Raw genomic sequence first — 72,089 nt, 5'->3', positions numbered from 1 at the left:
ATCATTGGTCATTATTTTTTTAGGGCTATGACACTTACCTTGTAATTTGAATGGTGAGAACTATAAACATCTTTTACAAAATGAGTTTTTTGATTTGCTGAATGAATTGCTATTAAACTTAAGACAAAATATGTGGTTTATATAAGATGGTGCACTATCACATTATACGAGGGCGGTGAGGACATACTTGAATACCAACTTTCCTGAAAGTTGGATTGGTCGGAGTAGTCATTTTCCTTGGCAACCACGTAGCCCAGAATTTAGTCCGCTCGATTTTGTAAACAACTTGTCAACAAGAATTTCATAAACACTCGCAACCAACTTTGGGGAAGAAATAAATACTATAGCAGTTTCTTTGGAACCAATGATGCTATTTAATATGAGACGATCTTTTATGAAATGTATTGAAAAATGTATTGAACAAAATGGTGGACATATCGAACACTTACTTTGGCAAAAGTTTAATGTTATTTAGTTTAACTATTTCTTAATTTGGTTTGTAAATAAAATGTTTTAAATAAGACCTCAATTTAATATAAAACGTAAAATTTTTGATGTCAGATCCTATCATCCTATTATTTTGTCAAATCCTATTATTAATTATCCTACTCATATATTTATTTTCTTTAATATTTCGGAAATGATTAACCCTAGTTAAAGCTATTTTATACCATAATTCAGAAGTATTGATGTTATTGTCAAGTTTTCATTCGTTGACTGAAGTAATTGCGTTTAATTAGAATTATGCAGCTGATTTGTAAAATGCGATTATCTCGAAAACTACTAAGTTTTAAAGTCAATAATAAGCTTATCTTTTTTTGTTAAAGTAATATCTTAAATAGTTTTTGACACAAATAACGGTAACTTGAAGAGCAAGAAGAAAGTTAAGCGCAAATGTATGCCACATAATGTAGAATATGTGGCGCCCTCTATTAGCTACAATAAAGTATGCATCAAATTATAATTTCTCATACTTAAGAAAACTTATTTGTAAATTTTCATACATAAATGTTATAGCGAAAAATAGAATTTTAAATTTTCTCTTTAAAGCCCTTCTATTTTGCTTAAAATCAATATTTTATTAAAGCAAGTTCACTTAGATCTTAATATTTTAAAGTATAGAATCTACTGTTTCTTTTTGTACAATTACTTAAGGACCACCCTCTATAGTAATAAAATTCATTACTGCCTTACTCTCAATAAGCTCATGCTGCAATAAAATATTCTTTTCTCAGCACCTGAGTTTTTAGCACCAAGTAGATCATCGCCTGGGATTTTTCCTCTTGAACTCAATTGGACTTTGTTTTCTGTATGAGTTTCTTGTATTGTGATAAGGTTGGTATCGTTTTTTTTTTTTAAATCTGTGCAGAATTTGGCATTTTGCTCTACTTATGACTCCTATATTAAGTTAACAAACTCGTACACTGGGTGCGAGTTGTCAATTGGTCTTTAGAAGGTCTATTTGTTGGCAGGGTCATCTTTAATAACTTTAAAAACTGTGATTTCTTTTCGCCAGAAGATCTTCTGAAAGATTGTCTGGTGCCTCTTGTGCTAGTTCATTTACATTACCCAGGGTGCACGTGCAGTATTTTACTGCGGACGGGAACTATCTTTACACTCTCTTTATATCCGCATTGATATTGACACTCGCTACATTCTGAGTATTAAATAAATTTGTTGATAATGATGGCTTCGGGGTGTTGCCGGCCTATGTCAGTTTACCTTGATTTATCGGACCATTGGTAAAGGTGTTAATTAATTTATTGGTGCAACTGAGCAAAAACCAATAAATCCAGTTTTAGACATTTTTTAAGTAAATACTATAAAGTACTTGGTTTAGTTCAATCTACATTGGGAACTATTCATTTCAGGCAATGTGCTGTAAATCCAATATACATTGTTATATAAATAATTCAAAACCAAACAAAAACGCATTAAATCCCATTTTAAGACCAAACAAACTGACATAAATCCATCATATTTAACCAAACTGTAATAAATGCTTGAAAAAATATTTCTGTGAAAGTTTTTTCAGTTTGCACAAATTACCAAAAGACGGCAATCGCAGTTTTGTTCATTTTGTTATGCATAAGAATGTATTTTGCTTACTTAGGTACTTTAGAGGGAGTAGTTTGTAGTGCTAGTATTGTGTAAAAGATAGTAAAAGTACTTAGGTACTTTAGAGGGAGTAATTTGTAGTGCTAGTATTGTGTAAAAGATAGTAACAAGGGAAGTCGAAAGATAATGACTAAAGCGTCTAAAAGATCGGTTAAAAAAGTAGAAGGTAAAAACATATTTATTATTTGTAGCGGTTTTAAATGGTGATTTAAATTATTTGTAGATATGAAGATCCGTTACTACAGAGGTTTCAGAGGCCATGTAATCATTTAGGTAAGAGCTTTAAATGCACTAATATTAAATTATCTAATATAAGACGATTAAGGCAATATTTTCACGCTACGACTGATAAATCAGAGCAAGATACAAAACTATCTTATATGATTACTGTTGGTCACGTAGAAACAAAACGAGGTATCAAGCCAAACCCCCTTCCTCCCTCATTTAATACTCTTATCATGTAACAACTATAAAGGGTATTAGACGAAAAAGAGTTTGTCTAAAATTTTTATCAACAGCTTTAGGAATAAGTGAACAAAGAGTAAATACAGTTTGTAAAAAGAAACACAATACTGTTGCACTAAAAAAACGAAGAGGGGGAGATAAAGTTTCTCATCAAACAGTAAAGATAAAGAAAAATATTATTGAATTTATTGGAAACGTTAAAGGCTGCAAAATCACTATCACTATCAACTATAATATATCAGAATTACATAAACTATATAAAACACAATGTACAGATAATAAACATTTCTCCAGTTTGACGATGTTTGTCAATATGTTTAAAACAAAATTCAATATCGTTTTTCCCCTGCATCTGATTCCTGTTTCCTGTGCACTCGATTAAATCACAAAATTAAAATAGCAAAGGATGACAAGGAAAAAAGCGACTTAATGTTACAGTACAGAATTTATAATAAAAAAAGCAAGGCTTTTATGAGTTAGTTGCTTTGATATGCAAGTGCAGCTGGTTCCACAAACACCTACTAATGATGCTTTTTATGCTCAACAAGTAATATTTTACGTTTTATGCTGTGTCGACATGCACGCTAGAAGTCCTGTATTCTACACATGGACAGAAGATATGGCTAGTCGAGGATCGATGAAAGTATCATCTGCTTTACTTTGTTATCTGGATTCATTAAATCTTGAAAATAAACGAAAAGTTCGTTTATTTTGTGACGGATGTGGAGGGCAAAATAAAAACGCCCATTTTATCCATGCCCTCTACTATTGGCTGAAGAAAAAATCTCCGGAAAACTTAACTAAAATTCATCTTACATTCCCTGTTGGAGGTCATAGCTTCTTACCAGCTGACAGAGTATTTGAGCGCGTTGAAAAAGCCTTAAGAACATGTGCTTTTTTAAGGACAAAACAATAATATGAAGAAATTTACCACTCTTTTGGAGCTGTAAAAAGCCTTTCATCTCATTGGATTCTGTATAAAGTTAAACAATTGCAATCATATTTTAAAAAAATTGATGGAATATCAGATGTTAAAAGAATTATATTAAAGAAAAATCATCCTTCACCAATAACCATTACTTTCTTTAAACACTTCAGGTTTGAAGGTAACTCTGAAGTTACTTTCGAAAGTAACCTAAAATATTAGTTAATAAAAGCAAAAAAGACTCACAGTTGACACTAGAAACCGCGAGATTAGGAAAACCAGTAAAAGAAAAGAAAAAATATCGCTAAAACATTTACTGATACAAAAATTTGGAAATGTGTGGGAAGAAGAAAAAGAGCTTACATGCTATAAAGACATTCTAGAAAACCGAGAAGATGACACCGCTAATGAAAGTGATTAAATGGTAAAGGAATGAGATTATCTAAAATCTAAAATATAAAGTCTAAAAATTATAGAAGATGAACATATTTCAGAAACTTTGTTTTATAAATAAATAATAGTATTTTCGTATACTGGTGTTTTGTTTTCTACATTTAAGTATTTACTTATTTAGCAAAATGACATAAATCCAACCAGTGGTTAAGCAAAACGAAATAAATCCATTCATATCAAGCAAATTGCTATAAATTTACACAATGTTTAAGCAAACTGAGAAAAATCCAACAAAATGAAAGCTTTAAAAATTGGAAACTCTGAAATTGAACACAAAACTTCAACTTTCTGCCAAAAATAATGTTATTAATAAAGTTCTATTATCAATAAAATCTTTACTTTTCACTAGGTTTAATTCAATTAGTTTTTTGTCGATGACTCAAAATTATATATTTTGGATTTAATACGTTTTGCTCAGTTGATCCTCAATTATTCTTCTTAAACTTTAGACTCCATGTGCTCTATTTATCTTTTTTCGAATATTTTTGTACTCGTTTATTATATTTTGTAACGGACTTTTGAAAGGCATTTTGCTCCTAAGTTTTCACACTTTCTTTTTTTTTATTTCTTAATATACCGGTCTTTTTCTAATCTTCTGCTATACGATGTTCCTTCTGTACTTCCGTTGCTTCCGTTGCTTTCTCACTTTGTTGTTCTTGTCTTTCAAGAACCTTATTCCTTTTTACTCTGTTTACTTGCTCCTATTTTTTTCGATATTTTTAAAATTTGACTGTATTATGTTTAAATTCTTTTATTTGTATGTTCTAATAACCTTTTTCACATTTTTTATATTTTTATTTATACTGCTTCTTTCACTATATTCTTCTTCATGATATAATTCTTTTTAGGCGTTTATGCATAGTGTGGTTATTTATTTTGTACAAACTTTCTTCTTTTTCTTTAATTTTTTTGTAATACTGGTATTCCACTATTCTTTTCTTTATATGATTATTGAATTTATTTGTTTCACATAGATGTACTGTTTTTTTTTAGTAACAATTTTTAAAAGCCGCCCATTTCTTTTTGGCATTCGATATCCGCTTTTTCTTTTTTATTCTTTGAAATTCTCAGTCTATGATATTTTAGTACTTTTCTTCCCTTTTTTGTTATGTAATTTATACATTTTTGTGCCAAAAATGGCGTTGACTAAATAAACACACATTAGAAGTTTATAAAATATTTTGTACACACAAAATTTGTTAAAATCAGAATGGCAGTTTTTTTATTGCTTTTAAAAACATAATTACATAGCAAGAATAGTACAATATAACAGCAAATGTATAAGTAACGTAAATAAAAAAAAATAAAGAACAGAACTATACAATAACAAGATTTACAATACAGAATAAAGTATCTATTTCATTCATTGATTTTAAATGTCCTGGGTTAAGCACACTCGAGATAAAATTAAAAATTGCTTTAGCGGAATCAGGTGTTGGATTGTCAAGAGAGAGAATAAAATTATTTAAAGCGGATAGACAGTTCTCACTTTCAGGTTACATTCATGCATAAATTGGACAACTAAATAACAGATTGTCTTAAATTTTTTATTATTACAAATAGTGCAAATTTCATTTGGACTGATACTGTGAGTAGCTCCACTAAGTAAGTTTCAATTTGTGGTTATTGCAAAATTGAACTATTATTCGGGTTATATGGATTGGCAAATTTAACAAAAGATGGGTTTTAAGTTGATTAAGTTTTAAGTAAAAAGTTAAAAAAGAAGGATTTATGCATTAAAGTACAATCGACTTTTTTTTACTGGGAGTGACACTTTTGTTTTATTTAGAGAAGAATGGCTTAGTGTATCCCTGGTTTCTTCAGCATTGATTAACCCTTGATTAGTCCCAGAGGTACTTAGAAGTACCAGTAACCGGAATCATCTTTATATCCCAGATATTAATAGCATAGAGATAATACTTTAATAATAAATAGAAGATCCTAGAAACATTCTTTAATAAATTCTAAAGAATTTAATTTTTATAATTATGTTGTGTTGTTACTAAACCAATATGGTACTGAAAAGTACCGCTGGGATAAATTCAGAGTGGAAACAAATATTAAGGCAGATCATAGTAACTATATATTTCAATGATTTATCTCATGATATTCTACGAAATAGCTTTTATTTTGATTAATACATAGAAAAACTTTACATAAAGAGCAAATTGACATCGATTTAGATTGTATTTTGTTCATACTACAAGATTTACATCTTCCCCTTCGATCAACAAATTTTGGCCAGTGATTTCCTCTATTGGACAATATTATTTTCCAAAAAACGCTAAAATTATGAAAATCTAACAAATTTTTTGGAGGTGGCTCTAATACTTTTTAGCTATAACGAAACTATTTACAAAGTTGATGTCACCATTTATTAGATCTTCTGCCCAAACCGTAACATTGCCCTAGTTGGTCGTGATGGTCTACACCGCCTATATATTCGTTATAATTTTTTATTATTTGGGATGCTGAGATGTTGATATTTTTGTCATCACGTTGTTTTCGTTTCAACGTGGTTGATTCACATCCGTGCAAGTTGGACAGTGGTGATTATGCGGTTATCCTTCCACTTAAAAAAGGATCTATTATACCCTGGCCGCTGAAAACATGGAATCCAAGGTCGCATGATCACTTAATGCAGGCATCGACAGGCGCTCGAAACTAGACCTTATGGGAAACTGTTTACACCGTCATTATTTGTGTTATGATACTATAACTTAAATGTTTTATGTATCATGATTTGTGTTTCAGTTTCGCCGGCTGGTGAATTTTGTGAAAATTTTTAAAATTAATGTACATCAATAACCTCTAAAAAACGGTATGAATATATTATAGCAACATTGTTAGTTCGTTTTTGTTGAGCGGTGTAAACGTGGGAAAAGTGATAACATAGGAAGAGGAATATTTAAGAGTGCGTGCCATTCACATGATCATTCCATCTTTTCAGCGGCTCAACTATAGAATCACTCTATTATTCTCCGTTCATAAATTGTTGAGAGCACGAAATGTGCCTCAAACTCATAAAACGGTCGTAAACCATAGGCGTTCCTGAGGTGTTGATTTATTAAATAATAATATAATATTTTTTAATACTGTTATATATATAATATTAATAATATTTTAACACTAATATATTTAGCAAAAAAACAATTAAAACTTTCACGGCTAATGTAATTATATTATATTAATAACAATAAGAATTTAACCATTAACAATTTTGTAATTAAGAATACCTTACCTCTTTGGATATTTCAATACTAATCTTCGCGTTTAATCACTTTACTAGAAAACCTGGAATTCATATCCGAAGGTACTATTCGTTGCAAGATAATTAGGATGGAATTCCCTAGATTTTTAATAATATAATGGGTATGCTTTGACCACGTGCCTCGTTTGTTCAGTTTATATTCGAAACTTAACTTAAAAGGGTGAAGTTATTACGAACGAAAACAATTTTTTTGTTTAGTACGTTTTTGATCGCATGTAATTTACGGCTCGTCGGTGTGTCCGCGTCTACGGCAGTAATTAGCGTCTCGAATATTTCTTTTCCGAATTATATGCAGTGCGTGAGTGATTTTTTATTCCATATACCTACGAACATATACGTACCTTTCGCTCGTGCTCGTTTTGTTGGATTGTTTGTGATGGCTTCATCATCAACATCATCAAGTTTTACACCGATACTGTTGCGTACAGTCAGTAAGTCTCTCTATTCACCAAGAGAGAAGACTATTGTCCTGAATGTTCACGATGCTCTGGTTTCTTAGAATCCCACAAACTCTGTTCGCAACATAGTCGAAAGTTGTGCCAACATGACTGGCGTAGGAGAGTCAACTATATATAGGTTCCTATCAGAAAGAAAAAAACACGGTATAGCTAACCCAAACACAAACGAACACTTAAAGAGAGGGACAAAGCCTATTGAAATTGATGAATTTGCCAAAAATGGTATTCGAAGGAAAATTCATGGATTTTTTTTCAAAAAAGAAATACAAAACCTAAACAAAATTTTACAAGAAGTTAGAGACGACCCGGATTTGCCTCATATCGGACGAACTAAATTGTGGCAAGTTTTAAAAGAATTAAATTTCCGGTGGGAGAAATCAGACCGAAAATCACTTTTGATTGACCGGGAGGAGAAAATATGTTGGAGAAGAAATTATCTAAGATCCATACGAAAATTCCGGGCTGAAGAAAGGCCCATCTTCTACCAGGATGAAACGTGGGTAAACTCAGGTCATACTCTAAAAAAATTTGGTCAGATAAAAATGTATTAAGCTCCAGGCAAGCCTTTATGGAAGGTTGGTCTACTGGTATCTCCCCACCTTCTGGTAAAGGCAGTAGATTATTATTTCTCATATTGGCAATGAAAAAGGATTTGTTAAGCATGGTTTGTTGGAATTTCAGTCCAAAAGCACAAAAGACTATCACGAGTAGATGACAGCTGATGTTTTCGAAGAGTATTTTGAGCAGATGATTGAACACATACCACCAAATTCAATTATAGTATTAGATAATGCACCTTATCATTCACGACTAGTAGAAAGACTTCCAACGACTGCTCGGAAGAATCAGGATATTCTTGACTGGCTGCGGAATAAGTATCTGCCTTACGAAGATGGAATGGTAAAAGCAGAACTTCTAAAAATTGCCCGGCAACACAAATCTAAGTTCAAGGAATATGTAGTTGACAAAATGGCGGAAAGGCGAAACATTACAGTCCTTAGACTTTCACCCTACCACTGCGAAATAAATCCAATTGAACTCATTTGGGCACAAATGAAAAGTTATGTGGCTAGAAAAAATACGTTATATAAAATACAAGCTGTACGTAAATTGTTATACGAGTCTTTACAACATATTACAGAACAAAACTGGAAAGATGCAGTAAGGCATGTAATAGAAGAAGAACAAAAAATGTGGGATCTTGATAACATAATTGATGCGATCGTAGAGACACAACCGCTAATTATTAACCCTCAAGATGACTCGGATTCCGAAGTTGATCCTATTTATTTTGAATTTGAATAGTTTTCTAATCGTAATTATATAAGGTAAGTAATAATAGTTGTACTCGTAAGGTATTAAAGGGGAAATGCGCAAAATGTCGCCTGTCAAAATGTGTTTTAAATGTATCCATTTTTTTTTAAATCCTGAGAAAACTAGACAGCATTTTTGAAAAATTTAAAGGCAGAATGAAATATTTTTTAGAATAAATAAAAAGTTTTTTTTGCATACAATATTTTCAATTAAAAATTATACTATATTTTCTGTTTTATTTTCACCCCTGTTACATAACATATTAAAATAAACATTGTAGAAGTTTTCAGGGACTTTCTGCCCTGAGTAATAATGTAATCTTTCATTCTGCGTTTAAATTTTTCAAAAATATTTATTAGTTTTCTCCGGATTCGAAAATAATGGATACATTTAAAACACATTGGAAATTTTGCCAGGCAACATTTGGCGCCTTTTTCCTTAATTAAATAAAGGTATCTTTTACAAATGGTTAGAAACTTTTTATTTTTGAATAAAATAAATAAGTTTTATTAAAAAATACAATTTACATAAGTACAATTTAAAAAATATATTTATTTAGTTAAAATAAATGTTTCAATCATATACTATACGACACTGGTCGTTCATCTCTAACCATTCAAAATACCCCCGTAATAGGATTATAAGGTATTATATTCCTTCAGATATAAGGTGGGTTAGTCGAAAACGTCTTAAACCGTCAGTTTTAGGTTGGTTTTTACTATTATATCGTATTACCTATCCTCTCTGTATTTCAGTTTTCTAATTAGGGTTAAACTTGTAGTGAGCTATCAACAAATTGTGAACCGACTGTAGAAATACTGAAGTCAAAGTCACCTCTAGGAAGTTTTCTTTATCTTCTAACAGGTTTTTAGGACGATCCTTTCTATTAGTTCGGATCGTACCACAGGCTAAAGTAGTTTCAGCTTTCAGTTTCTCCAGTAGTTTTATAGTAGTGTAAAAGTTATCAAAAAAAAAAAAATTTTATTTTTCTCCAGTCTGCTTCTGTCAAAGATAAAACAACTCGTTCACCTAAATTATATTTGGAGTATTTCTCTTGAATTTTTTTCTTTTTTGCCTTGATATACTTGAATTTTTTTTACAAAGCTGTTTACGTCAGAGTAGCACCAGAGCTTATACCCTCTTTTTATCGAATTCATCGGATTATATTGTTTAATAGATGATCGGCCTTTAAATTTTACAATTGACTCGTCGACACACATTTTCTGTCCACCACAATAATTACCAAATTGAGAATTTAGACAATCCAGCAAAGGGTTATATAACCAATCAGTATTATTTTTTCTCTGAAACCTATTCCTTGGCATAGTTTCTACAAAAAATGAAACAGCTAGATCTTCTTGACTTGATCAATAATTTCGGACTCCAGGAACTATATGGCAGCCCATTAAAAATTTTATCCCCATAAATGCTAAGGGTTCTTTTTTGAATATATTCAGTTGTTTTCGATTTTGTGTGGTATAAAGGTTACTCTGTTAAGTTATAGTATCTACTATGCTTTTATCTAAAAGCTTAACAAAAACACCTAAAGTGGTCTTACAGTCTCTAAAATAAACTTCTTCCTAAATACAGGCAGCTTCTGTATATTGAGGAACTTTTGTGTTTTTTTTTTTAATTTACCCCATTTTCTTTCTGAACATTCAGGTTCCATGTAGTTATCAGGCTCTTTATCTTGATGTACATTACTTTTCTGAATTTGTCGTTCGTTAGATTGGGAATCAGGAACTAATTTAGGGTCTTCATTATTGGCCTCTTCTTCTCGATTTATTTGTAACTCTATTCCAGCATTAGAAATATCTAGCTCATCATCGACATCTGATTCAACATCAGTATCTGCTGCATTATCTAATGGAGGCAAAAAATCATCAAAATCATCATTTTCTATAAGTTCTAACAATTCGACATCAGTCAAACCCTTTTTTTCCGCCACTGTGGACATTGTCTGAAATTAAAAAATATATTACAATTATGTCCAACGGTACTCTCAAGTACCAATGAAACAAATGTCATTTTTAGTGACTAAACATTCAAAACCATTTAAAAACATTAATTAGTTAAACAAAAAACTTACCTACCCTGCCATTTTTTATATTCGCTCCGTGCGTGACTGACGCGACACCTACCGCCTTCATCTGACAGTTTTGGACCTATCAATTTTCAGGTTAAACATATGACATATGTTTGACTTTGTTAAATATATGCGAAATTGACAATTATTAATAATTAACTTTTTATTTATATTTTTTCAGTTTATGTACAAAATAAATGTAGTATTAAAAACTGGGTTTCTTAAAATTCATCATAATATATCTTTTCAACCACAAACGGAAAAGAAAGGAAAAATCTAGTACTGGCAAATCAAGTTTTTCACGTGAAAGAGCATATATTTAAAAAACAGTAATAGTAAAAGTTATGATATAAAAGCTAAAGTCATCAGGCACTCTGCAGTTAACTTAAAGCCTAAGGTAAATTATTTAAATTTTTCCTAGTTCAATTGCATAAAAATAAAGTTATGTGATATTTACTTTTTCATATTTATAGAACGGATCCATCTTTTTCTTTTCTCTAATTTATATGTAATCTTTGGGAACCTATAAAAACTACACTTACTATTTTTGCTATTATTAGCACAATTAAATACGCAATATGTATTTGCACACATTTTTGATAAAATTTATGCGTAAAAAGGTAGGTCCAATTTTGTCATATTTCGCCGCTACGCACGCTGGCATCGTTTCAAAGTACCCCTACCATGGTCACGCACGGAGCGAATACAAAACACTGTAGACATTATTTCAACAATAAAAAATACACTTTAAAGGAAGCGCTTATATACAGCTCTGACTAGCATAACAATAATATAAACAAATGAAAAATTCGCACTTCACATCGTATGACAATGACAGTAACTACAACCAATGAAATCGCGTTGTAAGGATAGACTTAGATGTACCGCTGGAAAATAATCGCTTAAAGCTAGCCATCCCAGACAAATTATAATTTCGTCTGGGATTGAAAGGGTTAAGCAAATAAGTTTTTAATTGGTAGAGCCAAACTTTATTTTTCTGGGAGGTTAGTAAGCGCACTTTGACGTACAATGCAAATCTTAGGAAGTCGATTAATATTCATTTTTAGAATTTTCAGTAACCACTTCAAACACCATTTAAATACATTGTATAAAATATTAACACGGCCAGTTCCTAATCTAACAAAGTAGTCTGGTGTGTTCAAACGTAAAAGTATTATCCAGTTTTAAAAAACTGGATTTTGATTTTCTCCACAATGTCATAATATCGGAGTCCCCAAACTCGTATACAATTAGCAACAACACTTAAAACTAGGGATTCAAAAAGATGAACTATGGAGGGATTTTACCTCTTATAAGAATGGGTTTGACAGAAGCGATGGCAAGTATTACGTTTGACGTTATTGAGACTGTCATTTCCCGAAATACACTAAAAGAGGTAAAAGTAAGGTAAAATTTATTAGTGACATTGATAATATGATGTTTATACAAAAATTCTTAATCTACGTACTTGTGTCTCTGCTTGGAAAAACGCATAATTTTAGTTTTCTGTGTGTTTACTTTTAGTTAGCATAACAATGCAAAATATCGAGTTTACTTTTGACCTCTATTTCTAAGCGAGGATTACAATGTCATCTGCATAACACTTCTTCATGGAAAACTCCTGGTTCGACGAAAAATGGCAATGTGTCATTCTACTCTAAACCAACAACACGTGCACTGCCTCCACAGCTATACAATTTATGCCAGAGTAAAGAGTGGTGAACTCTATCAAATGCTCTTTTAAGGTCAACGAATATGGCAAAAATATTACGTTTTTGAAGCCGGAGCTGTATTTGTATAACGGAGGAGACTGTGTATACATTGATAGTGCAACCTCTATTCATCTGAGATCCTGACTGACATTCTGGAAAGTAAAGAAAATTTCTCTCACTATGACATGAGACGGTTATATAAAACGAACTGCCTCAGTAATTATAAAGGCCTTCCTTTGGTCCTTTTTGTGTAAAATTGTTCTGATCCCAGGATGAAGGAACTTGCTTTTCTCTAAGTATTTTATTGAAAAGTGAAGATAGGTTAGGTTAGGTATAAATGTAACTCTAAGGAAATTCAGCATTTGTAATTTATAAGACATATATTGTTCCTCCGAAAGTTTTAAAACGTATGATTTACTGGTACTATTATGATTTAAAGCAGGAACCTTACTATAATAATATTTGAGCTTGTAGGTTACTAGAAAGTGATCAGAAGAAGAAGGGTTGTGTGAACCTGCAAATCGTCTACGACATTCAAGCCAAGACTGTTTATTCAAATCAAATCAATTACACATTTCCCTAGAGAACTAGTAAAAGTGAACTGAGCGGGAGAGTCTGAAATAGCTCTTCCATTTATTACACAAAAATCGTTTATATATACATAACGTCAGAAAGAGTTCTCTTGCATTTAACCCTAAAATGCACAACTTTTTATTATTAAGAAAAAAAATTATAGAAGGATACATTAACTGATTATAAGTAAGGAAAAAATAGTAACAAAAATCAACCGCCAAAATTTTGTTTATAATTTGATATTTAATTAGCTATACATATATATATATATATATATATATATATATATATATATATATATATATATATATATATATATATATATGCATTCTTGCGCACAAATGAGCTCAGCATAAAATAGTAAGGCGAAAGTATATAAGTAAGATTTGTGAAAGGTTTTGAAACAGTTGTTGTTTTTGTTTAAGCACAAAGCTGTATTACACTTTTCACACACTACAAAAATTTAATTCCCACACACAGGATTCTTGAAGCGTAGCCGTGTATTGTTCCAAATGAGAAAATGATTTTGGTTGTCCAATCTTACATCCTGAGGTGCCAATGAAGCACCAGTAGCTTTTTTTCTTTTGCGATCGATATGTTGTTGTAAGTTAGATGGTCGTCCTCTTTTCGTCGCATTTTGTGAGACAATAGTAAAGAGTGTACATGCTAATTCAACTCCAAATTGAGCAAGTTTTAAAAGATTTGGCTTGCTTTCATTAAATCGTCGATAGAGAAGCCAAGTGTTTATTACAGTTATGTCAATAACGTAAATAAATAACCTCATGTACTATTTTCTTGACCTCATCTTTACTTTGTATCTACCAATGATGCTCAAGCAAATTAACTCCATCCATACGACGGTTATATTGCTTTACAATGGAAGGGCATGGCAACTGGATCTTTTTTTTCTGTTTTTTGTCGTACTTCTCTACCATTTGAATAGAATCAATACCAACGAGTGAAGACAATAATGTAACTGTTTTGTTATCTCTCCAGAAAATATTAGTTATATATATATATATATATATATATATATATATATATATACCTTCATAATCTGCTACAAATTCTTTAGAAGTTCCTTTGGGTAATTTATTAAATATTGCTTCAGTTGGAATTTTACAGCATGGAATTCGATTTCTGAGTACTGTCCCAAGACTATAAATACCTTGTTTCGCCAAAAACCTAATTACAGGTACGGGTGTGTAGTAATTATCTATAAAAATACAACTTGTGATAACAATTTATGGGAATCTCACGCGCCAATCTCACGACGATATTAAAACTTGCATTTAAGTCAGGTTCATTTTGTTGTGGTTTTTTTTGATCATTTTCCGTGACAGTGTGTATTTCAAATTTATAACAAAAACTTTCAAATTTATAACAAAAACTTACTTTTGGGTATGGAATCATACATACCCATTAACTCGGCTCACGGAGCACAGAGTCATCTTCTCTGTCGCTCACGTGGGTAACTACAACCTGGCGCGTCCAAGCCGCGGGGGTGGACATCTATCACTTCAGTAGGCCGGAGTGAATAGATGACTAAGTTCAGGTTGGGACCCAGTTCTGTGGGGTATAACACGGACCCCTGCCTAGGGATACAGGTGAAGACCACAACGGTAGGCACGGCGGAGAAGAAGATCTTCGGTATGGCGTGGATGGCGGAAGTGGCATCTCTGGATTTTAGGGATTGTATAAAATCAATAGTAGCGGCTGATCCAGAGTGGACGGCTACGAACAGCGTCTGACCCAGAGTGGGCGGCTGAATACTAGGTCCTCCAAAAGGGGGTTTTGGCGTCAGGCGTTAGCAACCTGGCACATAGAAAAAACCTCAAGGGCTGAAAAACAATGGGCAAAATGAAAAAAACAAAGATTAATCCCCGGGTGGTAACCCACACGTCTGAAGGAGGGAGCCCCATCGGATACGGGGGGCAGTTTTGCTTTAAGTGAAAGAAGCCCAGCTTCAAAACTCAACCAAACAACAACAACAAAAAGAAAGAAAAGCCAGAGAAAACTCGCACTCGGCACATGGAACGTACAAGGATGGCAAACAAAAGACAAAGAGGTAATAGCGGAATTCGAAAGAATGAAACTAGATATAATGATAATGACTGAGACGAAAAAGAAAGGAAACGGTACCGAAAAAATGGGAGAAGTCATTTACTGTTGGAGCGGAATAGATAAGAAAGAAAGGGCAAAAGCAGGAATTGCAATTATACTGAAAAAGAAATGGGAACACGCAATCGAAAACTGGGAACCAATAAACGAAAGAATTGCCAAGCTTAACTTAAAAGTATACGGAAGACAAATTATCTTACTAGCAGTATACGGTCCAACAGAAGACAGCTCAATTGCAGAAAAAGAACAATTCATAGAACAACTGCAAGAAGAAATCGAAAAGAGAAAGAAGAACCAAGAAATAATTATCGCCGGTGACCTAAATGGAAGAACAGGAAGAAAAGAAAACGACAGAACAGTTGGTAGATTTGGAGAAGATATAATGAACGATAACGGGGAGAGATTGATTGAGCTATGCGAAATAAACAACTTAAAGATCACAAACGGCTTCTACAAATATAAAGACATACACAAATACACTTGGACAAAAGAAACAAGAAAATTGAGGTCTATTATTGATTATGTTATAGTAAACCACGAAAGCTCGATAAAAATAAAAGACGTGAGAGTAAAGCGAGGCGCAGAATGCGGCACAGATCACAAACTAGTAATCGCTTGGATGGAATTCCCCTTCATATGGACCCAACAGAAACCGACCCAGGGAGAGTCTGACCAAGTTACGGCTCCGGCTACACCTGTCAATACGTGTTCAACACAAGAAAAGAAATTCAAAATCAATTTATTAGAAGAAGACTTAATAAAAGACCTATATAAGCGAAGATTGGACCAAAAGCTAGAAGAGTTTCGGTATGAATCATTAGAACAAACATACGAACACATAAAAACCTGCATGAAGACAGCAGCCCTAGAAGCTCTTGGAGAAGCGGACCAAAAATACACCCACCAAACTACGAAATTAACCGAAGACACACTAACATGCATAAAAGAGAAAAAATAACTTCATATAAAATACCTGAACACAAAAAACTATGAGGACTTGGAACTATACAGAAAAAAAAATAAAGAAGTGAAAAGAAAAGTAGCAAATGAAAAAAAATGAAAGATGGGAAAAACATGCACAGAGATAGAACAGCACATAGGAGGAACGAGAAATTCAGAGTCATGGCGCATCTTAAAGTCGCTCCAAAGAAATAAGACAGAGAAAATCAAGATCGGTCAAATCAAAGAAAACGAATGGCAAGAATACTATAAAAAATTGCTAACCGAAGACCGCCCCGAATTCAAACAATCAGAAATAGATGGAATAGAAATCTACACACATGACGAAATCGAATTAAGCCTAGCTGAGGTAAAAAGAACGATCAAAACTCTAAAGAACAAAAAAGCAGAAGGTCCCGGCGGAATACCAAATGAATTGATAAAAAACGGATCGGAAAAGTTATTCCGTATGATACATAAAATGTTTGAGAGAGCACTGAATGGAGAAGACTTATCGGCAGAATGGACCCAAGCATATATGACATCAATATACAAGAAAGGAAATAGAAAAAACTGCGAAAACTATCGGGGAATCAGCATTATATCGTCTATAGGCAGACTGTATGGAAAGACCATAAAGGAAAAATTAGAAATATATGTACAAGATAAAATCGGAAAGGACCAGGCAGGTTTCACAGCGGGGAAAGCATGCTTAGATCACATTTACACGGTCGAACAACTAATAGAAAAAAGAATGGCCAAAAATAGATCCGTCCATCTGGCTTTTGTTGATCTTAAGAAGGCATATGACTCAATACCTAGAACCAAGCTATGGGAAGCAATGGAAAACATCGAAGTTCCACGAAGATTAATAAACGAGGTAAAAGCACTCTACAAGAATAACGAAGTAGCTATCAAAACGGGCAATAGAATATGCAGTCCATTTAAGACGACAAAGGGACCACTACAGGGTTGCTCCACATCCCCCACCCTGTTCAAAATATTCCTGGAAAAAACCCTGAAACCATGGAAAAGAAAGTGCGAAGGAATGGGTATACCAGTAAGGAACGAATATCTATATACGCTAAGTTTTGCCGACGACCAAATAGTGATCGCACAAGACGAGGATGACCTCAGTTTTATGATGAGAAAACTGGAGCAGGAATATACAAAGAATGGGATGGAAATAAACCTAAAGAAAACTGAATACCTAACAACGGAGAATACAGAAATAAAACAGCTGGAAATAGACGAAGGTAAACAAATCAAAGGAACAGACAAGTATAAGTATTTAGGTTTCATAATATCAAACAAAGAAACAACGGAGGAAGATATAAAAAATAGACTAGGACAAACAAGAGACTGCATACGAAAATTGAACCCGGTACTATGGGATAAGAACATCAGCATGAAAACAAAGAAAGAAATATATAATACCATGACAAGAAGTATCCTCACTTATGGGTGTGAAAATTGGACAATAAATAAGAAAACTAAAAACAAAATAAAAGCAACAGAGGTGGAATTTCTAAGGAGAAGCTGCAGAGTAACAAGAAGAGATAAAATAAATAACATGGAGATTAAGAGGAGAATGGGCATGAACTCCGACATAATAGACTACATCGAACAGAAGAGCTTAACCTGGTACGGACATGTCAGAAGAGCAGACCAAAATCGGTGGATAAATAGAATAACAGAGTGGAGCCCGATAGGAAGAAGAAAGAGAGGCAGACCCCAAAGATCTTTCAGAGATGAGGTGGACGAAGCAATGAGTAGAAGAAACCTACAGGAAGGGGACTGGCTAAACAGGAAAAATTGGAGAAAACGGTTGAGTGAAGGAATACAGTGAAAACTGTGGAAATCCTTATATATATATATATATATATATATATATATATATATATATATATATATATATATATATATATATATATAACAAAAACTTGAAACTCCAGAAAGCACAAAAAGCTTATATCCCCATTTGTGTGGTTTGAGCGGCAAGTATTGCTTCATATAGTGGCAAGCTTTTGTTGTACATATTTGCTAATCTATAGACAGCATTTCTTCCATATTGTTAAAAATTTTGGTGATGGGAATCTATAACAGGTCGTAATCCGTCTAATTTGTCACCGGCTGCATCAATCTTATTGTTATTAAAATGTAAATTAGAGCGAATTTTTTCAAATGACTTTTGACTCATAGCATGTTGGACCATTGCTAATCCAATAGAGTCATTCTAATACATTCTTATATTAGGTATTGAAACTACAGAAGTAATTATACAAATGCCTAAATATTTGTTCAAGTCATTCTTAATAATTAGTAAAGGTTTAGCTGGATTTTTCTGAACGCTGTATCTACTACTCTCTTTAACTATATTTTCTATGAGATCGTCATCGAAGAAATATTTAAAAAATTGGTATGGTATCTGTAAATATAAAACTACATCTGGCAGAGTCGTATTCCCTGTAAATGTTGATGGTATCTGACCTATCTTTTTCCTTCTCCATAGCAACTCCTTACATTTTACTACTTCATATATAGAAACACCATTGGTAGAAGTCTTTTTGGATTTAGTAGCAACTTTTTCCACTTCATTTCCACTGTCATCTGAGTTATCCATGTTACAGTATTCACTTTGTAGTGAATATAGGTATATTTGTATACTCTCCAGTTTCATCCTCGTCGTCACTAAAGTCGTCTTATTTTCATTTTCACTGCCACTGCGTATGTTTACAAATAAATCAAGTAAACCATCGATCGTTGTCTAATTCATCCAACCGAATTGTTTTATGTCCATCTTTATATAAAAGAGACATCTGCAACAAAAAATGATAATATTAATGAAATTATCATTTTTGCTAACGTATCATATAATGTTCCAACTCTTATTTTTTATGTGCAATTATGTATTCGAAAGCGCAGTAAATCAAATTTGAATCGATTGTTATTTTTCTAATTACAAAAAAGTAAATATGTTCTTCAATGATTATATCAACTAACACTATTTTATTAAAGTTGCAAATAGCTCAATAATTTTGTGTACTCACCCTGGTAAGAATTACCAAGTTATTAGCAAAATAAACCACCACAAAAGCACAAATAGTGTAACCACGTGAACTAATCCCCTTACACTAAATAACACACATAAGATTAGTGTGCATTATATGATATTCTAGGTACTGTTTTTCAGATGGACGGATAGTACATAATTGAATGCAGTCGTCTTCTAAGCTTAAAATTTATTACACGGTACCGTGGAAGCGATAATACAGGGTGATGCAAATACTAATGCTACATCGCTGTGCATTGTAGGGTTAAAACCTTGTTACGGCTGGATCTTATATCAACAAATTGGTATTTTCAAGTAGTTTGCTAGGCAAAGAATCGAGATCTGAAATATGTGAGTTACAATCGCCACCAATGATTGTAGGTATAATTATAGGTATTATATTTTTTCGTACCATCAGTTAAAGCTAATTGATATATCTCAAGAGTAGTACTAAAATCTAAACTAGGTTTAAATATATGCATTGCAGGTGATAAATTTGTGTGTTAAAAGACTAACAAGACATACAATCAACCATGGAGACGTTTCAATTAAATATGAGCTAAATTTGTTATTAATAAGTATCATAAATCCACCACTTGCTCTTCCAGTTTATTACTCTTTAGTAGCCTCCATTTGAATTATATGATGAGCTAAATGATAATCCAAGGTAATTTCCAGAGGATGACTGAAGCAAGTTTCTGTAGTACATAAAATACTAAGATCCCCAATTTCATTACAAATTTCATGCATACAATTTGTTAAAACCCTGACAGTTCCAGAATGTGATATTAATTGTGTTGTGGAAATGTTTTAATAATTTTGATGCCAGATTAATTTACTGGAGAATATTTTCGTCTTCGCGTGACCGTTTATTTTGAGCAATCGGAATAATACGAGGTATGTCTCTAATATACTTTATTGGGACTTGTTCTCCAGTGTTCTTCCTACTTTCCAGCTCCTGATCGAGATCACTTAAATGTTGCCTTTAAATGGGAGTCGGGTTATCTAATGGATACATTTGGATAGGATGAGCATGATAATTATCTACTTTTCTTTAATAAGTTAGGCAACTTCAGTTGAAGAAAGGGAAATTTTAAATGGCCGAGGCTTGCCGTTGATTTTATCTAAATAAGTGCCAGTGCTAATGAATTTACTTATTTTAGAGTCCAAGGGCGCTAAAACATTAGTTGCACGAGTTGTATTAGCAGAAGCGTCTCGTTCAGCAACATTTTGTAACCTAAGAAACCTTTTTTGTATGGTGCTAGGAAGGTCACCAATGGAGACACTGCGGACGACAGCCAGATGGTTGGTGGAGAGCGAGTCGTGGATTCGAAACTAGCTTTTGGAACCGGGAATGGGTCCAACGGACGAAATAAGTAAAGGTAGGACAGGATAAAATAGAAAAGATACAGAAATAAACAAAAAGATAGATGGGTAAAATTACCAAAGATAAGATAACATAGAAAAAGGGCGCCACTTAAATTTTTGGAGTTCAAGGGGAAATTTAAGAAACCTTAGAAATGAAAAGAGATAATGAAAGATATTTAGGTTCTGAGACCAAATACAAGGAAAGCTATCAACAGTTAATTATTAAATAAATTTTGTCAACACACTACATAAACAAATAATAAATATCTCGAGAGTACTTACCTACAAAACTTAATCAGCCTGATCTTTCTCCTGAAAACAAACAAAACAATATATTCAACAACACAATTAAATATTCGGCTGAATGTATACACAAGTAAAAACCAATGCACCATCAATTAATAAATGGTTGTATACATATGGAAATAAACAGTATTATGATCAAGAAATACCTTTACAGATACAATATAATAAAATCATGCACAAATTAAATTATCAGCGAAGAGAGCCTGGTAGTATTTAAAAAAAAATCAACTAAAGCTGATTAAAGAAATCTCTCTTAACTGTTTATGGGCTTATCTCGAGATAACGGGTACAGTAAATGCAAAAATGGATAGCAGTAATAGCAAATAAAACAAAATTAATCAAATTTAAGTTCAAAAGTATACAAAAAGATTACAAGAATTCTTTATTATAAAAATAAAACCAACTTGCACTTGTTTGTAAGTTAACTGTCTGTCTCGCACTGTTTTTAGTTTAATTAATAACTGTTCTTACTGAATATTGATTGTTCGTAATTATTATTTGTGAGTTAGTCAGTGTTCTTAACTGATTGAAAGTTTGTATGAAAATATTAAATGTTCTAATTGAATTGTTAAATCGATAGTTAACCTTAACTACAGGTGAAGAAATGGTTGTCGCAGATTTGTCCAGGATTGGGTAATATTATTACAATAATATTCACCCAGATAATTGAAGGTAATCTAATCTATACGATAACTTACAATAAATCTCGATGACTGCTGCACTGTTTCACTGATTCTACTATACTTTAGTAGTATCAAGCACTGAAGTTAATCAAAATGGAGGTACTTTATAACAATATTTAATCTTATATGGTATTAGGAGATATTTCAAAAATTTAAGTGTATACACATTTAAAGAAAAAATTCAAAGAGAACGGTAAGATAAGCACGCGTCTTTACTCGAAGACTGCCCTGCTCAGAGTCTTTTTTTTCCTCTCAAAATTTAACATGCTTCCAAAAAAAAAGTGGGATATTCCCCACTCAAAACTTACAACTTGCCTGAAAGAACGACAGGCTGTTTCCATCTCTGGGTAGATATCCGAATATAGAAAAGTTCTAGGTAAGTAACGGGACTCTTGTCGTTGAAAACCGTGAGAAGCGATAGAACCTTTTGAATTAGGTTCTTTTAAAAAGATACTATAGAGAGCTTTTACGCCTGTGTTTACAAATTATCAAAAAGGACCCGTCTGAATAGTCGGTATGTTCGTGATAGTCGGTATGTTCCAATAAAATTTGCTAAGGGCGAGCGAGCCCACCCGCATATCGATTTGCGGATTCGGTCATGGGCGTATCAGCAACAGGGGTAAAGGGATTAAAATTGATTGACTATTTTAATTATAAAAAAGAATGTTACAATTTTTTTCGCGCTCTCTTTTTTCTAAAGTTTCTGCCTGAAATTCTTCAAATAAGAATAAAGCTTTGGTGTGATTTTTCGAAGACGTTACTCATTGCTGCAGTTTTTTGTTATCATCTCTAAGTGCTTCAATCTCATTTACACAGCTTGCAATATTTGCCGCGTGAGAAAACAATGTTGTACTTAAGTCTTCGATTTGAGTGTTATAAGTAGTCAGGAACGCCGAGAGAAAGGTCAGTTCTTGCATTAATTCCGCGAAGTGTAAAGTTATCATTGTCTTGGCAGGTGCATTCTGTAGGCAAATTTCATAAGATCACTTTGTGTTTGTCGGAGAATCACCATCGATAAACGCGACCGGAGGACGGGCGCACTTTCTGTGAGAAAAACAGAAAAACAAATTGAACAGAAAATAAATGTATCCAACTCGTAGATGGTTTTGTGGGAGTAATGGCATTAAGGATTGGTTTCGGAACTAAGACTATCAGTCGATAACATTTATTAATCTCGATGTATAGGGTAGGTATATAAGTTTTTAACTATTAAAAAGTTTTTTCAAATCTTACTTATGAGTGTTTATACTAGTTACTAGTAATTTTACTTAATAGTACAAACGCAATTAACTTGTGTCAAATAATTGAAGATGATATTTTATATGTTCGAATTATAAAAACACACGTCGGAATACTACGGTGTCACGACGACTACTTACCACTAAGAGTGGCAGTTCGGTTAACACACTCGCATTAGGACATGTACATGCAAATAAATTATTTTAAATGCTTCTTTTCTAAACAAAAAACTATATTTCAAAGATAATCCATATATGTCCATACCTACACATTTTCAAAAAAAAAAGAATACCAAAAATCTCCTATTCAAGCGACAGCGTATAGATGTAGCATTCAACGGCATTTCAACCCTTTTTAGCGTAAATATTCCGTGTCCACTCGAGCTAAAGAAAAAAAGTAAAAGGGTGGCTTTCTAGGGCGACCGATAAAAGCCCGAAATGACAATATAATGCCCTCCTGAAGGCATTCGCTTCATCGCCGTCGATATGTATGCGAAAAAAGGAAAATAACGCTGTGCAGTAAGATGTGCCTCTACTGTAGTGGGATGGAATGGACTTTTGTAAAAGACATTAAGGAGTTAGTAAGCAGTTATGTTTAATATATAGGATAGCTAATAGCTACAGGGCGTTTAAAAAGCGTGCGTTTATAGGATGTGTAAATCGTCGATATGAACATAATATAACATATTGTTAAAAATACGGATACACCTTCAGTATGCTTGGATGTATGTATCATTTTTATAACCATGTGGAGTAATTCAGTTTTATATCAAGATGAATTTTTTTATAATACTTTAAAATAAATGTTTAACAGTAAAATTCTGGTAAATATGTGTTAATCATATATTTGCCCATTTTATTATTTGAATAACATTCATGATCTTTTCATTTTCATGCGCTGGAATAAATTTATAGATGCTCTGAAAAAGTTAAAACTTTTATAAATTTCGTCATATTATTGTGTCTCGACTACGCACTTGTGTCATTGCATCTAGAAAATTTTGTATTTGGTGTTATTTTAATTCAATTTACACAATAAATCACAAATATTTGATTAACAATGAAATACAAGAGTTGCTGAAAAAAAAATGATAATGGGAGTAAATGCGAAATCAGTGAAGAGGATGGGTTGATGAGAACGGCGCAATCGGAAATGGAAATCGATGCCGCTTGCAAATACCAGACGTTTAGCGGATAATCTTTGTGAACGTAAAGGTCGGGTTATAAAATCCTAAGTACATAGGGTGTTCCAAATAACGAGTACAAAATTTTGAAAGCTCTTATGTTTGTTTGTCTCTTCTAAGCACAGATTAAGTTTATCCTACATCAATTTTAGAATCTTTCCACCTTTTTTTACGGGTGATGTGCCATGCAAATATAGTCCAGGATATGACAGTAAAAATATGAGAAATTGAGAAAAAATTAAAATCTTCTGCAGGCTTCACACCAACAATAAATTCACGAAGAAATTCATGAAGTCGCTTCAAGGTCAAATTTGACGTGTGTAAAGCACAATTTGACATCCAATTTTACTGTGAATAAATTCATAAATAAGTTCGTGAAGAAATTTGTCGAAATAGAATATGTCCTGTTTTTCTCATTTATTGGACTTGAATTCAGCGTCACCAACCTGTGTAGATTTGGCGGGAAGTAGGGATAATAATTATTTTGTTTTTGATTATATTGCACTTTTCATCTTAAAGTCGTGTGTCAAGAGTTTTTAACTAGTTTGAGTTTGTTATCTAGGTGAGGTTATTATCCTATAATAAAAGACAGAATATAAGATTATGTATTTTTTTAGGAAAAATATACAATTTCGAGGAAAGAAATTCTAGTTTTATTAAAAAATTGTTTACTTTTCCCTTTCTTACAACTTTTTCTTCAAATAGTTTTATTATATAGTAAATATTTATTAATAATAGATTATAAAAGTCTTCTACCTTTTTCTTCATTCCTATCTTTTACTTGGTCTAGTTATTAGATTTAAGAAAATGTTTTTATCATTTTGAAAGTTTAAAACTGGGATTGATCAACGTTTCCAAGAGATATGGGTGCTATTGATTAAAGAAAACTTCTGAAACAGGAAAGGATGGGTTTCTTTGAATTTGAAGTATTATAAGATAGCAAAATAAAAAGTATAGAGTGATATGAATATAGTGCCCAGGTTGTAAGATTCCGCTCATGATTCTTAAAAACAGCCACTTGCAAAAAAAGACAGCTTTTTAAATCATTAAGTATCTAAATCATATCAAGGGTGTATCAAAATTTACAATACATGCTCTAAATACATCAAAGATTGTTTTAAACTCTAATAATTTTCTGATACTCCCTGGATATGCTTTAAATACTTAATATTATTTTTCTAAAACGAGGTATGGATAATCCTTTATTATTGATAAGATTTTAAATTCACTTTCACTAGAACACAGTCCACTAAAACAATTCACCAAGACATCCTGAAAATTTGTATAATGAATTCCAGATATGTAACAGATTGTGTATGGAAGAGAAAGTTTCCCATTGTTACGATAAAATATATTAGTCATATTAAAAACCTGTAAACATTTTGTTACTCTCACTTTTGTTCTAGTATTTTCTCCGACCCGCTAGAAACCGGTCTGGGAAAGGTCAACACAGCTGCGAGCCGCTATAAAAACCAGTCTGGGTTCCCGTCCATTCGAGACAATACGAGGGTCAACACAGGTCAACATCCATGGGCTTCGAGAGATCCCAGGCTAACGGCTGTTTTGATATAAATAGAAGGATTCTGATGGTGTTAGGCAGTCTGAAGATAATATCGCGGCGAGTTGCTAATTGTAACGCGCAAATAAATATTGTAAATAAATTGTGTAATTGTAAATAAGTTGTGATAAGTGTAAGAATATTGTTTATATAAAGTAAATAAAGACTTTAAATAAACTAAGTATTTAAATTAAAGTAACTAAATATTTTTATAATAAATAAAGGTAATAAATTAGACAAATAAACTCAGTTCACCATTTTAGTCAATGGAATTATTTATCTTCCTTAAGTTGAAGATGTTTGAGAACCCTATAAAATAGTTTTGTATTATAGGACATTTTTTTTATTTTTTATTAAATTTTTCTTTGCATAATTTAATATTTAAATCTAATAAAATCTATTTCTTTTCAGTGCATGTCTTCCGCCAGTTCCAATTCTTTGATATATTTCTGTTGTGCCTTTTCTCCTCTTTCTCTACATGAAGCCGTTGGTCTGCTACTAGTTTTGTTCTTTCTTCAAATAGGCTCAGTACCATCAATATATTATAGTATATCGATGCTCACTTCTTTATTATTCATAGTTTCCTACGGATAAAATCTGTAAATATGATTTTTTATTTAGAATAAAATCATAGTTGTTTGTGTATAACAAATATTAAAATTAGCTTTTATTGCTGTTATTATTATTCTTTATTTACCATTTAAATTATATAATAATTAAAAATTATTTTATTTTTAAATTTAGTTTAATCCTACCCTATCATATTCAACTATTCAATATAGTAAATTGTAATATGTTGAAGACAAATCATTAAAATTTTAAAGAATCAGCTTACAAACTAGTGTAGTATTACTGGTTATTTCCATTTTTTTATTTATTTTTAAGTATTCATTTTTTTAAAACTTGTCTTTTTGATTATAATTCTACACATCTCAATATTCTAACAATAAAAATATTTATTTATTTTAGGTATCTCGTAAGAATATATTATGAATAGTGGTTAAAAGATTATAAAAAGTATTGAACCTTTCCTTCTTCTTTACTTCGACTTGGTCCAAGCAGGTATTGTATTTAAATAAATGCTTCATCATTCCAAAAGTCAAAATAAATTGATTAACATTTCTACTAATTACAGTTAATTTTTAGTATGCAATGAATGTTAGATTTTCTTGTTCTATCATATAAAAAAAATAAAATTACCACTTTTTCTATTTCTTTAGCTATGTTGTCCTTATTTAACCCTCTAACAGTCAAAACTCTCAACGTGAAAAAAAAATAAATGGCAATTTTTTTTTCTAGTACAATTAGCGTGTAAAAACTCCAAATTATCCAGAGGTAGCTTGCTCGTTTCCAAATATATGTCAGGTAGACAAAAGGTAAAACAGTGCCTCAGGGCACGCATGGGCGCATGACAGTTTAGGCCGAATATAAGAGCACGTATACAAGACAAGAGTAAGGTAGAATTATCAATAAAAAATGTTATTAAGAGATAAAAGAATAAATGAATGAAGATAAATGACAAAAATAAATAAAATTAATTATTTTTTAGTGTGGTAATCGAAAAAAACAGTTTTTGGCGTTGGAACAGCATAAATGAAGATCGCATTTTGAGCAAACACACTGGGTTTGTGACTTCTTGCACAATTTGCACCGTCTCTTTCCACCTTCTTTGTCGAGCCAGATTGGGAAATGGTCTTGACCGTAGTAACGCACTTCAGGAAGTAGATGTTTCGACTTTTGACCAACACTTGAGCTGCCTGGCTGTGGATCTACGGAAGTTGATGGTCGCGATGTTGATGGTTTTGGACGACCAACTGGCCGTTTTTCTTGGTAGGCCACCAGAGAAGCGGCAACTGCTTCATGAAATTGTGGTAATTGCAATACCTGTTATTTGGCCGAGACATTACTTGAGTCGTTGACCTTTTCCGCGTGGATTGGTTTATGCAGTATGTATGCATTAGTTACGGCCATGTCAATGAAATGGTAAAACAATCGGGTGACTGCATCGTGTGATTTTGCTCTAATATGATACCGGTCCATAAGTCCGTCGATCAAATCCACGCCGCCCATGTTCCTATTATATTCTCTTATCATTTGGGGACAATCAACTTCCAAATATGCTTTAGCCTTTTGGTCGTAGCGAGCTGCTTTCGCTGAATATTTGGTTGGATCTTCGTTGGATCTGGCGAATGGTTCAATACCAACGTACGTTGATGCCAATCGAACTGACTTGTTATCTTTCCATAAGACAGTATTGATGTCCACACCAAATGGAGAGCCTACAAATTCACATAAATAGCCGCGTAGCTCATCTTTTATACCTTTATCGACCGGAAGCTTGCAATTTGGCTATTTATCACATAAAACAAATAATAGGTTGATACCCCACTTGTGTGGTTTATTTGTCATGTATTAGCGTAAATGATGTTTTGTTTTGGTGCTGCACATCTGTTCGTCCATGCACAATCGAGCAGTCTTCGGAACGGAATCGAATCGACTGGTTAGAATGTCAACCGATGTTCGAACGCATCGTAGCCGGGTTCGTCTTTCTTTTTTTTTTTTTTTTTTTTTTTTTTTTTTTGGCTTAGACTTATCGTCATACAGCCAGACACAAAAGGACTAAGACAGTCATCATTATAATTTTTACCTAAATGCCCTATCAAAATAAAAGACACACATCAAAATTTATTTATAAAAGACACAACAACACTAGGTCACGGAGAGGAGGAAGTTATACAAATGGTTTAAGACAAAGGTAACAAGATTAACTAAATAATTTTTAGAGAATTATAATGATAATTTGCTGTCTTTTAAAAATTTAATTAAGGAGTTGTAAATATCTACAGAGCCAAGTGATAATAAATATAGTATATTCCAAGGAGCTGCTATTTTATATTTTAATAAATCATTTATAAGTTTGGATGAGTAGACTCTGTTTTTAGAACAACCAAAAAATATATGATCTAAATCACTTTCCTCTCCACAATACTCACATTTGTCATCATCCAACACCTTTATTTTAAATAAGTCTTTCTTGACTCGAGTGCTTTCATCACGAAAGGATAAATGTTGTTTTATTGCCATGAATTTTCCTTTGGGCATTGTCTTTGCTATTTCTTGAAACGCGTTTTGGCCCCAATAGCTTTCCAAATTGGGATAACGGTAAGCACTCATGTAAATGAGAATGCCAATATATCTAAAAATATCTTCACTGGTAGTAGTGAATTTTGTGTTGATATCGGCTTGGCGAGCTGCTCGATTTGTTTCAAATGCAAGAAAGTCAACCAATTCCTTAGTGAAAAAATACCGAAATAGTTCCATCGGTGTCTCGATCTCTTTTATGGATGATGGTACGCTTGAGTCTACTCGATTGACATGCAAACGCATTGATTCTTTTCGCCATACGATTTTGGAAAATTTTTAGCTATTGATTCAATACCTGCGAAAAAGTTATAATACCAGTTTAGGAAACTTATCAATACTTTTATGTCAAAACAATTCATACGTGCACCAGTGAAACATCCAGCAGAAGGCACAATTGATGGACCAGCAATTTCGATTTCGCGCAATGGAGAACAAGTTCGTTTCAGTTTCTTGACACGCGGTGTTGAAGTTGATGGCACGTCGTATTGACCTTTTTCTTCTGCCGTAACAACTTTTTTTTGTGCAAAACATTCTGTTCAGGAAGTAATGTTGACGAAGCTGATTGAAGTGCTTCGACGACTGCAGTCAAGTTCAATGAAAAGTCGGCCGCTTCATTGACGAACGCAGATTCGTCTTGATCTATTTGCCGAATCACCTGTGTAATATACTGTTCATCCTCGAGGGATATTTCATCAAGCACAAAATCTGGATCGTTCACATCATCGTCGCTACTAAAATCAGTTTTCACATCTGATTCGACCGATTCTATAAATGCCCACTGTTCCTCTTCGCTCATTTCGCTGATCTTTACTTTATTTCGACTTTGAAAATCCATTTTCTGCCACAATAGAACTAAAAACAATGACACAATTAGGCAGCTAAACACAATAAAAAGAGGACACTAATCTCCATCTAAACTGTCAAGTGCTCTGAGGCATGCTTTCCTTTTCCTGTTTTAACACAACTTCATAATTTTATTTTTCACTTCCACTTATATTATATTAAAATAATTCATAAATTCTTATCTTTTCAACGGTATCAATCACGACGAGATCCAATGCGAAAAACTATATAATTTTTTTTTTGAAAATTGGACTGTAGCAAGAAATAATTTTCTATCTTAACAATACGAAACTTCTTACTAAACTGTTTCGGCAAACGAAACGAAACGGTAAAACGAACCAAGAGAACAATGAAGGTACTGTCTGTAGGCACTGTTAGCAGTTTTGGGAATAAATATTATTGCGTGTAATAACCATTGACTTTTGTCATGCATGCTTCAAGGCACTCTTAACCCATGGTACAATGAATACAGAAGGTATGATATTGCGCATGACATTTGACAGCTGGCCCAGGAGTGTGACGTAGTTAAGACCGCTCGAACCACCTCGAACCCATTATTACAGCTTAACGTACTATCTATTTTGTACTATAAATCATAGCTATTTTGAAATTATGGTCAAAAAATGATCAAATTTTTTTTTAATGTTTTGTTTTGGTTATAATTGAATAAAAAATATATTTTCAGTAGCATAAAACCTTTACTTTTCCTAGGGATTCAGACGAAATATTTATTTTTGTTTTCATACATATACTAATATTATCTTTTTTTCTGTATGCAAATCCTTTGAAATTTAAAAATTTTCTGCAGAGGAAATACTGTGAATAGGTAAATAGTAGTAGATTTGCGTATTCTGTTTCACTGTCACTCATTTCCCAGCAGTTTTACTGAAATAAAAACAAAATAGATAACAATAAAGAAAAACCTGTTTTACAATTCAATATGGTATTTTAGATGAGTTATAATGAAATTTAGTAAAATAAAAAAATATACGCATTACTATAACCTACCGATTATTATATGCAAAATTTACTTATCATAATATAATAATATAAAAATAAGGCACAAATAAGGTCAAACGCAAAACACAATAAATATCGACTTCAGACGACTTTACACCGGCAAGACAGAAGGCTTGTATAAAAACAAAAGTTCGACGATAATATCGGTTATCTGCAAATTGCAAGTTATGAGATAATAAATATATTTTAAAGTAACTCAATACTGACTGAGTCATCTATTTTATAATAGAAAAATAATTTAGATACATGCTTACATATGTCTTATACAAATATATACACGTCGCAAGTGAATATTCCACATCTTTATGAACCTGTTAGCTGTTAAAAATAGGTGCTTTTAAAAACATTTGGATAAACTGAGTGATGTGCATAGTTATGCAACTAGAAAAAACTCCATTATAATATCTTTCATTTTATAGATTAACGAAGACCCAGAATTCATATGAATATATCAGTTTAAAGCTTTTTAACATGTTACTGCAAAATTGTTGTTATTTTTTTAGACTGCAACCTTAAATGGTTCTTTCATATCGAGTTGTTAAGTAAGAAACTAGCCTCAGCCTGCTATGCAATTTGCAATAAGAACTGTTTCGGAAAAAATTAATTTAGCATCTACCAGAATAAGATATTTTTCTTTGTTAAATCATGTTATCATTATTAAAAAATTTAATTTTATCATTATTATAAACAATACCAAGATAATTTTATGTTGAATATTACAAAAGATGCCATTTAAAATGTTGTGCAATATTGTGTGACCTCACTACACTACAATATTCGATGGCAAGCTAGCTCATCCGATCTAAATAAAGTTGACTTTATCATTATTTATTTTGATTTTGTATTTTGTTCAGTAGGTATATACGTACAAATTTTGTGTACCTTCATTACCAGTTTTTTGTATCTTTTTAAACATCTGAAATATCGAACTCTGGAGTATAAGTTGCACCTACGTGTAATAAAAGATAATTAAAACTTGTTTTATAAAGGATATCTATGTTAACAAAATAAGTGTACCAAAAATCAATAAATTTAAATTAACTTAATTTAATTATATTTATGATTAAAATATTATGATAACAAAATTTTATCATCTCTTTATAATTACTATAATTAAATTAGCCAAATTATATAAAAAACTTAAAATTAAAAGTCTTTCCTATACTACATTCAAATGTTGCGGGAATAAGCGTTCTTGACTACGTCATGCGCGAAAGCGAACCGATTTTGGAACATTATGTATCATACCTTGTGTATTTATTGTACCATGCTCTTAACCGGTAGAGGGTTAAGTTATTTGAAATTATCTCCCATCTAAAAATGAACAGTTTTCACTAATTACATGTAATTTCCACTAATTTTTTGTACAATCATTACTTATTAATCAATTTTTAAAAACAATTATTGTTTTCTCAATATATTTCCAATATATCTTTATTCAAGCAAACAACGATAAATAACATCCAATAATAAAACCGTGGGTAGGTATTATCAGGTCCGTACCTCGCGGGTATGCAATGAATGCCCCGCACGCAGGCGCTAAATTTTAGGGGCGCCAAATATTTGGTTACCATTACAAAAATATTCTCACTTCTAAAACAAAAAAAGTCAGTGTTCAGTATTTCCCCGGTAAGCGCTAAAGCAATCACTTCATCCGATTGCTATTCCCTATTATAATTATACCAAAATTTCTAATTAAATTACCACCCTACAATTTTATTAGTGTCAGCACATGACGCGCCGTCTAATGCCGCTCGCCGCGTTTGAGTAAAGAATGTACTATTGATAAAGAGCAACAAAAATATTATGAAATTGAAAAACAGCGATGGCGTTAAATAATTAAAAGAATGATTTGTATTGTGCAGTATTTAGCTGGCCAAAATTTAGCTTTTAGGGGTGACAGTACGAATCTTTATGAGACTAATAATGGCAATTTTTTGAAATTAGTTGAAATGATTGCTAAATTCGATCCAATTATGATGGAACACCTGAGCAATATTCGAAGGTCTAAAAGGTTGTGTCGAAATATGCCTCATTACCTGAGCAATCACTTCCAAAATGAATTAATTCATTTATTGTCAAGAAATATTCAGAAAGAAATTTTGAGTTGCCTCAGAACAGCAAAACATTACTCAATTATTTTGGATGAATCTTCAGATGCTAGCCATGTTGAGCAGCTGACGGTCATAATTCGCTTCGTTTATTGTTCTCCATATGAAGTCGAAATTAGAGAACACTTTCTGGGTTTTTTCAAAGTTTTAAATACTACAGGAGAACGGCTCTTCAATTTTTTAAAAGGAGAAATATTATCAAAATTTGAAATAAACCCTGATGACATGAGGCAAATGGGGCAAATATGTCTGGCAAGCATGTGGACCTTCAAGCTCAAATTCTAAAAATTAATCCCAGAGCAATGTTTTTGCCTTGTTCAGCTCACACTTTTAATTTAAGTGTCAATGATGCAGCTAAAATTTCGTATGAGACTATAGGTTTTTTTTTTCAATTACTCAGGAGTTGTTTAATTTTTTTTTCTGCTTCAGCCTACAGATGGGACATTTTAAAAAGGAATGTACCAAACTTAACTTTAAAATTAGTAAGTAAAACACGATGGGAAAGCCGAGTCAAAGCCATTCGCCCTCTTAGGTTTCAATTCCTCGAAATTTGTAAAAGTTTACATGATTTGGTGGAAGATAATTCAAGAGACATGACGTTTCAATTTCCACTTCGGAAATCGTTCTCAAAATACAAACATTCGTAAATTAAACAGTTAGTATTGAAGATTTGCTTTTCGGTGTGATATCAAATTCTGATTTTGATCAAATTATTTTTAGTTTACATATGTTTAATCTACTAATGTTTGTATTTTGAGAACGATTTCCTAAGTGGAAATTGAAACGTCAATAAACGTACTTTAACCTTTAATTGTGGCTTATTCTCATTTAAATAGTAATTACTTTAAAATGCCACAAGAAAATAGCTTCAGAACAATATTAAGAGACATGAACACGAAACATTCAGCAAGGTCACTATTAGACAAAATTAAAACGTTCAAATTTATTTTTTCTATTATAATTTGGCATGATGTGTTAACAAAAGTTAATATAGTAAGTAAAATGGTCCAGAGTCCAAATACAACTTTAAATAAATGCCATACAGAAATAAAAAATTTTATTATTTATTTCACTGAAAAAAGGTTAGACAAACATTTCGAGATTTTCATGAATGAGGCTGTAACAGAAGCAGAAAAAAGTGATGTAGAGCAAACATTTCCATTATTAAGACAAAGAAAGACTAAGCTTTAATTTTCGTATGAAGGTACAGATGAAACAGTATTCGATCCAAAACAAAAATTTAAGATCAGTTTTTATTTTCAAATTTTGGACACAACAATTCAATCCCTACAAAGACGCTTTGCTGGAATAGATAAGTGCCACGATTTATTTGGATTTTTGGGTAATTTTCAAAATCTAGATTCTGATGTGATTAAAAGTTCATGTATGGATTTGGATTTAGCTTTACAAATTCAACATGAAGAAAACGTATGCAACGTTATTGATGGTCTTGATTTGCATAATGAAATTCTGTCATACAAAGTTCTTTAACCCACTCACAGACTCTAGCAAAATTTCGGATTCGATAGATATTTTAAATTATATAACAAAGAAAAATCTACAATCCTAGTTTCCAAATCTATTTATAGCCTTGAGAATATTCCTGACCCTTCCAATTTCGGTGGCATCTGGCGAAAGGAGTTTTTCAAAGCTAAAGCTCATAAAAAATTATTTAAAAACGTCAATGTGCCAAGAAAGGCTATCAGATTTGGCAGTTATTTCAATTGAAAATAAAATTTGTGAAGCCATTGATCACAATGAAATGATTAATGAGCTTGCATATGTGAAAGCACGACGTGTCATGTTGTAATTCCAATATTTGTTATTTAATTATTTTTCACTTGGTATATATGTATTATTTAATAAAGCTTTTTGCATTGAGAGTATCTCCTTTCCGTTATTGTTTCATGTTATATTGCAGAATGCCTTATTAATTTGCGAATTGAGTGTTTTCTTTCTTACTGTTAACTTACATAATAATATTGTTTTAAAATGACTTTTTTTCTTTATTTAATTTTGAAAATAAAACCTTTTTTCAAACATGGTTCGTTGTATTTTTCTTTTTATATTCATATCGTATTTTCAATAAGAACATGTTATGATATAGGTATCTTAAAAACATAATATGGGGGCGCACAAAAAATCCTGCACGCAGGCGCTCACTACCCTATGAACGGGCCTGGGTATTAATAAAATAATGGCACTTGATGTAAAAATTTATTTGAAGTCAAAGAAACTTTGACATCCAAGATATTCACTAATTTATTGACACAGAAATTGAGGAATAAATTCGTGAATATCTTTGTGAATTTATTCTTGATGTAAAACCCGCATTTGATAAAATTTTTCTGTAACTTTTTAAGTTGTTGAGTTATTCTAAAAAAGGAGATTTTTTGTGAAGCTATAACTTTTTTAATATTAAATTTAAAGTTCTCTTAGCTGATAAATTCCACTTCTTTACGATCGAAGAACCACAGGCTCACTGGATTCTCGTTGTTTCTTTACATGGCTTAAATCCATCGACGTATTGTGGCCCTTTTTTCAAATTTTTGATGAAAAGAACCGGTTGAGTTTTTCGCACATCCCCGCCAAATTGTATTTTCACCTCACCTGTATTCTATTTTCGAATTTTCTTTCTCCGAATTTTCGATGCGTTTTAATTTCTAACCTTGCTGCACCGTAGTGATGACGACTAAATAGTCAGAAATACGTATTTCTAACTATAAATAATTATAACATATAATATTATAATTTTCTAAAAAAAGAAATTTTACAAAAACTTTGGCCCATGGGGGGATCGAACCCACGACCTTCGCGTTATTAGCACGACGCTCTAACCAACTGAGCTAATGGGCCAGATATCTTATTTATCGAACTATTCGAATTTAAACAGAGTGAATAAAATATTTTGATATTATACAATAATAAAGACTATTATTTGTTTAGTTAATTATTATCACAGGAAAATACAAGACATTAGACATATCGCCATTGTATTTAAGTTTTCTAATTTTTTTAAATTTTATTTTAACTCACTCTATCTTATAGAGCCGGTAGGAATATTTTTATTACATAATAGGTACCTAATTAACCCCATACCGAATTAAGTACCAACATATACCTACCGTATAGCTTATATTAACATTTTTTAGTAAAAAGTCGATACTGTAACAGGGACTGTTCTATAAACTAACTAAAACTGGAGCAAAGGATATATAAATGAAGCAAATGCAAATGTGATTTTCAATAATTATGGTGCCATTGGTGGCACAACATAGTGTCAGCAAACCGCAATGTCAATTGAATTGACGATAATATAATACTATTGAAAGAAACTTTTAAAGTTTACTATAATGCTATACATAATACTTGCAATACAAATATGGCATGAATTGATAGTGTAAACCTGTTTACTTTGTATTATCGTTAAAAAGCTGTTAAACAAATAAATCAAATATTTTTAGAATAAAAAAAAACAAAAAATTGATGTCATGAATCAATAGTGTAAACCTGTTTACTTTGTATTTTCGTTAAAAAGCTGTTTAACAAATAAATCAAATATTTTTAGAATAAAAAAAAACAAAAATTGTTAGCAGAGCGTGGTTTCGATCCACGGACCTCTGGGTTATGGGCCCAGCACGCTTCCACTGCGCCACTCTGCTGATGAGCACTATTGTATTAGATACACATATAAACCAAGAAGTATATTATGGTATAATATTTTTATTATAAATTATAATTTAAATATTAATTACAAATAATTTAACAACCGCTGTAATATTTCTTATCTAAGAAGTTTTTTTTCCTTTGAATAATTATTATATTCATCATCACTCCCTTTGCCTTTATTTGTATCAAAGAATATAGACGCTTATATAAGCGTCTATATTCTTTGTTTGTATGCAATGCACGATCGGCGTTCCTAATTACATTTCGCCATAATTATCTATCTTGGCTCACACCAATATTAATCAATCAATCGTCTTTACCATTTTGTCCTGCCTAAGCATCTCTCCCAGGTCTTATCTATTACTCATTTTAGGAACTTGTAGACCAGTTTGTATAATAAAATAAAAAATAAAATAAAAATAAAAACATTTATTGCCATTCTAAGATATTTACATGTCAAAACTTAAGATATTTTAGCCTTCTTTCTTCCTCGACGTCCCGCTCGTGCATCGCCAGCGCTTGAAGATTTCTCCTTTCGGTTCCTGGGTTTTTCTGGGTGGTGTCCTCGTCTGCTTCTGTAGGTACTTAAATCGGCAAACGTACCTACTTCCCTGCACGCCTGGTTAGACCCTGATCAGGTGGTCGATCAGTTTATGGGTGGATCTGTGTATCCTCTGGATCCTGTTCTTCTCGAGGATATCCCTGGTCTTTCGTAGTCTTCGAGTGGCCTGGTTGAAGAACCACCTGGTTCTGTTCTCGGCCACTTCCCTTAGTGGCGTATATCTTAACCTGTTCTTGATCGTCGCGTTCGTAACTCTATCCTCCCATGCTGCTCCGTCGATGATTCGGTAGCATGAGTTCTCAGTTGCTTCCAACTTTTTCCAGTGTGATTCCGCAATGGAGCTCCACACTGGTATAGCATACAGAATCACCGACTTAACATATGCTTGGTAGAGTTGAATTTTCTTCGCCTTCGAGAGTGGACTGGACCTAAAAATGAAAGGAAGTATTAGTTTTTTAGCTGCATTAGCTTTTACCTTAGTTTTTTGTGTATGCACCCGGAAGTTGAGTTTTCTGTCGAGGTGGACTCCTAGGTATTTGACCGTCTCTGTTTCCTGAATTCTGTTGTCTCCTACTGTGATCTGGTTCCGTAGTTGTCGTCTATCCTGGCCGAAAATGATGAACTGCGTTTTTTCGGCGTTGATCTTGATTTTCCATTTTTCGGTGTAGTCCGTGATTCTTTCCAGGTGGCTCTCCATGTTATCTATGATTCTTCTTTCGTCTTTTCCGGATGCATACACTGCTGTGTCGTCTGCATACAGGGCTGTAGAAGTCCTTGGATCTGTAGGGAGGTCTGAAACAAAAATGTTATATAAAATGGGTGATAAAATGCTGCCCTGAGGCATTCCTTCCTGGATTTCTTGAATCGTCGACATCTTTTGGTCAGCTGAAACTTGGAATGTTCTATTAGATAGATACATGTCGCAGATGTTGATGAGGTAGTGTGGAAGTCTAGCCTTGTCCATCTTGTAGATTAGTGCCTTCTTCCAAACCGTGTCGTAGGCTTTCTCTATGTCCAGTATGGCTAATCCTGTCTTCTGTTTCCTGTTGAATTTTATCTTCGTGTCGCTGATGATCCTTGCTAATTGGAGTTCGCAGTTTCTTCCTTTTCTGAAACCAAACTGGTCTTCTTGGATGACTCCTCTTCTTTCTGTATGCTTCACCAGTCTCTTGTAGATGATTTTTTCTAAGATTTTTCCCATCGTTTCCAGGAGTGATATGGGCCTGTAGCTTTCCGGTCTTCTTCCATCTTTCCTTGGTTTCAGAAGAGGTATAATCTTGGCGTGTTTCCAGTTGTTTGGAAAATGTCCTTTTTCCAGGCAGTATTTAAAGATATAGTACAGCTGTACTATGATCTTCTTCGGAAGTTCCTTGAGGGTGATGTTGTGGATTCCTTCTTGTCCTGGTGCTCTGCTTCCTTTCAGTTTCCTGATGATTTTTGCAACTTCGCTTGGGCTGATATGGTCTTCCTCGTCTATTTGGAACTCGTTCCTTCTTCTGATCCTGTTGTATTCTTGCTCGACTTTCCTCTTTGTTCTTGCATCCGACATATCCTGGTTTTGTCTGTGTGTGGCTGCCATCTTCCTTGATATTGCATCAACTTTTCCTTGGGTGTCGTAGTGTGTTCCCTCGTTGTCCATGATTTGTGGCATCTTTTGTTTTCCTCTTCTTCTTGCCTTCAGCATTTTCCAAACGTTTCCATGGTTTTCTTCAGCTCTTCTGATGTTGTTGTGCCACTGGTTTTCAGTAAGACTTCTCAGTCTTACTCTTATTTCTTCGGATAGGATGTCTCCGTAGTCCTTGAATTCCTGTCTTCTGGTTCTTTGGATGATCAGTCCTCTGTTGTTCGTCATTGATTTTGGGATGTTGGCTTCCATTGCTCGTTGGATTCTTCTTGTGATTTCTTCGATCTTTTCTTCTACTTCTTCTGTTGATTGGAATTCTCTCTTCATTTCCATTTGGTTTAGCTGTCTTCTGTAGTTAGGCCAGTTAGCATCTTTCCATCTCCATCTTTCTACTGGTTCTATCCTTGGCAAGTCGACTCTCGATGTCATCCTTCCTATTACTGGCTTGTGGTCCGAACTGCATTCGAAGTATGTTCTGACGTCTTCCATTATTACATCCTTGGTGATGAACAGGTCCAGTGTTGAGTTGTTGTGTCCTCTTATTGGATTGATCCTTGTTGGTTCGTCTGGAGCGAATAACATCCTATCTCTGTCCTCGCAGTATCTTAGTAGAGTTGTTCCTGGTGCTGTGTCCGTCATACATCCCCATGCTGTGTGTTTGGCGTTGAAATCTCCTGCTACGACTACGGTTGGTGCAGAGTTGAGTAAGGCATCCAGTTCTTCTATGGCTAGTTCTTCCGAGTGCTTCCTGTAAATTGAAAAGATATTAGCTATACCTACTTTGATTCCAACACTTTCGAAATGGTGTGTATCCATCAAGACCTGGTTCCATTCTATGTTGTTCTTAACATATATGGCTACTCCTCTGTCGTTTGGTTCGTCTCTTCTTCCGAATCCATCGTAATTTGTTATCCTTGGAAGTTGGGAGTCCGTCATGTATCTTGTTTCAGACAGGCATATGACATCTGGGTTATGCCTTACGACTGTCTCTCGAAGTTCGCTGATCCTTAGCCTCAGTGATGCTATGTTGAACTGGAGTATCTTCAGGTGCTTATGGTTCATTGTAGATCTCTTCATATTTCATGAAAATCATTGCTTTTTCTGCAAATGATTTTGCCTGTAGTAGTTCTCTCTTCATATCTTGAAGAATTTCCATCATTTTCTGTACATTAACTATTTCGTTAATTTCAGCCCAGGTGCTCTTGACTCCATCATTCCTTGGTGTTTGTTGCTCTCCTTTGCTCGCTTGTGCATATGATACACTGCTGGTGGTTTTCCTGAAGGTCGAAGGATGTGGCGCTGGTGGAGCCGTTTTCTGCGGTTGGTTCCTCGCTCTTCTCGCAGCTTGCCTGTCTAGGTACTCAATGTGCTTGCTGCACATTGGATAGTTGGAAGTGTGTGCCTCCTGGCAGTTACAGCACTTCACTTTGTTTACCTGACCTTTTGGGAGAGGGCAGTGTCTCGTCTGATGTCCGTTAGCGCATTTCATGCACCTAGGTTGCTTGAAGCAGTTTCTGGCAGAGTGTCCAAACTCCTGGCAGTTGAAACACTGCGTTGACCTGGATGGTTTAGAGTAAGCGTCCCATCTTACTCTTATGTTTTGTACTCCGTTGATCCTTTTTATCTCCTTCAGATCCTGTTGTTTGTCCACTTGGAGCAGGTAGGAGCTGCTTTGTGCTCCTGGTTTCCTGGTTTTCAGTTCGGTGACTTTTCCGATGATTCCTTGTTCACGGAGGTCAGCTTCGACTTCATCGAGGTCCAATCCTGGGGCCGCTTTCATGACGATTCTCTTCGTTACTTCCGATTTCTTCGTAAATGTATGGAAGGCTGTTGATGTAGAGATGAAATCCTGTTTGAGTTTTTCGTAATCTTCATTGGTTTTTAGGTACACCCTTGTACCTGCTTTTCCAGAAGGTGAAATTTGGAAGTTATTGTGTCCTAATAACTTCGTTATTTCCTTGATGAAGGTTGCATAACTCCCAATTTGTCCTGATATGACCAGAGGGGGCACTCTTTCTTTCCTGGTTGTCGTCGTAGAAGATGTTTCTTCAGTGTTGATTGAAGATAAAACTTGATAACGGTTCTGAGTTGTAACCGTTCCACTACTTGTTGATGGTCGCTGTCTTGCTCCTGCTAAGTTTTCATTCGAATTTCTTCTCTGGCATTTCACTGCCTGGAATGGTTCTTCTTCCATGATCTCTACGTTGTTTGAAGCCATCGTGGTTGTAGATTCTTCTACTGATGTTGTTTCTTGTTCTATTTCGTTATCCTGTAGCTGTTCCTGGGCGGGTCCACCTCTCCTTGAGGTGGGCCTGAATTTTTTGTTCTTGAATAACTTCCTGTGCAGTGGAAATTCCCGTCTGATTGGACTGGATGCTGAAATTAAATCTGTAATTTTATTAGTAAAAACAGTTTTATCGTCTTTTTTAGTCTTGAAAAAGACTAAATCAGAGATATCCTGATTTCTTACATGTGCAAATTCGGACAACTTAAACCGTTCGGTTTACCGCCGACCGGCTTGGGTTGGGTAAGCTGTTTGACTTCAGTCGCTCGGACCTAAGCCAAGAAGCAGGAAAATAGACTGTGATACTATGGTCAACCTTCCAGTTGCGAGTCTCACCGTCTACTTAAAACTTGACCAGTTTGGTGATTATCGTCTCGACTTATATTGCCATTAATTGGTGTCTAATATACTCATTCTCACTTTTATCTTTTTTGTCACTCTGCTCATCTATCTGAGCTTGTCGGTTCCTCCACATATAGTCGATGTACCACTTTCTTGCTAACTGCCCGACATTCGGTTCTGTGTATCATAACTAGTCTTATAGCGGTTTTATAGAATTATTGTGTCAGCTTCATTGGAATATTTTTGTCACACAACACACCACCCGTTTCGTTCCACTTCATCCATCCCACCTTATCATACTGCATAAATCTTTATCATCGATTTCCTTTCCTCATTACTCTGTGATAACAATCCTAAATACTTAAAACTATTACTTTTCACAATCATTTCAGTATCCAAAGTTATCAGTTTATTTCATGGACGTATAAACACAGACACACAAACAGTCTGTGTTTATACGTCCATGGTTTATTTGTAGTAACTCCATCTTTAAATGAACATGCCAAATATGTACTCCCTTTTCGTCCTAGTAACTAAGTTTTAAATCTTTTTCCTTAAGAGCTTGTCTTTACTATTTAAATTTTTGTTCTAAATATATATTTTTCAATATTCCCCATATCATTTATATCATCTACATTAAGCACCAGAGAATGTTAACCTGTAGTCTCTCTTATATCTGATCAAACGCTAGTGAGTATAAAGTAGGACTAAGCACTAAATTCTGATGTAATCTTACTTTCACATGAAATTTGTCAGTTTCTCCCACACCTGTCTTAACACTATTTGTTATTTCCTCATGAATATTTCCACAATTTTCACATCACTATATACTCACCCAGACCCCAGACCCATTTCTTACTGAGCGCCAACGCCAGAATCTCTCGAGGATCTCTATAATATGCTATCTCAAGATCAATGAGTAGGTACCATACGAGCGTTTGTTTCTGTATTTATATCTTTTTCCATCGGCTACCTTTTAATGAAAATTGTATCTGTTTTTAATCTGCCTTGTCTAAAACCAAATTGATTTTCAGATATTTTGGTTTCTTTCCGTATCAGTGTAATAATTACTACACCCCATATTTATATGGTGTAGGCATGGAGCAAAAAGACAAAAGAGGGAATGTAAGTAAAGGTAGTGGGGGCAAAAATATTGTTAGACAGGAAGTGCCATCTTGAGAGGCCACATTAAACAAGGAAAGAGAGGCTCTTTCCTTGTTTAAGAAATCAAATTTAGTTGGGTTATGTTATTGCTGATGTTATTGTTTGTCCCAACTGTCACATGAAAGATTATTTGTACTTGTATTGAAGTTTTTTAACAATTGTTTCACATTTTAGACTATTATTGTTATTATTTAATTAAAACTTTATTGTGTTCTAGTGTTAAAAAAAGTATTTTAAGTGTATTATGTATTAATATTATGTAATATTAATATTACGTAATATAACAAATAAATAGATAAATTGGAACCCCTACACCACTGTATGATTATTGTGAAGTGTCATGAAATTTAAATTTGGCGCATTCGCATTTCCGGATATGTCCGCCATCAGAGGCCACTTTTTTAGTCTCCTTTTCATAACGATTAGATTCCCCCTTTTGTCTTTTTGCTCGATGGGTGTAGGAAAGTAGTTTATGCACTGTTGCATAATATCTCCTTTTAGAATACTTCAGTTTAGATAATGATCTCAGATTAGAAAATTTTACTTGACAATCAGGCATTTTGCTAACCGGATGCCGAAGCTCCACAGCAGAGTGGCGCAGTGGAAGCGTGCTGGGCCCATAACCCAGAGGTCCGTGGATCGAAACCACGCTCTGCTAAAAATCTTTTGTATTTCTGAAATTTTTGTAAATGATTTCCATTCCCAGTTTCACCATGAATCTAAAATATAATAATATTAGAATAATAAAAATATATAATTAAAACTTTAATAGTATATTAAAGTATAAGTGGATATTGAGGTCTTTAAAACACGCGCGATTTTTCGAGCACAAGATTCAAGATTTATTTGAAGATTCAAGATTTATTTAACTACGTTTACAAATTTTACATTTGTTTGTAGCAAGTCAATTATATGTATAAGTAAAAAAGATAATATATAACATACACAAAATACAATAGGAGATGAAAATACATTAATGCACATAACATAAAATAAAACATAAAATATACAAAATAAGACATAATATACCAACATAGTGAGTACATCCATGTTCATGTTACTGCCTTTAAGTGATCAAAGTATTCACTAACAGAGTAAAAAGCAAATCTCAAAAGGTATCTCTTCAGACCTACTTTAAATTTATTCATCGAAAGTTGTTTTAAATCCTTATGTAGGAGATTGTATATTATAGTCAATTAAGTCAATTTAGTTTTTTTGTGATTTACTCAAACTATACTTAACTGTTCTGATGTTATTGGCACCTCTTGTGCTATAGTTATGTAAGTCAGAGTGTTTAATTAAAGTATCAGCATTTTTATGTATTTCTATATTAACGCTGTATAGCCATAATGTTGGCAAGGGCATTATCTTATATTGAAAAAACAACGGTTTGCAAGATTCCAAATAGCTAACTTTTGCAATTATTCTTATTGCTTTTTTTTGCAATTTAAATATTGTTAGGGCATTGCAAGAGTTTCCCTACAGAATAACACCATTGCTTACAAATGAATGAAAAAGAGAAAAGTACGTTATTTTTAAGGTATCAACACTTGTAACAAGTTTTAATTGTCTGAGTAAAAATAAGGTCTTCTTCTTCTAATGGCGCTACAACCCTTTGTGAGTCTTGGCCTGCTTAACAATGTTCTTCCATTCTGCCCTGTCGCATACTTTCCTTCGCTACTGCCTGATGTTCATGGTTTTAAGATCCCTCTCTACGTCGTCTATCCATCTTTTACGGGGCCTTCCTCTTGTTCTGTTTCCTTGGGGCTTCCATCTCTGGACTACTTTTACAGCTCGATTATCTGGCATTCTTTCTAGGTGACCAAGCCAGTTTAGTCTTTGTGAGTTTAGTAAAAATAAGGTACTAGAAAGTTTACCTTTGAGATAGTCAATATGGTTATACCAAGTCAATGTGTTGTCAACTGTTATGCCCAACAATTTGACATTATTTTTTTTCAACACTCACATCGAAGGTAGACGAAAAAATTAAATTTTGAATTTTGTTATCATTTAGTTTAAGTTTATTTGCTAAGAACTATGATTGAGCATTGGAATTTACATAGACATACGTGGTTTCTAAAACTGAACGATTTTTATCAGAAAAAACAAAAGTAGGTTGCGCACGACTGTGCCGGTGTGCTTGAAATAGAGCAAGTGTTTTAAAGACCAGTTATCCACGAATACTTTACGCTATTTTTTTTATTGGTACACTTTGAAATCATGTATTATTACTACAAAAAATTTAAATAAGAGCTAATAATGTAAAATGGTTGAATTTGTGATGAACATCAGTATACCTTTCGTTATTATGGAGATGAGAAAAACAAAAATTAATTTGCAATCTGTCACTTCAGATTAATTGTTATTACTGGTTGTATATTGCTTAAAACAAGAATGAGAAGAATGTTTCAAACATTATTGGGAGTGCCATTAATGGAAGTACAACCCCATTGGCTTCCGAGAATGTCGGTAGTTTTTGCACTGGTTGAAAAAGACAAAGATTGAGCAAAAATGGCATGCACAACAATGTGGAAAATATTCCATAAAATAAACTTTGTTTTTTGCAAACGAGAGGTAAAATTGACAGTGACGGAATGGCCCGATATTCTGAAATGGAGGCATCAAGATTTTATTGGGATGAAAAAATTTCGTTCTTACGGATACACCGTCGTTTATTTGAATGAAACTTGAATGAGCGTCGGACATAGTTTTTCCAAAGAATGGAAGGACCTCTCAGTGACTTCAGCCAGGGATTAGTTTGTTATGGGGTTGTTAACAGGCCTAAAACAGCCGATGCAACGAGGCCTCCGATTTGTTATAGGGCATGTGGGTAGTGAATTTGGCTCTTTGGAATGTGCTCTTTTTGGTTTTTGGCTTAAAAAACTCAGCTGACTATCATTATGAGATGTATGGTCCTATATTGGATGATTTAAGGAATAGCTGCTTCCTAATCTTCCAAGAAAAATTGTTGTGGTGCTAAACAACGCCTGGTACCATTCAAAGAGAGAAAAAATGATTCCGACATGAGCGTTTAAGGCTATGACTCCACGAGCGACAGATTGTCGCTAGCAGTAGCAGTAAAATGTAGCTTGATAAATGAAAACAACAGCAGTGATACTGAGTGGCTATTGGATTTAATCGGATATTTTTGTTCTTGTTTTTTTTTTTATTTCTCTGTGTTTGTTAAGTTGTTTCTTTGTTTTTATAAATTACTTTAAAGTTTTTTCATACTTACAATTTTTTGTCTCAAATCATAACAAAAAATTATAAGTTCTAAGAAAGAAATATATCCAATATTTTCTTTATCGGTATTCTAGATAACAAAAATCAATGGATGTTTTTTTTCAATCCCAATTAACCGTATCAAACTGTACTTTATAACAGATGCCATTATTAAACAAGAAAAAGTTGAATAGAGAGAATAAAAAGTTTTTATTGATTTCCCGAAAATCTATTTTTTGGATTTTATTCTTCGAACTGGTGATTCATTTCTATATAAATGGTTGTCTAATCATATCATATAAATAAAATTTGAATAATTATTGTTTATAGTAAAATTTTATTATCCTTCAGTACTAATGTTTCGTTTTCGATAGCTTGGCGTGATTCATAAATAAAGGAATGATGAATGCAGATTTTATGTTGCATCAGAATTTTTTTAATTATTGTAACATAAAAAAGCAACTTAGATATTGGAAAAGGAAGATTCATTACATCAACCCAATATGATAAATGAATATAATTGACATATGGGAGCCGTCGATCTACTTGATAATTCAGTAGCGAATTACCGAATACGCAGAGGTAAGAAGTGGTTGCGGCCCCTTTTTATTCAAATAAAAGTTAAATTGTTAAATATTTTATTTTTTTTTTATTTTTAGGTACATACATGTATAGGATTATAAAATATGTAATTTGAAATGTTACTTTAAGGTAATTGCTAATTTTTCTTCTGGGCTTAGGTTATCACGCATTGATGTATCCTGTTTTCGTATGACATCTTCTATTTCACATAATAAAAAATTAAAAGAAGACACTGACATCCTGTAATATTCAAAAACTTGTCAGGAATTTGTTGTGTAAAAAAATTTTCCTTCTGTCTGTCTAGGCACTAGAACAGGGTGAATCCACCATTTCCGTTGTTTTTTAACCCTACGTCGACGGCGCAATGCCAATATTAAAGCAACTTTTTGTTGAAATGATAGATTATCTATACATTTATACTTATTTATTTATTTATTTTATCTGCTATACACACGGAGACTATATAAACGGACAAGATACCACTGATTGTAGCTACGTCATATTAACGCTCATGGAGCCACTACAAGACCAAAAAGTGGAGATATGCGCGCTGTAAACTGTCGCTCGTGGAGCCATGATTTTGCTGCTTTACTGCCGCCGTAATTTTACTGCTACTGCTGGCGGCAATCTGTCGCTCATGGAGCCATAGCCTTAGAGAGGTCAAATTAAGACATGGTTGCTAGAGACAGATATCTTTTTTGAAGAAGATTATTTAAAATTAGAGCTTATGGAAGTCGTAAATACATTCAAAGAAGAATACACACAATATAAAATAGACGAGATTTGGAAAGAGAAAAATGTTGCCATTCTGAGACTACCTCCATTGTGAGTTGAATCGAATTAAAAAGGTATAGAGTCAAGTCAAAAGACATATTGCCTCAAACAACACAGACAGTTCATACCGCCTATTGTAAACTCGCTACTAAGGAGAGCAAACATTTTGGGTTATTGACAGATTGATGGACGATATTGATCCTGTGGTAATAAATGTGACGGTTCAGAGTAATAGCGATGACAGTGAAAGCTATAGTGATGATAGAGACGATGAGGATGATGTTAATATGCAGTGAGTAAATTAAGGTACTTAATAGTGCGAAAATTTTTAAATAATATAACATTCTTTTTAAGAGGAATGCATGTTATTTACAAGAAAAACTTTTTATGTAAGTAATTGTTGTTATTATTTACATGCAAATGAAATAAAAGTTGCACTTGTTTTTTATCTTTATGTTAAATCTTGTCTAAGCGGTTATAAACATGTAATGTTAAACAATAGTAAAATATAACTATTAACTGTTTTGGATGGGTTGGAGTCAATAAAAGGGCTATTGGTTAACTATTTTTTTATATCTCGAGCTTTCAATTGTGTTTACAATTATTATCAAGAGCTAAAAAAGACAAAATATCTTACAAGGTTGAACTAGAAAGAAAAAACAATTTTTGTTAACTTACCAAATAAAAATTAGTTTAGTAAATAAAAATTGCTGCTAATACATCTTAAAAATAATTAATATTAAAATGTCAATCTAATAAATGCTTCTCTGAAAATTTTTTATCATTTTGAAAACATTTTTTTAATACAAAAACAATTGAATTTATAAATAAGTTAAAATAGCAACCAATTACAAATAAGCCTCAATATCATAAATGCCAACATAAAATTTTTATTTTTGACAATTATATTGCCAAAAATAAAATTTCGTTTAAACATTCTTTTTTGTTTAGTAACAAAAAAGAAGAAGATTTATTCACCGTTGACAGATGTCTGAAAAAACCATTTCCAAAAAAGTCCTTTTAAATTTATTACTTTTACTACATAAAATTTTAATGTTATCAAAATCCATAATATGGTCTTTATCGATTACATGCTCTGCCAAAGCACAAGATGGTTTTTTAATTCTGCAATCACTTTTGTGAGAAATAATGCGATTTGAAAGATTTCTTCCGATCTCACCAACATATTCAGCCTCACATTGAGTACAACTAATGCTGTATACTAAATTCGTTTTTTCAAATTTGTCTATAGGATATTTAGTTTTGGAATATAAAGATGAAATAGTTTTGATGTTCTTTGTTGCTATTTTTATATTGTCAATAACCTTTAGTGTTTGTATTAATTTAGGTGTTAATGATGGTATAAAAGGTAGTGAATGATAATAGATGTTCTGATTGTTAGATACAATGTTTTGAGATTTAGCAAAAAATGGTGTTAAATTATTTATATTACCAAAATTAGAAAAAAGCACCCTATGTAGCATATCTGGAGGATAAGAGTTTTCAATTTGAATATTTTTTAATAATTGAAGATCTTCTTGTAGATAATCTGGATGAGAAAGTTTTAAAACACGTTCTTTTAATCCTGTTATAAGGTTCATTTTTATCTTATTTGGATGATGAGAGTAATAGCTTATAAATCTATTACTACATATGGGTTTTCTGAACCGTCTGGTTTTCAACATATTGTCTGTATTTCTTACAATTCTCATGTCAAGGAATGGTAGAGAATTATCTACCTCAGCCGACCAATCTTACAACGGTAGACGATCAAGAAAAAGTCCAGAGATAAAATGGGTGGACAACATCAAAAGAATAGCCGGAACAAATTGGAAATATGTTGCTTAGAAGACAAATCGATGAAAGGAGTTGGGAGAGGCCTATGTCCAATAATGGACGAGAGAAGGCTAAGAAGAAGAAGAAAATAATTTAAAAATTGACAATTTTACGTTTTTCTGGCATAAGAATTGCTAATTTATGTATACGAAGAAAAATACGAAGAATCGTTACATTCTACAAAAAAATTTACCCTTGTTTGATTCATGGAATTCGATGGGGTTTCGAGTTATTTGCTTTTAAAAAGTCCAATGAATTTTAATTTTACAAAAAAAAATTATTTTCTATCTATGTAACAATAAAAAAATTGCTTTTATTATTATTGCTAGCGGCTTCTATTAGCAATGTTAAATTAGAATCCAAATTAAGAATCCTCATGCTAAAAAACGAAAACTTGTCAATTTTTAAATAGAAGCTGAAAACATACAAAATTATTCCAAAAATTAAAATCCATATGTAAAGTTTAAACACTTAGTATTTCGGAAACTAGCAATATTTGTATAAGTCGTTGCACAGAACCATCATATTTTGAGGTCTAGAATTTACAACACAAACATTGGACATTCTTAATAAATCACCATGTATATAAATATATCTATCTATGTTTGATTAGTCTGGAACAAATATGGCCAGACTATTATTTTTACTAAATGTGCAAATTATTATTTTTTTTTTCAATTGGGAAATTATCAAATTCAATTGGGAGGTAAGCAAAAAACCTTTTATTATTTACAAACACCAAATTTTAGGATTGCATTCACTCCGTTCCAATAAGTGTAAAACAAAGTCTTCATCCCCTTTCACCAATTTTTTATTCGGTGGTAGTCTATTCGTGTGATACTAAGTGGGGTAATAACTTTTTTGTTTAAACAGGTAATAAAACTTTCCAGCCTTTAGAAAAAGTATCGAAGTGTGTCCTGAAAATTGGAATCAACATTTAAAAGTTTTGTCACGAAATAGATAGACATTTTATTACTCAATAAATATAAAAAAAAAGTGATTGAAATCGGTTAATAAGTATAAATTTTATATTATAATATAAGGATGTTTGCAGTCTAAATTGCTCACGTGTATGTCATTTTAGTTTTGCCTTCTAATTTAATTTGAAAAAATAGCATAAACATTCAATTATTGAATAGAAAAGAATATTATTTTGCTTCATATTTTAAACATTAGATAGAGACTTCCCTCATCCTTTCATTAGTCGTTTATTCAATTTATTACATGTACAAAAAATTCTCTTTTTGCCTATATAATACCGGATTTATAAGTACATATTAGTCAGTATATCTATGTTTCTCTGTAAATTAGAAAATTATAGACAGCCAAGAACGTGTGCCCTAATTTTTCCAAACGAAATTAGCTGATTTTATTGCGACATATTATAAAACATCCAATATTTTCTCAGTTAAAAAAGAAGTGATGTGATTACAGGTATGTAGTATTATACCAATATACTTACATAGATATATAAATATATATGTATATATATATATATATATTTATATATATACATATACATATATATATATATATATATATATATATATATATATATATATATATATATATATATATATATATATATATTGGAATGGCTTGCAACAAAGGAAAAAAATATAATAAAATAAAATATGTGTATAAGATGGAAGGCAACCGTATATACGTAATTCTGACTATTGGTCGTCTTCAGTACGGTGCAGCCAAGTTAGAAAACGAGCATATTAACTTGGGAAAGGATCACTACAGGAGTAGTAATATTATATATATATATATATATATATATATATATATATATATATATATATATATATAAGAGTAAGAAAAAAGAAGTACTTGTGACTCGTTTGGAAAAAATATATAAATGTTTTTGATGGGTTGGAGTCAAACTCATCAAAAACATTTATATATATATATATATATATATATATATATATATATATATATATATATATATATATATATATATATATATTGTCCCGCCCACTGGTATTTTAAAGATTTAATTCTGTGGATTACATCAGTATACTGGGTTTTCTGTCTGATCCATCCTATTCTTTTTCGATCTCTCTTTATTATACCTAGCATGCATCGCTCCATTGACCTTTGAGTCACTTTGAGTTTCGCTATTATATCTTTCTTTAGTATCCATGTTTCGCAGCTCTATGTCACGATTGACAGTAAACACTGATCAAATGTTTTTTTCTTCAGGTTTAGTGGCATCTTCGATTTGAATATAACTGCATTTCTACCAAAAGTGCCCAAGCTAGTTCAATTCTTTTGTTGATTTCTGGAAAAATATTTATTTTGCGTGCTTATATATATATATATATATATATATATATATATATATATATATATATATATATATATATATATAAATTATATAAATTATATAAATTATATAAATTATATAAAGTATATAAATTATATAAATTATATAAATTATATAAATTATATAAATTATATAAATTATATAAATTATATAAATTATATAAATTATATAAATTATATAAATTATATAAATTATATAAATTATATAAATTATATAAATTATATAAATTATATAAATTATATAAATTATATAAATTATATAAATTATATTAAAAGTTAAAATTTTCCTTTCATAGTTGAAATTTTATAATTTGGATATAAACGAGCTCATTTCTGTCGCCCATTGTCTATTTGCGCTTTACCATTACTACCTAAATTAAATAATTATGGGTTTTCAAAAAAAAAAATATTTTATTAGCGTAGCAATCATAGGTATCTATCTCCTTCTAAGGGTCTAATTACTTTGTCAGCTTCCGCCAAGTATTTGTTTAAAGTCAACGTTGTATCGTATTTAGAGTTTTTGAAATTTTTGGTATTTATTAAATTTGAATACATCTACCATTCAAAGAAGTGCCTATATAAAGCGTTTTTCTGAGTTAAAGCTAAATGGAGACAAAGTATTTTTCAAGACCGGTTTCAAAATCGTAAGTTACATTGATGTTAACATTCCATTTTTTATCACATTTATTTTATATTTAATGAGTAACTGACAAACAAAAGCATCTTTTATTGGACAAATGTGCTTTTACATACATAAAGACGAGCATAGAGACATAGATCATCAAATTTTGTTCTTTATCTCTCCGAACGAAAAATAATTTATTTGTGGTGCTTGAACATTTTTTTCGTCTACAGATTTTCTGTGTGTGACAGTTAAAGCTAAAAAATATTGCATTAGAACCCGCTCAGCAATCGATTCATACATCTCTTCAAAATGTTTAAGATCAAGATGAATGAAAAAATGAAAATATTTGTTTAATTCAGAGCTGTGTAAAGCTCTATTAGCAGCAAACTCATTTTTGTAACTATAGTCATGCGCTCTCCGGCACAAGTAGCTACCTGTATTTAATTAGAACTATTTAGAAAATTCAATTTAAATTTACATAGTTGATACCTACTCATATTTATATATTTCAAAATTGTTAATAATTTAGGGAAAAAAATCAAATATGTAATCTTTTTTCGCTAGAAATATATAAATCAGTAATTAATAAAGTAGATATTTAAACCATTATACCTTACTTTGTTGTTTATACATAATATAAGCAGTTAATATATTGATATTATTTTAGGTTCAAGATGAATATTGAAAACATCAGAAAATTAGCAGTCCACAGACCTTGCATTGCTCTTTTGAGAATTCATAAATATTTCCCAAGTGACGATGAAATCATACATCCGGAGAAAAATGGATATTTGTATAAATATATTTTAATTAACTTAACGACGATATATTATTCGGTTGGAGCTTTCATCCATTTGATTAATAGTGCAAAAAGTAGGAGTTTAAAATTGGCATTGTCTAAATATATCCGTTTCTAGGCATATGTTACACAATTTAGAGGTTTTATGCATTTTAAAAAGTATTTCTTTAACCTTTCAGAGCTAAGCTGCGGACTATGAGTCCGCTTGTCGAATTATTTGTCGATTTCTGACGTTTTATTATGATTTCGGTAGTGTCGTGCTCGCTAGCTTCAAGCGAGGGGATACTCTATTCAGTACAGTTGTGAGAGTTGTCTAGTGCATTTAGTTCTAATGCTAAGTTGAATTGCGGAACCCGAGTCCGCACATGATAAGTTGTCTCAAATCTTCAGGTAAGATTTAATTTTAACATATTACATTTCTGTGGTAAATACAAAATATTTATGTAATTTATAAGTGGGAGTGATCTACTGATTATGTTTTCTTTGTATGTGATTGATACTAATTTATTTTTTTACAGAACATTTGAATATGAGTTTTGAAAAGCAACAAGCATATCTTAAAAAGCTTCATTTGGAATTTCTCCCTGATTCTGAGCCAGAAGTCAAACCTGACGATGACGATGCTAGTTTGGAAGGAGGTTTGGAAGAAGAAGGAGATGCAGGACCAAAACACCGACATGCAAGAAGTTTTGAATGTTTCACAAAGAGTGCCGCATTTTATTGGTAAGGGTGGAACAACTAAATGAAAGAAACATTTAGTAAACCGCCGGATACGAACTCGCAGTGACAATTTAGTAAAGGTAAAAATTTCTGAAGTGGCTAAGGAAGTACAACATATGAAAAGCGCATCAAAGATTTGGTTGTTTTTATACTGAAGAGATTTTGCAAATCATTGTAGATAATACGAATATCTTTATTGAATTGTGTTCTTACAATCCCAGTAATGAATCTGAAAAAAGACAGATATATCTGGGGTAACCAAAAATAACCACAGAAATGCATAAGATCTCTTTAGGACAAACGGCTCATCGCCAGAGATTTTTAGATTGACAATGTCCCTTGCACGGTTCATTTTTGCTTAGACACATCCATTTTGATGATAAATAAACACGATTAGAGAGGCAAAAATATAACAAATTAGCAGCTGTGACAGAATTCTTGAATTCGATTAATTTAAATTTACTTAAACATTTTTCATTATCATCATATACAACGGTAGATAAAAAACTGGAAGCTTTTCGCGGTAAGTGTGGCTTTAGGGTATATATGCCTAATAAACCTAATAAATACGGCATAAATAGGCACCTGGCCCATATAAAGTTAATACGAAACGTTTCCCTCGTTCCTCGCATCTGCAGTCCTATATCTGCTTCTTACAGAAATGTAACATACGACAATTTTTTTACAAGCCTTAGCTTGGCCGATCTTCATTTAAACGAACATCATCTGACTATGACAGGCACTATGAGAAAAAACAAAAGAGAGCTTTTACTCCAATTTACTGATCCTAAGAGACCAGAAAAAACAAGCATGTTTGCTTTTAGAGAAAAATGTAGGATTGTGTCCTATATACCCAGAAAAAAACAAAAACGTTATTTTACTCTCAACGATGCACTACGACGATTTGCTAGACGAATTAACGAGAAAGTTAGAAATCATCATTGACTATAATAAATCCAAACGAAGAATAGATCTAGTTGATAAAATGTGTGTCGCCCACAATTGCGCTCGAGCCAATCGCCGATGGCCTATGGTCATTTTTTATCCTGCAATGAATGTAACCGGTATCAAGTCATTTGTAACAAACAAATATAAATCTAATGAGATAGATAAAATGCCTATAGACAAATTCACGAGAGGATTTCAGTACAGTGCTTATGAGAAGCGACGTTGCCGCTTAGGCCGCTAGGCACGTTCATAGTCTGCAGGTGTGATACAGGACCGCGTTGGCCCTCCTGTACGATAACATTAAATCATGCAATCCTATAAGAAGTAAATGTAACATTATTTACAACTGCAAGATTTTGCAAATTACACAAAATTTAATAAAATTATTTTCTTTGAAATCATTTTTACTAAATTATACAGGGTGTAACAACAGAACAGAGTCTACTAGGAAAACTGCTACAAAAAAAAAATTCGTAGCTCCGTAGTGGCTACAAATTTAAGTTGTTAGTTTATATACCGACAGGATATATACCAACTTGGATCAATTATTACTATTAACAGTCTCAACAATTATTACAAAGAAAAGTGTGTACACACCAAAGAATAAAATTACGCTAATAAAAGAATAAAAATGTATGTAGCCTAAACGCTACATAATGAATAAAGATAAGACTTACAATAACAGTGTCTGGTCTCTACTCCATTTCGGAAAAATCGTCCTCACTGGAACTGTCGGTGTTGGCTGATAATCACCGGTAGGATATCTTCTTGTAGGTTGTCAGCTATCCACATTTCTTTTTCAATTCTGATGACATGCTGTATATAATTTTGCCACTGTTCAGCAGAGACATTGGCAAACGCTTCATGGATGAGTTGTTGCACACGATCTTTTTTAAAGTCAGTGTTTCGGTCTGCAACGTAATGTTTAACTTGACTCCAAACCATCTCTATTGGATTAAGCTCACAGTGATAGGGAGGCAATCGTAATACTTCTACGCCGTATTTCTCGACCAAAGTTTCGATGTTATACTTGTCGTATATATCTGCATAACTGTTTGCTCCATCCAATAATTCGGACTTTAAATACTCTTCTTCATAAAATATATCCTTCTCTCGTAACCATTCTTGAATTTGTTGTTTCTTCCAGGAGCTCTTAAGAAATTTTGTTTGCGTGAATGATATGGAGCTTTATCCATTACTACCATATTTTTTTCTCCTTTTGGGAGGTTTGCGATTAGTTTATTTTCAAACCAGTCTTCAAAACACTCGCCGTTCATTTTGTCATGGTAGTTGCCTGAATTTTTTTTTGCTAAAAAATACACATTCTGAATTTGGTAGAAAACCTCAGATCAGATCCAACATGTAACAAGACAAATCTCGGACCTCTTTGTTTTGGATCATTTAGACCAGTAGTCAAGGCTTTTGTAAATGCATTCTTATAACTGGTTATGGTTGAATCCATCCATACCTTATTTACTGTATGTCCGATGTTTACCCAACTTTCATCCAAATAGAAAATATTGTATCCTTAATTTCGATAATTCTGTATTTTTCTAAGAAATTTATGCCTCCAATTTATAAAATTTAGGACGAATTTAGGAAAATTTAGGCGAATGTTCGTGTAAATTAACGGCATCCAGGATAGCTTTGATTGTGGGAGGTATGTTCTTTAAGAAAAATTCGATGTGAACAGGTCTTCTCAATTGGCTCCTGATATTCTCATCGTAGGTAAACTCCCGATTGGTTTCCTTGTTGATCCGTTTACGTGGGTTTTTTAGAATTTTGAGTAAGTCTCCATTATGGTCCAATCCTTCCTGACGAATTTTCCAGACTGTCCTATCGCTAACACTCAGCGCTGTACTTGTTGTAGAAACAATTTGTGTTAGAGTCAGATCGGAATTTGTTTTTGTTGTATATAGCAACATATTCAAAATAATTTGTCGCGCATATAAATCTAAGATTTGTTCTCGTTTGAAATTTTTCATCTCTAAATGCTCCATGTTTTTGACACAGTACATAAAAAAAGTTTAAAAATAAATTGCACTTATTTTTTGACAAGTTAACGTACCTTCTCGAATGCACACACAAAACAGTTAAACCGTTTCTTCAAACTGCAAAACTGCTATAGATATACGCACTCGTATAACAGTTAGTAGATACTATTATCAGGAAAATTCTAAATGGGTATTTAATTACAACAATACCGAAATTTCTACACGGTTAAACCATTTATACAAACGCCTATTAGTCAGTAAGCTATTCTACGAATTCTACGACTTTCACTTCGGAGGTCATTATCGAAATACAAAATATTAATCAATTACAAAAATTTTGTTGTTAGTAAAAAAATTCTTCTAATAATTAAATTTAATCTGACTCATTCATATCGGCAAATCAGACATATTAAACATTTTAAAGTAGAAGACATCAAAATGATATTGCCAATATTTATGAGTTGCAAGGATTTTATTGAAAGATAGTTCATCATCATATAACGGGGGTCCTACGGCGATTGCCGCTTCCCGCATTTCAGCCTCCATCTTTTCCTATCTCTCCAATCTCCCTCTTCTAAGCCTCTAGATTGCATTGTTTTTGTAATTTCTCTTCTCCAGGAATTTGGTGGTCTTCCCCTTTTCCTTTTTTCTGGCGGAACATACATTAAGGCTTTCTTTGGCCACCGCCCTCCTCCATTCTCAGCACGTGACCATACCATTGTTATTGCCTTCCTTGTATTCTATCTGAAAGAGTATCTCTAATTCCTGTACGGTTTCGTATTTCCTCATTCCTGATTCTTTCCATTCTCGATACTCGACATGACCTTCTAAGATAATCCATTTCCACAACGTCTACTTTATCTCGTTCATTCTTTGTCATCGTCCAACATTCGGCACCATATGTGGTAATTGGTTCTACAATTGCTCTGTATACGCGAAGTTTGGTATGCATCTTTATTTTATTAGACCACAGTAATGAATTCAGTATTCGGATGCATTTTTTCCCTTGGGTTGAAAGATAGTTCGTTCAATTATATGAAATCAACTTTAACTTAAAAATATCAGTCACAAAAATCATAGCATGTGATTAGTGTTTTAGGTTAAATCTTCGTATTTTGTGCTAAGGTATCTCCAGTTACTATATGGATAACTGTTAATGAAACACCCTGTATAAATAATACTAAAATATAAATGATGTATCCTCGATATATTTTTGACTTATCTACTAATCGTGGCGTTTTCTTTCTATTCGTTTCAATTCTATTCAAAAGGTCTCCAAACATCCATTTCCTTAAATATGACAACAAGAGATGTAAGAAATTTTCTATTCGTCAAATACAACAGTGCTCAATAATTGATAAATATCGAAGTAATATTTTACTCCAGAAATAGCCGAAGTTTGTAAAAATTTAATATGATTAAAGTAATATTAATACCCCTATTTATTATCAATTTTAAACGAAATGAAATAAATTTTGCTATTATGGCCATTTTTTTACTAAGGTCAGCAAAAAGTTGAATATTAAAGTCGTCTATTTTCATTTATTCTATTCAGGTCATCATACTAGGATCTCAACAAACTTTTAAAATATTTGAAATCATAATTATGATCCTTATCAATTGTTGAGCACTATATTACGACGACGTCCGAATATTTTCTGGAACAGTTATTAGGACAAATCAGTGAACGTTAGTGCAAAATTACAAGTGCTCCGTGTGTAAGGGAGTGTTAAGTTCGAAGCCGGCTCTGCCACGTTGAGGCCGACGATGAACTAGCAACGCTGCAGCGTTTTCTTCCATTTGATTAACATTGTCCGTAAGATCCAACGCTGAAATCTACTGGTGAATCCGAGTTTAGAAGACATTTTTTGAAGCTCTTGGTATGGAACTAGTAAACGATCATCTGCACCATCGATTATGAAATAAATGTATTACTATATCAATTAGGTCAAGAATAAAATAAATTTACCGTATTGAAGAAGAACAATTTCTTCTAATCCACTGCCTAATCGTCGAGGTCGTTGTTTTTACTGTAGTAGACAAAAATGCCAAAAATTTGTATGCTTAGAATATGCAAAATGCATTTGCTCTGACTGCCTAGAGGATGGTATTTCCGAAGACAGAACTAAAGATTGACTTATTTCCGTTCATTCAGGTATCTACTTTGCGCATCTTAAACATTTGATTTTTATTTAGTCTTTGTTTGAAAAAGATATCTGTTAACTTTTATTTTCAAAGCATGAGTTTAAAAAGCTATAATAAATTTGTGAGCTAATGTTTTTTTTTTGACTATTTTAATTATATATTTAAACAATTGACCAGTCCTTAGACTGTTTTTCAGAGAATATTTGTTTTTTGGACCTTTTCTAGATTTGCGGACTGCTAGTCCGATGTTACAGTTTGTGTACCATTATGTCACGTTATCCCTGAAAGGTTAAAGGAACATTTGTCTTTGCTTAAATTTAACCCTTACTTTAACCCTTAATATTCTGAATCATCTATCACTAAACAGTTTGCTCGCTAAAACGATTAAATGATACCTTCCATACATACTTTACATAGTATGTTAAACTGTTAAAAACAACGACATGTTTAATTTACTCATTAGTCTCATTAGTTCTAAAAATAGTTTAAAAGTTTGGCATCTTTAATAGAAAATGTAACGTATATACTTCCATTATTGTGAAAATTTGGTTCCTTGAGTTAGACTTCATCGAACTACGACCAAGTCATATACTCGTAGGTACAATGTTGTGTTGGTTTTTTTCTTTTCAAGTAAAAGAAATATGCTTTTTTACATATCCTTTTTGATATAGTTCTTAAGACCTGAATACTACAATTCAGTGTATCGGTAATACAACTAACATTTTACATATAACATATTGTGGCTAGTTAATATTTTTTTAGTCCTAAAGAAGTAAATAAACATTTACGAATATATTTTAATAGTATTTTGTCCAAATCTTCTTAATTTCATAACGAAGGGAGAAATTATTATATTTAATTACGTTCAATGGAAGAAAGTTATGGTGATATTACTGTTCACTAATAAACGTTATCTTGACGGAGCAACAGTGAAGTGACGGCCGTAGTGTTGGACCTGGTATTATATTGCTGGAAATAGGGTTTTATAATTTTTGACACTTTATAACAATTTCTAGCACATCACAAATGTAACCCTGCGCATTCATGCTTTTTTGTAAAAATATTTAAGGGAATCTTTCTCCATAAGTTATGGCACGCCAAACCATAAGCCCTCTGGTCAGTGGTGTATTGCATTCCATTCGAAAGTAAAGTTTTCGCCGTTCTTTGTATCTGCGACAGACGAGTCTTTGGCTATCATTGACCTGCAAACTGAATCGAGAATCTTCACTAAATACTTGTTTTATTCCTGATTTCACTCGTCCAGTTTTTGAAAATCGTCAGTAAATACGACGTAGGCGTAGTCAGTAGAAGACAAAAAGTTTTTATTCTTCGGCAAATTGATCGAATGCCGAATTGTTGTCCTATCCTATAGCAACCAGTCATTGATTACCAATTGATCTGGTGGTGCTGAAATGATCCTTAAGAGATTTTGTTATAAATAGGCATTCTTCACAGTCCATTGTTTTGAGAACTAAACCGGTACCTCTATAACGTTGGTGTATGTGTTCTTTCGTCCACTATTCCAATATTCCATTACAGTCGACGCATACTAGCAACCCTACTAGAGATTTATTCCGAAGAGCCATTATACTCTGTTGTATTCATATTATTCGGCCCTTTTCAAATTTTCTTTAAATTGTAAAAATTGTTGCATATGGCCAATAAAACTACGTAAGTGAATATTAAGTCATGTTAGAAGCCCTTGCTTGGCCCCTTTTCAATCTCAGGCAGCTACTTTTAACTGACGGTTAAAAAAATAAAGCAATATGTTTAGAAACGGTTAAAAAATAATAATTTAATTTAATACAATAATTAAAATGTTGTTTTCTATATTTTAGATGGAAACGGTTTATATGTGGATGTAGATATTCTAACAATCGTGTCTTATCACGGTATTTCGTTTTTTATTCTCTTCTATTTGTTCAACATTAAGAAGCTTGTGGTGCTTTTTAAGCAGGTATCAGGTAATATTAGACTTTTGTGTTAAATAAAGACCAAAAATTAAAAATTTACAATATACATCAATATCATATATTTACGTATATTTACAGTGTTGTCGACTTAAAAAAAAGTGACGGTAGGTAAACTCATAATTTGAATCTAGTACCAAAAAATATTAAGCAACTTTTTTTTTATCGGTATTTAATGCACCTCAATTATTTTTCAAAAGCTGTCTATTACCAACTGATATTACTATAGCTAATTGGCTTACTGTATATCTTAAATTCATTAATATCACACTATTTAGAATTCTAAACCCCTGTATCAACTTCTACAGGTCTAGTAGATGAGTACCATATACAGAGTGTCCAGAAACTCTCCTAACAAACGAAAACCGGAGATTCCTCAGATAATTTTAAGATGATTTAATCTAATTCAACTAGTCCGAAAATGCTTCCTAAGGGAGCTAGAACTCTTTGAATATGGCGCCTTATAAGTAGTTTTTTTTATTAACTCCAGAATGCTTCTATTTAGAAAAATAAAAACTAGCACGATTATTTCTGTACCTTAATAGAAAAAGGACCAATGTCCATTTTTACTGTTTCGTGAAAATTGGGTTAACAGGTTTGGAGTATGTTGTTTATTCAAATATCTAATGAGTTTATAAAATATTGTGGTGTTATTTTTTAAATATGTATTAACCAATAATGCCAAGCTTCATTGCACTGAATACTATTTTATTATTTTTCTGTATACCTAGAAAAACATGGACATTGGCCTTGTGCAGATTTTACCGTATAGGGACATTGGCTCTGCAACACAGCAGTAATATAATATGATTTAGCAGAAAATTCTTTATTTTTTAACATACGAAATACAAAAGAAATTAAATTAAACCCTACCCTTTCCCTTTCTCTTTCAGTTCTCGTCTTTTGTTTCTTTTGCAGGATTTACTATTAGTCATTCGCTTCCTTGTCCTATCTTTTCCTGGTATCCTTTCTTGTTTATCTTGTAATATTTCATTATCAATTACGTCAAAATCTGCTGTAACCGGGTATTCTGCACCCCCTAAATATCTGGTGGCGCATAATCAGGGTCACGAAATGAATCATCATCACTCTCATGAACATGCTCTATTTCTTCTAGGCCACAATGTGTCTGAAAAAATCAACATGTTACCTAACGTATAGGTAGTTTGTCATGGCAAGTTTTTGTCAGTAGGTAAATAATAATATATCTACCTACCTACCAACAAAAGCTTTTTTGTATCCAATAAATTTTACGAATTAAATTATTACCTCAAAGGGAATTTCCTTTAGTGTTGTTATTTATTTAGTACTTTGCTCCCCAAAAAATTATTCCTTGTTAGAAAATACCTAAAACGTGAATCATGAATTTTCCACACAAAATAGAAAAGTAAATTAATAACAAACAACTAAAAAGGTACATAAATAGTTAATTTACTTACCCATTTACTAGGAGTTAAAGGACGTTAAGGTATTATATTATTAATGACGGTACAATATAAGTCAGGGGAAACACAACTTGCGGACGTTAATTTACGTGTACTACCACCTTCGCTAACTAAAATAAATTAAATATAATAATTTGTATTTTTACAAATAACAGTAATAAATTACCATTTTTAGAAAATAATCTACAGTTTTCTAGTATTGTTAGGGTTCTTTTATTCATATTGTACAATATTATACTCTTAGCAAGGAATGCAAAACATCACACCACAGCCTGGTAAATTTTTTGAGGTTAGAAAAACAACTGTCACAATATCTTAGTTAGGGATAATGTCCACGAAAGGAATGAATAAACGGCCAATGTCCAGGAAGCTGGACATTGGCCCTGTTTAAAATAATAATTAAAGACCCAAACTCCACTGAGATTTACATTGGCCTTTTTTCATTTTAATGGAAATGGACTTAGGCCGAATTATGATAAAAATAACTTGAAAACTAAATATATTTGGATATTGGCTTCTTTTCTGATAAATGTAACAAATTGACCTATTTTAGTAGTGATGTTAACTCATTATAGCACATTTTGGACATTAGCCCTTTTTGTACCAAGGTACAGATTTATCCTCCAAAGTTGAATCGGTTCCATTAATTGCAAATTTCTAGTACTGTTCATAGGCGTCTGTTTTGGGTAGGTTAGCAGGTATTTTACCGCATAACTTTTTTGTCTGTAACTTCTCCTTAAAGGAAATTCTCCTTGTAGCAGTGCTTGTACCTTTGTAAAATAAAAGGATATAAATTTTCGTTGTGTAAGATATTTCTTGCGGAAGATTTTGAAATTGTGAGATACATGACCGATAGTCTTCGAACGCATATTTCTAAATTTTCCTCTACTTCCATTAAAGTAACATCTTGATGTGCTGTTACATCATTATGTTGCTGTTTCATTATTTTTTGGAAACACTGAACTTGTTTCTATTAATCGAGAAATTTTTCAGCGTATTTACTTTACTACTCCAGCGTTACACCTCATCTCGCAATAAACTAAATGTATATCAGCGTATTCCTCATCTAATAACAAAAATGAAGCAAATGACCTTAGATCCGAGTATACCTTAGATGGTCCGAGAGTGCTACAAATCCCCCAGATTTGACTTCAAGATGTTATTTATAAAGTAGCGAATTGGAACATCAATAGACTGTCTATCCCAGAAAAGTTACATAACCTGCTTAAAGAAATGCAACCCCTAAAAGTAAAAGTAGTGAAAGACAATTTTATAGTGTACTATTCCAGTTGAAACGCCACAGGTAAAGTAGCACCACAGACATGGAGTTGCAATAGTGCTTGATAATAGAATTGCGAAATCTAGTATAGATTACATATCATTAGAAGCAAGGGTAAATTGGTAATTTTAAAAGAAAGCATGCTTATATGGATTAATTAAAAGACAAAAAATGAACAAAATAAATATAGGGAAAATATAAAGCTTCTGTACACGTCAAAATAGGAAGTAAATTGAGATAGTTACGATACAGATATTAACTTAAGAATTACTGAGTCTAATCTAAAAATAGTAAGATAAAAAGAATGTTATTCTTATGTTAAGAAATAAACAATGTTCTTCTAAAAAGTTAAATAAATTATGTCTGTATAGGAAAAAGTTAATACTGAAATTTAAAATTAAGTATATATAATTTGATTTTTAGATTTTAAAACATTTGGAACGCCAAGAAATTTTTATGAAAACATACGTCTAATGAAAAAGTTGGCTATTGGATATTACATCTACCATTTAATATTGGTGGTAGGCGTTGGAACCTCTCCACTGTTCTTTATTAAAAACTGCGAAGAAATGAACGTACAACTCAACATGACCGAACCTTGTGGCATAGCCCCAACTTGGTTACCATTCAATTTGTTGGATGAGTTTGGTATTCGTATGATTGTTCTTATTTATCAGGTAAATTACAATATTATATAAGTAAAGGGGCTATACCGTTATGCCGTATTAGGTGGAGGCGTCCACCATTGAAGTATAATTTAGTGTTTTTAATGTTGTGACAGTGTTCTTAATGTTGTGTGACAGTTGCCAGTATTCAAATAATTGTTTTCTCGTTCTAATGTCAAGTTTTATGCGAATAGGTATTTTGCTACAATTTTATTCGCATAAATATTCAATGGAGAAGTACTTTAGACCAAATAAACTAGAGACTGATCTAAACTCTCAAACTACCGCCAAAGAATTCAACCATTGGTATAAAGCATTCAAGATTTTTTTTGAAAAGCAATATATCTAAAGATAAATCACTAGAAGATAAAGATAAGTACATGTTTTCCTTTTGATTTCAGCAAAAATGGTATACAGCCCAATCACATCTTAGAGCAACTTCCATAGTATATCACTTTCATCTACATATATTCATTTTTTTTTATTATCTTATCATCCACTTTCTCACTTTACGGTCTGTGTAGGGCATTCAAATTGGCTGAATCCTCTTTTGAGTGTCAATTAGTTACTCTCCGGCACAGTCCGCTAGCCAGCCTTCAATTTAATTATATTGTTACATTACTAAAACTCATTTTTGTTACATTGGCGTCCAACGCCCATTTACTTATTTTGTTACAAGCTATTCATTTAAGGCCTCTTTAGCAATTCATCTTCTAGCCTTAAACTTTTCATAATTTACTTCTTGAGCTTCACCCTTTCCAACAACCTCTTATACGACACAATCTGACGAGCCGTTCTAGCCCCACCGCAAAAAGCGTCAAAAACTAGCAGAATAGACCTTAGCTTTTTTTAAAGTTTTTGACTTGTTGAATGATAATTAGTAAAATTTGTATTTATGTCAAATATTTTACGGAATGTGCTCGATTCTACAGTTAGATAGATTGGTTGGACCAGGCTCTGCTGGGACCTGAGAGAAGATTGGGTCTGTAGGGCATATGAGATGTCATATGACAGGTATTATTACCTCTATGAAAGGTTGCCACTATATTTTTTGCGCGGTCGTCCGATATTTCTTCTGCGGATTGGTGACCAGAGTGACTCTTGCCATTTTGCCGACACGGGTCCCCCCCATTCTGCTTATGTGGTTATTCCTTCCTTTTTTTCTATTTTATGTCCATTCATTTATACACTGTACGTTAAATTTGCTTCTAATGTTGCCACTTCTCTTTAGATCCCTCAGCGTATTTCCTTTAATTTTTCTCAGTACTATCAGGTCTGCCGTTTTCCGTAGCCTTTGTGTTGTGGCTTTGTCGGATCTTGTTTCTGAAACATATGTCATTATTGGTTTTATAAAGTCTTGATTTCATCTCAGTATTCACGTGTCTGTTACGCCATATAGTCCTATTAAGGCATCCTGTCAGGCTATTTGCTTTTTATACTTGATCTCTTAATTCTTTGTCCAGATCTTTATAGATAGACAGTGTAACAAAGTATTTTATTTCCATTACTTGTTTAATACTAATTCCATCAATTTCTATTTTACATCTGGTTGGATCTTTGCTGATTACTATTGTTTTAATTTCTGAGATGAGATATGAGATAAATAAAACCTTAGATGTGAAAATATAATCTTGTGTGGGATTAGAGGTATCTTTGGAGATAGTGGTAGAGTCTCTTTGTCCAGTAGAGGAGAGAGATATTTTGATCTCTCATAATTAATCTGGGTGCAGAGTTTTGTCGCCTGTTCGTGGGATGTGATTTTAATGGATTCTAATAGATTAGAGTACAAAAGATTTTTGATTCAAAAAATATCATAGGATTTTAGTTGGTGGGCCAGGTTTTTCGAAATTAGCTCAATTCTGTAATTTGTGTAACAATGTTTGAGAGTAAGTCAGTTGAGTAAGTTTTTTCTTAATAAAGTCAGTTGAGTAAGTTTTTTATATTGATTACGTTAAAATTTTACTCTGTGCAATAAATTTAAGTGGAATTACTTTCTTTTAGGTATCACTGATGATAGTTTGATACAACCAAAGAAGTTTTGAAAAATTGTTTTATTCTTTTGCATATTTTCATTACTAATTTAGTATACCAATTACACTAAAGTTTTAAAATGTTTGTACACAGTTTTGTTACAGTTGTAGTGAGGCTGTCTGAGGATTTATAGATTAAACATGGTATAAATATGCATTTGTGTATGTGTATTTTGTGTTGCTGTGTAAGTGTATGTCATATCTAATCTGAAAGTCTACACATATGAAATAGCTGCTCTCATTAACTTAGTTGATCAGATTATTTTTTATTTTGTTATACCTGATTTACACATGTCCTAATATTGCTCTACATAACTATTTGACGGTTCCTTATTAGATTAAAAGGTACCGTGACGGAGAGAAGAACTCTATTCCCAGTGTGTCTTATTTTTATAATTATTCTTAATTTTATTTTAGATATACTGTTGTTTTTTTACTAACCAAATCTCAGGTTTCATAGCCTATTGTATATGGGAAACCATAGAGCATGTCGTTCTAAGATTCGAGCATGTGAGAGAAACCTTCGTTGAAGCTTTATCTGAAATTGATCCCCAACGTAGAAGATATCAGTTTCGTAGAGCTGTTAAGTATCATCAGGCAGTAATGGGGTAAGTTAATATAGTGAAAATACTTAATTTGGTAACTGGACTATTATTTTTAGCATGGGAAATTTATTGAACGAATGTTTCAGTCTATGTTCTCTATTGCAGTTTGCGATGGGTGCCCCCATAATCGGTGTTTGTGCTTACAAAGTGGTAACGGTATGATATTTATTATAATTATCTACAACTTATTAAAACAATTCTTAATAAGGACCAACGAAATCCAGTTTTTTATCGGTCTATTGGGTAGCTATTAGAAACATGTAGCAAGAAATAAATACAATATACGCCATACTAAAACAGTACCGAAAGTAAAAATTGTATTTATTTTTTAATTTACGTAATAAATCCAATATCGTATGGTAAAATGTTATGTCCATTATATTATTCTTTATGGTGCCGAAGCTTGAACTGATAATGTTGACTTGATAAGAAACTGGAAGCTTTTGAGATGTGGCTTTTTAGAATAATTTTGAAAATACTATGGACCGATTATATTACGAACAAAATGGTGTTGCACATAATGGGAAGAGATAGAGAACTTTTGACCAACATTAAAAGAAGAGAGACAACATATTTAGAACACATACTTAGAATAGTATGTATTTCATTGTAAATACCATAGTGTGCAAATACTGATTCATTTAACATGCCCCAAATGTACGATCAAGTGAGTAAGTTGTAATGTCTGTTCCTGAGAAATTATTTTGTTTTTAAAATGTTCGTGACGTGAGGCTAGGGAGCGTATAGCTCTATGGTGCGTTGCTCCATCCTGTTGATACCATTGCATGAGCATCTGCAAATTTCACACACGACAAACATTTTGTAAATCTGTAACAAAAGGTATAATAATGTTCTCTCTGTAACGGTCTTCGTTAACAGTAACTGGATACACGTTCTTATCTTAAACAATACAGTGGAACTTGAATATTACGGCCTCGGTAGTTACTTTATCTCAATTGTAACGTCAATTTTTAATAGGACCGGCCAAAAACTACTTGATAATATTATTAAAAACCCGGTTTTATCGGCTAAATATAAAGTAAGCTACATCTATAGCGTCATAAAATTTTACAGTAGGTTGTCATTTTTTATTTTATGAAGGATAAATGGCAATGCGTTTCCGGCTTTGCGGCATTGTTCCTTCCAAGAATGTGAGAAATCCCGATTATCCCTTCTGTGTACAGTTATGTGACCTTGACAGTATGAAGCTAGTAATGAACTTGGCCTAAAAAGGAACTTGACCAAAAACAGATACCAGTAAACGAGTTTGTATACCTGGGACAATTGATACATAAATCTGGCTCCTTACTCCCAGTAGAAGAATGAAAATGGCTTAAGTATCTTTAAAATGCAGTTATATTTAAATTCAAGATGCCACTCCATCTGAAGAAAAAAGCATTCGATCAGTGTATACTCCCAATCACGACATAACGCGGCGAAACTTGGACACTAAAGAAAGAGTTAATAGCGAATCTCAAAGATTAATGAAGTGATGTATGCTAGATATAACAAAGAAAGATCAAGAAGGAACAGAATGGATCAGACAAAAGCCCAAGGTCACTGATGTAATTTACAGAATTAAATATTTAAGCAGGACTTTTAGCGAGAAGACCAACTTACAACAGATGGTCCACTAGAATTACACTGTGATAAACAAGAGACTTCAAGAGATCAAGAAGACGTCCACATTTAAGATGGGACTATGACATAAGGAAACAAGCCGGTACAAGATCTGTGCAGCACTGCTCCTTCCAAGAATGTGAGAAAGTCCGATTATTCCTTCTGTGTACAGTTGTGACTTTAACATTTGTCAGTGCCATCCTAACAGTCGAGTTTTATGTTTCAGAACAGACAGTTTAAGAAATTTTCGCTACCGTGAAATTGTGTTCGGCTCGATTTGTTTTTAGATTTTAATTTAGTAATTAACTTTTGTTTTAATATGGCAAGTTGTAGTAATTAACTTTTTATGTTTTAATATGGCAAGTTGTAGTACTAAAATGAAAGCTTTGCCTATTAAAGATAAATTACGTGTTATAAGAGCATTTGAAAGTGATCGAAACATAGCTGATTTATTTCACGATTTGAACTTGTTAGTCCTAAAAAACAAGGACAAACTTTTAAAAGCCTTTAATGAGGAGGAAGAACATGTTAAAAAGATTAGGAACTGAATTAGTGGTGATGTAGATTCATCTCTACTCAAATAGTTTAAGCAGTGTCGCAGTTCTGATATTCTGTGACACTTTTAAAGGAAAAAGCTACAGAGTTCGGAAAACTTTTTGGTGAATATTTCACATGCTCTAACCACTGGCTAGATCGGTTTAAAGCCTGGCACTCGAATTCCTTTGCGAAAATTGTTGAAGAGGCAAAATGTGTGGACGAACACGTGACAGGTGATTGGTTACAAAACACATAGCTACAACTAAGGCAACCATACAAGGATAATGGTGTAAGTTATTGGAAAAATGTTAGATCCTAGTTGTATCAAAAATATTGCTTGTAAATTACACAGCCAACAAAAAAGCGTGGATGACTTCTGCTATTTTTGAAGAAGAATTAGGAAAGTGGGACAAGGAACTACCTTCAAAAAAAAAAAAAGAAAAATTCTTCTCTTAGTTGACAACTGTGCAGCCCATTCCAAGCTTAATTTAACCACTTTCAACCTAGTTTTCTTATGAGATAACTGCACGAGTGTCTTGCAACCTATGGACCAAGGAGTAAAAAGAAGTTTAAAGTGCCATTATCGGACAAAGCTTGTGAAAAGGATGATTTTTTGTATAGACAATAGGTAACCGGTGAACATTACCATCCTTGATACAGTTAAGTTTTCAGACAATCCGTGGAGTGCGGTTACGTCAGTGACAATTTTTAAGTGCTTTCGTCAAGCTTAATTGACTGTAGTTTCTTTCAATGTTCAGGATGTTGACGTGGATGAAGAAATGCCTTTGTCAGAGTGGATACAAAAATTTAATGTAAACTAGAGAGAGTTTGAAACTGATTTTGACCCCTACATTTTAGTAGACGATCAGGTAAAAACATTTCAAGTTCTAAGTGATAAAGAAATTGTGAAACAAGTGCAAAATGTGGAAATTGATGTTAATGAAGATAATGAAGAAGAAGAAGAAGACGACGTTGATTTTCCTACAATCCAAAAAGCAATGAGAGCTGCTCAGACCATATCCAGGTTTTACCAGTACAGGGAGGCACCCACAACTACCAAAGAAGTAGCTCATTATTAAGAACACTACAGCAAAACAATATTTTTCGGAAAGGATTGTGCAGAAGAAAATAATTGACTTTTTTTAGCATTAGAAAGCTTTTTCATAAAAAATGTAAGTTTCATATATATGATGTGTTTCATTTTTTAATTTTTTTATCCTAAATGCAGCTGTAATAATAAATATTGCTGTAATAAAATTTTGCCTCGTTAAAATTTCATTTTTTTACCTCTTTTATAACGTCACTTTTATATAGCGGCATTTTTTACTGGAACCTTCAATGACGCTATAACCAAGTTCCACTGTATAAGTACCAATAATCCTACGTCTAGGCACAGTGGCTGCTCTACAGTAACGTCTAGGTGTTTAAATCTAAGGAATCGATTTTTTTATTGATATAACTATGAAAATTAATGTGACTTTAGTTCCAAAATCATACATTACTTAAGAAATCGAGATCTTTGTACGCTAGACTTAAAACTCGTCCGCAGTAAACGTTCCTTACACGTTTGTTTGCAACGTTTAGTCTTTGTAAAATTTGAATGCGGTAAAGATAACTTCCAACTAATTTAAACAGTCGACGTGTGAATGTTTTAATGATATTCAGTTTGTAGGCAGTGCCTCGAAGGTATTTCGTGACAACGAATTGTTTTTGGATGACCAAAGAAGCCATTGCGCTAACGCAACACATGAGCAGTGTTACAAAATGTCTCAATGATTGCTAACACTACTGGGGGCCGCATTGTTAAACACTCGATACGTTTGTCGAAACCTTTTACAAACTTCAACCATTATTGCGCTCCGTATGAGTGCAAATAAGGCTCAACTATAAACACTTTCTCCTTAGTTATTAGAATAATTTTCACGACGGTTTTAATAATGAAGTACAGTTAATATGACAGTTGCACTACGTTACAACTATTACTAAAAGACAGAGCAAAATGGCTAACTAGTTTAATCTACATATATCATTAATACAGAGAACATTGCTTCCGGCGATCATCAACCAATTTACCGGTTAACAGTGGAAATAACATTATACAAAACAATACGGGAGATGAAAAGTCCTACAGTAACGAGGATGAATACGTGATAGTGTTATTAAAAAATTTGAAATAATACCAATCAGATCATTCAAAAACTGATTATAAATTATTGTTAAAGTACACACCACACTTTTAATTATTAATTTACAAACAATGCTAATAGCTAAATTACTTCTTTAGTCTACTTTTTTTCATACATCATATGTAGTTAATATAAAGTTTATGACAAATTATTTTATTGGTATTAAGTTAAAAAATATTGTTACTATGCGCATAAAATGACATTATTACTCCCGAGTAATCATCGCTAATATTAAAGTAATTCTTTGGTAATTGTTACACTTCCGAGCAATGCAAGGTATAATAATTATTGTTTGCTCCAATTAACTTGCATTTGCTTAGTAGTCCAGTAGAATTACATACGAGGGTTGTGTCTTTAGTTCTGCATATGGCCATAAATACAAAAAATATATAGAATTAACGTACTTTATTGCTTTTTAAACTATGCTCCACCAAGACCGCTACACTTTTGCATACAACCAAACCAATTAGGTAAAACAGTTACTTCAGTCTTCAGTTGACACCTGCAAAATGGCTGTTTTAAAGGCATAGACGGCTTCTTCTGGCAATTAAAATCGCTGCCCACGCATTGAATACTTGATCTTTGGGAAGATAACCAAGTCTTTGGGACATACGATGGATATACGATGGATAGTTTAACAATTTGATGTTTTGCAACCCATTTCAATAGTAATTACTTTATAATGCAATTACCAAGAAAATAGCTTCAAAACAATATTAATTCTACTGGGCTATAATAATTATAAGCGTAATATTGGTTTCCATTAATTTTTTATGAACTATTTCAGAGTTTTGAAATTGATGCCATTGTTTTGTTTATTGGTTGGTCATTTACAACATTTTTTGTAAATTATGGTGGACAAAAGCTCATGGAAATGGTAAGATGTTTTTAGATTTTCTTTCTAATGAACATTCATATATTTTTTGTGGTCTTTTTATTATACTGAAGTGAAATTGTGTTCCAAAATGATTGATGGTTTGCTTCTAAAACGTGTTTAATTGGATCCACAATAATTTTTATAATTTACAACGAAGAAACATGCAATGTTTTCCATTTGTTTTTAGACTTTACTATTGTAATATATCCACAAAAGTATACCCTTAACATATATATAATTAATTAAATAATAAATGAATATAAAATATTATATTTATTTATTATTTAATTAATTATTTATTATTTATAT

At 32.5% G+C, this 72,089-nt stretch overlaps 1 protein-coding gene and 3 non-coding genes across 4 annotated transcripts; 1 reads left to right on the top strand and 3 right to left on the bottom strand.

Moving 5' to 3' along the window:
* Nucleotides 1-35,724: 35,724 nt before the first annotated feature.
* On the bottom strand, nt 35,725-35,798 carry TRNAI-AAU (transfer RNA isoleucine (anticodon AAU)). The gene has a single exon. It is a non-coding gene; the product is annotated as a tRNA-Ile (tRNA).
* Nucleotides 35,799-36,532: 734 nt separating this feature from the next.
* On the bottom strand, nt 36,533-36,604 carry TRNAM-CAU (transfer RNA methionine (anticodon CAU)). The gene has a single exon. It is a non-coding gene; the product is annotated as a tRNA-Met (tRNA).
* A 6,569-nt stretch (nt 36,605-43,173) lies between these two features.
* On the top strand, nt 43,174-43,245 carry TRNAM-CAU (transfer RNA methionine (anticodon CAU)). The gene has a single exon. It is a non-coding gene; the product is annotated as a tRNA-Met (tRNA).
* Nucleotides 43,246-55,147: 11,902 nt separating this feature from the next.
* LOC140438673 (uncharacterized) lies at nt 55,148-55,704 on the bottom strand. The gene is made up of 2 exons (XM_072528320.1): nt 55,630-55,704; nt 55,148-55,579 (listed from the first exon to the last, which is right to left on the bottom strand). The coding sequence occupies exons 1-2, from the start codon at nt 55,702-55,704 to the stop codon at nt 55,148-55,150; spliced, it is 507 nt and encodes a 168-aa protein (XP_072384421.1).
* Between the last annotated feature and the right edge of the window lie 16,385 nt (nt 55,705-72,089).

This window comes from Diabrotica undecimpunctata, chromosome 4 (genome assembly GCF_040954645.1).
Source record: "Diabrotica undecimpunctata isolate CICGRU chromosome 4, icDiaUnde3, whole genome shotgun sequence".
In the NCBI taxonomy this organism is placed as follows: domain Eukaryota; kingdom Metazoa; phylum Arthropoda; class Insecta; order Coleoptera; family Chrysomelidae; genus Diabrotica; species Diabrotica undecimpunctata.
The sequence above is the reverse complement of the archived record's forward strand: the minus strand, read 5'-3'. Positions and strand labels throughout refer to the sequence as shown.

What these genes read in the sequence shown, in the direction of transcription:
- LOC140438673 (XM_072528320.1), bottom strand. Translation starts at nt 55,704, where the DNA reads ATGAACGGCGAGTGTTTTGAAGACTGGTTTGAAAATAAACTAATCGCA. An exon ending in CAAAAGGAGAAAAAAATATG is followed by an intron (nt 55,580 to 55,629) that starts GTAGTAATGGAT and finishes AAATTTCTTAAG; the next exon opens with AGCTCCTGGAAGAAACAACA.